The sequence below is a fragment of the Pimephales promelas genome, chromosome 2 (genome assembly GCF_988280905.1).
Source record: "Pimephales promelas chromosome 2, fPimPro1.hap1.1, whole genome shotgun sequence".
In the NCBI taxonomy this organism is placed as follows: Eukaryota; Metazoa; Chordata; class Actinopteri; order Cypriniformes; family Leuciscidae; genus Pimephales; species Pimephales promelas.
Genome location: NC_142770.1, coordinates 44,864,236 through 44,914,810, shown reverse-complemented (window position 1 = coordinate 44,914,810; position 50,575 = coordinate 44,864,236). Strand labels below are relative to the sequence as shown.

The 50,575-nt window shown below is 40.7% G+C and overlaps 2 protein-coding genes across 2 annotated transcripts; one reads left to right on the top strand and one right to left on the bottom strand.

Moving 5' to 3' along the window:
- Positions 1–23,113: 23,113 nt before the first annotated feature.
- On the bottom strand, positions 23,114–33,686 carry LOC148997600 (uncharacterized). Its single transcript, XM_089123169.1, has 8 exons — positions 33,051–33,686; positions 32,631–32,778; positions 32,117–32,160; positions 31,896–31,958; positions 25,059–25,094; positions 24,561–24,705; positions 24,343–24,414; positions 23,114–23,532 (listed from the first exon to the last, which is right to left on the bottom strand). Exons 2-8 carry the CDS (start codon positions 32,740–32,742, stop codon positions 23,438–23,440), a joined length of 567 nt encoding a protein of 188 aa, XP_088979295.1. The 5' UTR covers positions 32,743–32,778; positions 33,051–33,686; the 3' UTR covers positions 23,114–23,437.
- A 5,151-nt stretch (positions 33,687–38,837) lies between these two features.
- LOC148997599 (uncharacterized) lies at positions 38,838–42,437 on the top strand. Its single transcript, XM_089123061.1, has 3 exons — positions 38,838–38,974; positions 39,047–39,104; positions 40,080–42,437. Exons 1-3 carry the CDS (start codon positions 38,874–38,876, stop codon positions 42,333–42,335), a joined length of 2,415 nt encoding a protein of 804 aa, XP_088979187.1. The 5' UTR covers positions 38,838–38,873; the 3' UTR covers positions 42,336–42,437.
- The last annotated feature ends 8,138 nt before the right edge of the window (positions 42,438–50,575 follow it).

Below are 50,575 nucleotides of genomic sequence, written 5' to 3'. Positions count from 1 at the left end.
AAATGAACAAAGGCAACTGTGATCTGGTAGTGTTGGTTATGTTTTGACATAATCATGCAATGATCTGAAAAATGAAACTTATTCAGATGATTTGCTTAACTTGTTAACTATGGTTTTGTGGTTCTGCTGCATATCTGTATTGTACTTATACATATGTGTATATGTACCTAACATATTTAAAAAAAATATTCTGATCAAATCACTGTCATCTTTATTCAGAAACACAGAGATCAATAATCAGCCTGTCTATCTCAACCATGGTGACATGTTACCACCAATCACAACTCAGTAATGTCTCCCATCATGCATTGCGGTATGAATAAATTATGACCTGAATTGTCAATGTAATTTACTTTTCCTACTTGAATATTCTGCTCGTCACCGTTGTTGAGAAGCATTGACTGAATCTTGAAGTCTGTGTGTGCCTTAAAAAAAGATTTAAAAAAAAAAAACTTCTGAGAAATGCATTATATTATATATTTAACATTCTGGATGATTATCCAGACTCTCAGTTATACATTAACAAAGAGAATAAATCACAGACATAAATTTTAAATGATGAAAGTCATTATATAACCAACATCATTTTACAATTTTTTATCTTAGCTCATCTGACTGGTTTAACTCAGATGTAAGTTAACAGCAAATGAAAATATAACAATTTTGATATAAGTGTCAAGAGCCCAACTAAAGCAAACACTGATCTCCATAACGGTGGCTTACAATTTGTGATTTTGTCCTTCACCGATTCTGCTTGTGATCATCAGGTGTCTTCAATAATGCTCAATCATCACTAAATTAATCACTTAATTATCTCATTAACTTTAACACTCTAGAGTGTTAATTTAACACTCCTATCTGCATCATATCGTCCATCTGAAAGCAGGTGAAGGTGATTTACTGTTAATCAAGGAACCAGCTTTACTGATTAGATGCGCATAACAATATTGTGCTATACATCGCCCAGCCCTAGTTCAAAGGTGATCTCTCTCTATATCCATATATACTGCTATAATCCATAAGATAAACTTAATTCAAAATATGTATGAGTTCAACGATTCAGGTCAAATCATTGTGATATAATGATTATGTGAAAACACAACCAACATCCACAGATCATATTTTCTAATTGATTATCTGGCTGTTACAGCTCAGACAAAATCAAAAGTAAATAATGTGGGGGTCAAGAGCCCAACTAAAACAAATACTCATCTCCATAATGGTGACCTTAAATTCCGGTTTTCTCCTTCGGTGATTCTGCTCGTTAACATCAGGTGTCTTCAATAACGCTCAATCATCACTCAGTTATTCACTTAATTGTCTCATTAACTTTAACACTCAGCTCAGAGTTTGATTGGATGGCTTAAAATGACTTCCATGATGTTGAAGTTACATGAACAAATTATGTTTGTTTAACAAAACAAAGTTATGTGCAACCGGTGGAACCTGTTTACATGAAAAAATTAAGTAAAGCCAACACATCATTTTTTTCAGTGTACAAGCACTGCTTTATTTCAGTAAAGGAACCTGAAAGCCTGCGAGCAACAGCAAAAAAATAACTAGTAAGCAAAAATAATTGGTAACAAATATAAATATAGGTTATTGACACTGCTCGTGCACGGGTAAAACTGTTGAGGTGAAACTGCGCATGTGCGGGGTGAAACTGGCTCTGCAGACTAATAAGCAAAACTAATTGGTAAAAATAACCATTAGATCGTTTTAATACTGAACAATTTGCGCGGGTAAAACTGCTATATTGAAACTACGAATGCGCAGATAAAACTGCTTAAAACTGTTGTGGCGAAACTGCGCACGCGCGGGGTAAAACTGCTGGGGTGAAACTGCGGCTCTGCGGCTCTGCAGACAGATATTATTGGATCTTTTGCCCCTCAGTCAGGTTGAGGGGGGTTGTACCGGCGGGAAAGTGATGTCAATGCATTCCCTCTATTGTTTGGTGTGTAAAAAAACATCAATGTCAGCTGGATGGGAGCTAATGCACTTCGGTCGCAAATGCAATCCACTAAACATAAAAATGGAGTGCGTGCTCTAAATCTATTCATTTTTGTATGTTATAAATGTCAAAATCTGTGTAATAGAAAGGTCGTTGGTTAACACTTGCAATTCAGTTTCATGATGGTTTTAAAAAAAAATCTGAAGGTAGTAAAAAAGGTATTAAAAAGTAGTACATTTAACTTAAGGATTACTGTACTGAATGTACTTTTATTAAGTATTTTGGGTGTAATACATTATGTTTACTGTCTGATGTAGTGGAAAGTAAAAGTTGTATTGTAGCGTGGCCACATAGGAGGAAAGTTCAGATATGGTTAGTGACTATTATTTAATGTTTAGTCACGGGAATTTCCTAACTTTTTCTACTTTACTCTTTACTCTGAATGCCTTGCTATTGTACTGTATTTGCATCCCAATTTCTGTGCGCGCTTGAACATGTGATGACGTTTGTCACGTGGGCGTTGGTCACAGGTAAACAGGAAAAGACTTTTAGTTTGCCATAAAAGGAACCGGAAAACTAATGTTCGAGAGAAGCGTATTCTCATTCACAAAACCGGCCGGTGTTTATGTGGATTTTTCCGGGTTCGATGGTCTTAGAAGCGCCGACTCGCCGTTCCTCAGTGGAGAACTTCTATTGGCTCGTTGCCAGGATTACTTTTCGAGGACTTAAGCCTGTCATCCCCGCTTTTGATCACGCTCACGGTGTTGACATTCCTTCTGGTGAGGCTGATCTTAACACACACACACGCGGGACTATAGACATTGCCTTTGGACTTATGCACACACACTTACTCTCATACAACGGGCTTTATATTGTTGTGGTGTATTATTGTTTGTGTGTATGTTTTGTGTGAAATACACGGAAGGAGATTTTGAACTTGCAGTATGTTCCATGAACTCTGTTTTCAACCATCTTAAAAAGGAAAAGGAAATTAGAATAGACGTTCTTATTTAATTTGTAACTTGGCTGTACAACGATCAGTTTGTTACATAGTGGTGGCCCGTACGGGGACGTTCTGTTTTTTTTTTTTGTGAAATTGTTTCTTTGTTGTTCCTGGTTATGGATGAAGAGATAAATGTAAATGATGGAATGAAATCTCCGAATGGAAATGCTAATGAAAATATACAAGTTGTAAATACCAATAACTCTGATGCTGGTGCTCCAGACTCAAGAATGAGTTTGGGTGTAACATCAGCTGCAGATTTCACTGCTGGTCCGTTTGTAACTAGACGTAATCCTACCGGTGAAATAACATCTATGCTTAGCTCATTGTATATTTCTGATGATGAGGAAAAATCTGATGATGAGGATGATGATGATGAGGAAAGCAGTGTATTGAATGTGAATGTGTTACAAACAATGCAAACTGAAGTTGATAAACTTAAAGTGGATTTATTGGCTCTTAGTGCTAGAGTACAAACAAATGAAAATGATTGTAAGCAGGCAGTGGACAGTTCGATTAATAGAGAAACTAGTTTTCGTGAGGCAGTGGACGCTGGCTTGGCAGATTTGGAAGAATTTTTCCGCAAATCACAGGAAAAGTTGGAGAGAGCGGTGTTTGATTGTTTTCTCAGAAGAGATGCAAAATGGGAGAATCAATTGAAAAAGCTGCGAATTTCCAGTACACCTTCTTATCTGTCTAGATTACAGCCCTATTCACCAACTACTCCCATATCTTCGATTCATGATTATAGAAAGACCACGTTTACATCTAGTGTTAACTTTCCCACTGCCCAGACAGGCAATGCTACTTATGATGTAACCTCTGTAAATAATCCTGTATCTAATGTGCCTACCCCTCCAGTGGTGCCCAGTGTCTCATCTTTCAGCGGCCGGCCCCCAATTCGGTTGGAGTTTCCGACGTTTGGAGAGTCTTCTGAGACTTCGGAAGTGCTCAACTTTATTGAACAGTGTGAGAACTATCTTAACATCAGACCCCTTCCAAGTGTGGAACTGGTCGGCACCCTGAGCACGGTTCTTAAAGGACCTGCCCTGAGTTGGTGGAAGGCTGAGAGGAACAAGGTGACTGATTGGCAATCGTTCAAAGAGGCATTTATGGATGCGTTTCTTCCAGATGATTACCTCGCTGAGGTGGAGGATAAGCTGCGGTCTCTGGTGCAGCTGCCGCGTCAACGCCTAAGAGATTTCGCTTATGATTACAGAGCCCTCTGTCTTAAGTGGAAACCTGATATGGCTGAAGAAGAGATGGTGAGCCGCATCCTTAACAACACGAATCCCAGGGTGGCAGGCTGTTTGAGGGGAACGGTGAAGACAGTGGAACAACTGGTAAAAGTGGGTTCAATGGTGGAAAAAGACTGCATGGGAGTTAAGGATTACTGGCAGAAGGTGGATTGTCAGAATGGGAAGGAAAAGGCCAATAAAAGACCAAGTGAACGGAATAACTCTAAAAGTCTAGCAGGATTATCCATTGCGCAACCACACCCTATAAGTTCCCTGTTAGTAGTCCCGGTAACAATAAAAGGGAAAGAGGTGAAGGCTGTACTAGATACTGGGAGCACTTACACCCTAATGCAAGAAAGTCTGTGGAAACAGTTAGGGGGTGAACCAAGTGCTAACCCTCTGGTACCTCTTCAGCAGTTCATTATGGCAGACGGGAAGATACATCAAGCATTCAATAAGAAAACCATCTGTTACAATTGGCATGAGAAAGTATGTGGGGTGGATACATATATCATGAAGGATGCTCATTTGGCATTTCCCCTGATAGCAGGCTTGGATTTCCTCAGAGCCACTGAAGCTGTAGTGGATGTAGGCCAAGGGAGATATGGTCTGAAAGTGGGCAAGGGGTATATGTATCATTCTTTTATAACGACTACCATAAATCCTGGAGGTGTTACGATACCAGTAGGAGAGAGAAAACCCACTTCTGCGACCGTGAGTCTTTACTATGCCTTGCCTTCTATAGGACATCTCTCTCTCGCTTCGCCTGATGTGGAAGTTACTCCTAGATGGGACTCCGACAATCAGGAAGAGTTACTGAAGCTGATTGAGACCTGGCCTCACACCACTTCCCAGCTGCTCGGGAAAACATCGGTAGAACAACACAAGATCATACTATGTGATGAGCTGCCTGTTAGATCTCGGGCATACAGAGTGTCGCCTTTGAAAAAAAAAATAATTGATGAGCAAGTCAGTCTGATGCTAAGAGACCACATTATCGAGCCCTCCTGCTCCCCATGGTCGTCTCCCGTAGTCCTGGTCCCTAAACCGGATGGGTCCTACAGGTTCTGCATCGACTATAGGAAGTTGAATAGTAAGACCATACCTGACGCATATCCGATGCCTCTCATTCATGACATCCTTGAATCCATGGAAGGCGCCTCATGGTTCACAACATTGGATTTGCAATCAGGATACTGGCAAGTGGAAATGGAGGAGGAAAGTAAGAATAAAACAGCCTTTATCACCACCCAGGGGCTGTTCCAATTTCGTTCTATGCCTTATGGACTCAGAAATGCTGCAGCCACTTTCCAGAGGCTGATGGAAAAAGTCTTAGGAGAATTGAGAGGGCAGTTTTGCTTTGTATATATTGATGACATTATAATATATTCCCGGACAATAAAAGAGCATGTACAACACCTGAATGCCATTCTACACAGACTTCATCAGGCTTCACTTACTCTCAACATGAAGAAGTGCCACTTCTTTAAACGACAGTTAAAATTCCTGGGACACATCGTGTCGGAGAAAGGGGTGGAAGTGGATCCTGAAAAGACCCTGGCGGTGTCAGATTATCCCACACCCAAAGATCTTAAAGCCCTCCAACGCTTCTTGGGATTAGCTGGATGGTATCACAAATTCATTCCACACTTCGCTGACATCACTGCGCCCCTGAACCATCTAAAGAAGAAAGGAGTAAAATGGGACTGGACTCCAGAATGCCAAACCAGTCTGCAGACTATCAAACGGAAATTGCAAGACCCACCTGTCCTAATGCAGCCGGACCTCAATCTACCATTCCAGGTTCACACGGACGCCAGCGATGTGGGCCTAGGAGCTATTCTCTCCCAGCTTACCTCTGAAGGGGAGAGAGTAATAGCCTATGCCTCAAGAACCTTGAGAGGACCAGAGGTAAACTATTCTACCTCGGAAAAAGAGTGTCTAGCGGTGGTCTGGGCAGTGGAAAAATGGAGACATTACCTGGAAGGAAGGCCATTTGACATTTACAGTGATCATGCTGCTTTAACGTGGGCCTTTAATTGTCCAAAGACATCTTCCCGGTTAACTCGATGGACTCTGAGATTGCAGCAATTTACATTCCAAGTGCATCATCGGAAAGGATGTCTTAATTTGGGACCAGATGCCTTGTCTCGAGCTTATGGGCCGTTGGAAAGAGACAGTGCACACTGTATGACTATAACCCCTCCCAGATATGTATCCGACATACCTCACACTCTAGGAGAAATCTCGCAGGCCCAAAGCCGAGACAGTAATATTGCTCTCCTGCTGGGGAATCCCCAGAATAGTAAGAGGCAAGATCAAAGGATTACCTTCGTAGAACACCAGGGGGTGGTATATCGGCGCATCCCAATCAAGAATGATGGAGAGCGGTTCCAGTTGGTTGTGCCGCAGGAGCTGATACCAGGTTTCTTACATTACTTCCATGATAACCCGCTGGGAGGACATCTAGGCCGACTAAAAACCTTGCTGCGACTATTAGAAGTAGCGTGGTGGTCGTCGGTCCGTAAGGATGTTTGGCAGTATGTCAAAGGATGTGAAATATGTCAAAAATATAAACATGAAAATACAAGACCAAGTGGCTTCCTACAGCATACCCAGGTTAATGAACCAGGACACACTTTGGGGATGGATTTCATGGGTCCATTTCCTCTGAGTAAGAAACGAAACGCATACCTTCTAGTGATTGTTGACTATTTCACAAAGTGGGTGGAGTTGTTCCCCCTGCGAGATAGCAAGACGCTGAAAGTAGTTAAAATACTCAGAGAAGAAATATTTACCCGATGGGGGGTGCCTAAATACCTGGTGTCAGACCGAGGAGCACAATTTACATCCAAGGTGCTAGCGGAACTATGTCGGTCTTGGGGAAGCATCCAGAAACTCACTACCAGCTATCATCCGCAAACTAACCTGACTGAAAGAGTCAACCGGACAGTAAAGACCATGATTGCGTCCTATGTAGGACAATATCATCAGACGTGGGATCAGTGGTTACCGGAGCTAAGGTTCGCCATCAATACAGCTCACCAAGAGACCACCGGTAGAGCTCCGGCGGAGTTGATGTTGGGGCGTCAGCTTAATGGACCTCTGGAGAGGTTGATCCTTAGACCCCCCACGCCTGACCAAGTTTCCTATACTCTAGTCGAACGTCAAAACAAGATGGCAGAGGAGGTAAAACTCCGAGTTGGGGTACAACAAACCAGACAAGCTAGATATTATAATGCCCGACGGAAGGATGCGCAATTCAAGCCGGGAGATCTAGTCTGGATTAGGACTCACCCTCTCTCGTTTGCCGCCTCTAAATTCGCTGCCAAGCTAGCGCCCAAGTGGGAGGGTCCAGCTGAGATTTTAAAAAGGATGGGGCCAATAAATTACACAGTGAGTTGGGGCAGTCCACTTAAAACAGATGTTATAAATGTGGTTAATCTAAAGCGCTGGTACGGACAATCTCCACCTATGCCGAAGGCTGGGGGGGGGGATCTATGTAGCGTGGCCACATAGGAGGAAAGTTCAGATATGGTTAGTGACTATTATTTAATGTTTAGTCACGGGAATTTCCTAACTTTTTCTACTTTACTCTTTACTCTGAATGCCTTGCTATTGTACTGTATTTGCATCCCAATTTCTGTGCGCGCTTGAACATGTGATGACGTTTGTCACGTGGGCGTTGGTCACAGGTAAACAGGAAAAGACTTTTAGTTTGCCATAAAAGGAACCGGAAAACTAATGTTCGAGAGAAGCGTATTCTCATTCACAAAACCGGCCGGTGTTTATGTGGATTTTTCCGGGTTCGATGGTCTTAGAAGCGCCGACTCGCCGTTCCTCAGTGGAGAACTTCTATTGGCTCGTTGCCAGGATTACTTTTCGAGGACTTAAGCCTGTCATCCCCGCTTTTGATCACGCTCACGGTGTTGACATTCCTTCTGGTGAGGCTGATCTTAACACACACTCACACACACACACACGCGGGACTATAGACATTGCCTTTGGACTTATGCACACACACTTACTCTCATACAACGGGCTTTATATTGTTGTGGTGTATTATTGTTTGTGTGTATGTTTTGTGTGAAATACACGGAAGGAGATTTTGAACTTGCAGTATGTTCCATGAACTCTGTTTTCAACCATCTTAAAAAGGAAAAGGAAATTAGAATAGACGTTCTTATTTAATTTGTAACTTGGCTGTACAACGATCAGTTTGTTACAGTATGAACATGCCCTCTGACCTTCCCTATTTTACTTTGTTAACAGACACTGTTCTTCTGGAGTTTCCGAACACAACTCCGTCTGAAGTGCGAGCGACCATAAGGCGCAAGTGCAACAATGAGCAATTTAGCAAGAAAAATTGAAGTTTGCTTGCTGTTTCACAATGTTTAATTTTTTATTATTTTTTTTCTGCTTTCTTTTTTTTAACATGGTGCATTTTATTCTGTTTTTCAATGCTAACCATGTGAGGCTTTAATAAACACAGTTTGAGTTCATTATGTGCATCTGTGTGGTATTGTTATTTATTGTAATGACCCTGACAAGTGCATTCAGCTTTGGGGAAGAAAGTATATTTTTACTCAAAAACAATATATTTATGGTATTTCTAGTTTGTTTGTAAGATACTCTTAATTAATTTGTAATGTACTTGTAATACAAAAAGTACTATAGCTTTGGGGAAGAAAGTATATTTTTACTAAAAAATATATATATATTTATGGTATATTTCTAGTTTGTTTGGAAGACACTCTTAATTAATTTGTAATGTACTTGTAATACAAAAAGTACACTTTAATATCACTACTCAAGCATGAAAATATGCATGTACTTAAAGTGTACTAAGTATACTTGAAATTGTCTCAATTTAGCATCAAAAAGTACACTAAATACACTTAAAGTTATACTTTATACTCTGCCAATCACAGCAGAGGCCGGATTACACACAGCAGACACGCCCCTTCAAACAGAGTGTTCAAAGCAGAGGCTAAAATCAGGCTAGGAAAAATGCCTTTTATTTCTAAATTATGACTATTTTTGATCTAAAAAACATACTAACATTGCAGGAAATATTATAAAATTATTTTAAAAAACATTCTGGGGCACCTTTAACATTTGAACAAACAATAAGCATCAAATGTTAAAGAAAAGCAGACTTCAGTTTGTCACCAGCGCAGAGAAAGCCTGTAGCTTCAATAGGATCAAATCAATGTACTTTCATTAATTGGTAGTTCTGGTTATTATGAAGTGATGATTGACTGGGCGACACTGAAATAAAACAGTGATTATAACAGTTTATCTGATTTAATAACCAGTAAAAACACTACTCACTGTTACCTCTGGCTGGTTTAGTGAAGAGATGACGGGTACTGTCACGTGGTTTGCGTGAGATGTGAAACCTCTGATCCAATAACCAGAATTACAGAGGATATGAGTAAAATGGAAGATTACACCACTTTATATATTATTAAATATTATCTCACATGACTCTGTGCTCTGGCAATAAGATTTATCTTTTTTTCTGATGTATTGACTCATTTGCTCCATGAAGTGATTCATTGATTCACTGATTCTCAGCGTCACTCTGGCGACTCCTGCTGGTCAGAACTTTTACTATCAACTTATAATGTTTCATTGAAACTGTAATCCGTTTATTGCAATTTACAAATCATACAACATCATTAAATATGAGGGATCTTTATAATACGTGATATTATATTAAATTGTAGGGTTTGCATTGTTTCTTTTATGGAGAGCTTGTTTAATCAGTCCAACAAAAGACTTTTAGGGGGCTTAGAAAACAGAACGTGGGTAAATAAGCAGAAGTGTGTTTTTTTAATAATTCGCTGCTATTGTGTGTCAGTTGAGTGAACAATACATGTTTACTGTGCGTGTGTCCAACGCATTCTCATCCTTTAACGTCATATAGAGCGCTATATGACAAAACGGCGCTATACTACCCCACTGAGCAAAGTGATGTCCAAAAGACGTCTTTTAAACGTCTTTGTCACAAAAGTCGGACGTTGAAAAGACGTCCACTGAGGGGCCGGAATGAAAGTTTTTATGACGTCTTTTTGTGACGTGTTCTGGACGTCCGGTATAGACGTTAATAGGTCCTTCGGACAAGATTAAAAACTAGTTCAAATGTGGCCATTGTGGACATGTTTTCAACATAACTTATGGCCTCATTTAGACAATTTATACTGTTTCTGGAACACATAAACACTCTCGGGATGCATTAAATTAAAACTCAAGTTTATTTACATTGTTTAGATGTGGTTTAGATGGTGATATTTGTTTCATTTTAAGTCACCATTGTGGTGATGAGTGTTTGCTTTAGTTGGGCTCTTGGTCCCAATTCTTCTTACTTTAGCGTTTCTTTGACTGATGTAACTATTTGCATAACACCATTGATTGTGCAGAGAAAGCCAAGAAAATAAAAGATCATCTGTCTTCAGCTGCTTGTTGATGATGACAAAATCAACACAATGCAAGCATTAAACAACATCTAAACTTCTGTTTTTATATCTGAAATAATTATTCACCTTTTAGAACTGCATTATTTGGACCAGTAACTTTATAATGACCCCTGTGTATAATATGTTTTAAGAAAGTGAATCACATAGTCACACACAAAATATCAAGATTTTGCATATGATTCTCAACGACGGTGACAACTAAAACAAAAAAGCCTGGGAATCGAGGATGTTTTGTACTATGAAAGCTACCCATCATGCATTGCAGCATGAAGCATTTTTTTATTTATTGTCACCATTTTTGTGAATCATATGCAAAATCTTCATGTCTGTGTGTGACTCTATGGTAGATTTTCTCAAAACATTGTGTAAATTTGCTTTTTGTCCAACTTCCATGCTACTAATGCAGTTTCACAACATTGGTGGTTATAAACTCCAGATACAAACGCAAAAGTCTAAACACAACGTTAAATGCCCACTTTATGTTGATGTCATCATCATCATTCCCATCATCATCAACAACAACAACAAGGAGCTGATGAGAGTCAATTTTCTTGGCTTTCTCTGTCACAACAATGGTGTTATTCAAACACACACAGTTACAACAGCCAAAGAAAAGATAGAATACTAATTATTGGGACCAAGAGCCCAACTAAAGCAAACACTGATCACCACAATGGTGACTCAAAATAAAATAAATATCACCAGCTAAACAATGTAAGGAAATTACATTGAAATAAACTTGAGTTTTAATTTAATGCATCCTGAGAGTGTTTATTTGGTCAAGAAACGGTATAAATTGTCTAAATGAGACCATAAATAATGTTGAAAATGGCCACATTTGAACTAGTTTTTAACCTTGTACGAAGGATCCATTAACATCTTTTTCAGACGTCCAGAACACGTCAAAAAAAGACGTCATAAAAACTTTCATTCCGGCCCCTCAGTGGACGTCTTTTCAACGTCCGACTTTTGTGACAAAGACGTTGAAAAGACGTCTTTTGGACATCATTTTGCTCAGTGGGACGCTAAAGGCACCCGTTATCGTTAATATAACACGTGCTGTGAGGGCTACGTTTAGGTGTGGGGTAGGGTGTACGTGTCATATTCACGCTAAAGGATTTATAACGTCTTGGGTTCGCGTGTTATAGTAACGATAACGGGTGCCATGTGCGTAGTATAGCGCCGTTTTGTCATATAGCGCTCTATATGACGTTAAAGGATGAGAACGGGCTGGTGTGTCACATAAGGTGGACTTCTGCTGCTTGCAAACGGACTCTTTTGAGGAGACAGTGGATTTCCAAATGTGGTGCGCACAGTCTTCACTCGGACGTGCAATCCGTTGTGGAGAGACTCTATTCATTACGGTGAAATTAAAACACAAAATGTTCTGAAGATGTTTTGTCTCTGCCTGATATACAACCACTGATAAACATAATCAGTTTTGATGAAAAAAAAATGTCATTAGAACGGATTAGAACCCAGAACCTCTTGGCAAACGCTTGGCAAAAGCTATTCACCAATGGTTTTACAAATGTTTAATTCTCCCTAACAGCCAGAGTTATTATTTTATTTGTTTGAATTTTTATTTCAGTTAACTAAAGTCTTACTCACACCCAGTGCTACTTTAGTTGTACTAAAAAAAGTTATATTAGTTCAGTTTTAGTCTACCATCACCTCGCTAACTGTAGTAACTTTTATTTTGAAAGTGTTTCCGGTTACATTCGCTTCCAAATAAGGAATGGACCACGTGACTTCCGTTTTTGGTTTATAAACGAAAAACGAATTGACAGAAGTTCAAGACTCAATTCATTCTTTGTTCAAAAATGAATAACGATAAAATGATCGCCAAAAAACGAAAATCGGGCAGTTTTTGTTTTTCGTTTTTTGATTCTGACACCAAAAACGTTTATTTGGTTTTTCTATTTGAAACAAAAAACAGAAAAACGGTATTTTCGTTTTATAATTACAAACGGATTACGGATAATCCAGAGATCCCCTGACCAAAAGGGCAGTTTTTAATTGTTTTTGCGTTTTTTGATTCTGACACCAAAAACGGTTATTTGGTTTTTCTATTTGAAACAAAAAACAGAAAAACAGTATTTTCATTTCATAATTACAAACGAATTACGGATTATACAGAGATCCCCTCATCTTATGTGCTAATTAATGGGTCATTTTCAACCTCAGTGAGCAATTTCAATCTATATGAGATAATAGGCCAGGAATTGAGAGTCACGCACCTATTATCAGCTTAAAATCACATTCACTCCTGCAGCACATTTATAACCATCATTGCACACTGGTTTATGGCAGAGGACTGCCCTTACGGAAAGAAAATATATTTTATTTTCCCAATATCTGAATGATCATTATATTAAGTGAAATAACAGTATGTTTGAAAATATAGTCTTAATATACAGTATTACAATATATTGAATGTTAAGACTCTCGGGACCACAATAAAGATAATGAATTTGCTCTTTTCATATATTGAAAAATATGTGACAATATATTTACTAATGTATGTCATTTTATATTCAAAAATACACTTCATAATATATAGATTCATATGTGATCAGTACTGCATGTGTAATATATTGCATATATTTTTACATAAATTATAAACACACCTATAGATTAATATTTTATAATTTTAAACATTATATCCGTATTTACAAGCTAGACAACAGTAGCACAAGCACACTAGTGATGTGTCGTTCATGAACGATTCGTTCATTTTGAACGAATCTTTAAAATGACTCGGGACTACCGAGTTGCCTCAGGGAGTGATTCGTTCATGTTGTGTTACCCGCGCATGCGCAACATATGGATTCTGAATCTGTACTGGAAACAGAAATGATTAGTTCATCTCTCGAGTTCAGGTTCGGTCGGGTCCGAGTCTTTCGTTCTTCCTGTCAGTCCCATAGAGACTATGCTGTCAGTACCGGAAAGAGAAATGATTAGTTCATTTGAGTCTTCGGGTTTGAGTCCTTCGTTCTTTAGTCACGTGAGTTGTCACCGTATTGAATAGCCAAATTCACAAACTTTTTACAAACTAATTCACAAACCTTTTACAAACAAGCACGTAGATGATGTATAATATAATAGTAGTTAATTAATGTACAAAATATAATAAAACACACCACAGATGCATAATATAGAAAAGAGATTGACAGGGACAATAATAAGGAATAAGGAATAATAATAATAATGGAACCTTTGTTTATAATGTTTATTGAACATATTTTGTATTTGAATGCCTATATAACACAATATACATTCAGACGCAGTCAATAATACGAATATAATGTTGTATTTGATGCGAGACCAGTGGCCACGTGAGAAAAGAACGACGGACTCAAACCTGAAGACTCAAATGAACTAATCATTCCCCTTTCCGGTACTGACAGCATAGACTTAAAGGTGCCCTCTGGGATAAAAAAATCAAATCATACACCATATTCCATACCAGATGGGGGCAGTATACCTCCAGAAATACCTCCACGGCCGCGCACACTCTCATGTCTTCAAACAACACGGGCGAGCGCTGAGTTGCTCTGTCTCCCTCGTGCATATTCATCAAATCAATTGACACGATACTAAAAGGTTGGAAGGCCGCAGTTTCACGAGGAGCATTTGGAGATTTTTACTAAATTATAAAGGCCGTCTCATAGACAAGCCGGTGCATTTCGACGATATGGGAAAATTAAAGCCCAGGCTATTATTTCTAGTTTTATGATATTCGTTTTGTTCATATTACGTTTTTATCATGAGTTTTAATTAATTTGACAGACAGCATTCCCTGATGTGGACCAAGCTAGCGTCTTTCAGAGCGGCCAACTCTCACAACACTTTTCACACACTCTCACGCCACACATCAATATTGTCATGCACAGAAAAGGACACGGAGACCGATGTCAGCTCTCAGATTCTGTTCATTTTATTACACAATTCAAACAATAAATACAGTATTGGCGCTTTACACAACAGATCCCTAACGCACGTGAACCGATCATCTCTACTAGCTAATGGTAAAAGAACACAAACACTGTTGAAAGATACAGTATGTTACAACTTACCGAAATGTCTTCCTCATGCATAATATCCACCAATCATTTATTTAACTCTTCCCTGAACTGAAATGTAGTAGTGGGCTGTATTTCCACACGACTGACATCAGGTTCAAGTACACACAAGCCGCTGACTCACTCGTCTATTGCAGTTTGGCTGGTGGTAATGTTGCCCGCCCGCATACCGCCTCCCATGGCCGAAACTGGTATTACGACACCTGCCGGGCCGGGGCTAGTAATTTAGCATGCTAATTCAGGTTAATATCTCGGCAGCACTATAACTTGTCATTTTTTTAATGACATCATCAACCTTATTTCTTCTCATTCTTTTGATGCGTGTAGCTCATTTTTGGGAAATTTTAACCTCAATTTTTACAGATGGCACCTTTAATGGAACTGACAGGGAGAACGAAAGACTCGGACCCGACCGAACCCGAACTCGAGACTCGAGAGATGAACTAATCTTTAATCTTTCCAGTCCTGCTATATCACACACACGGCCCAGCAGACAGCACAGATCAGAGTCAGACACTGACGAGTCAACAACTAACGACACGAGAGGAGGAGAACAAACCTGATCTCGGATCAGGAGGTGAGGTGAACTAACAGAATCAGACGGCAATAGCCTGAACTTGAGACCCAGCAACTAATAGAGGGAATGCATTGACACGTGACTTTCCCGCGTGACAACCCCCCTCAGCCTGACCGAGTGGCAAAAGATCTGCTGCGTGACTGGATTCAATAGGGGAAAACTGCGGAAATGCGACTAAATCGAACAATTTGATCAATTTAAACTAAATGTTGGACTCAATATAGTGTTCCTTACAACTTACTAAAGATCCAGTGATCCATGGATATTGACATGCAGCCAGGAATCGTGTTGCCTGACATTTATAGCCTGATTTCGACACCGGGGAAATAAAAGCAAGACCTAAACATAAAGCAAATGTGCCTGTGAACGCTTTAAATATAATATAGGTAGGTCTAAATCCGGGTGATCACTTATATCAGTGTTATATCCTATATATATCATATCGTCCAGCTCTAAAACTTTATACGTTTTTTGGTCAGTGTTTATTAAAAAAACATCCAATAATGCAGAATATGCAATGATAAATATTTAATTGATGAGCTGTTAATGTATATAACAATACAAAATATACGGGTATGGTTTTACAGCTAAATTCAGCATATTGACACAAAATGATAACTGCAAATCCACCTTTGGCTGACTGGAGTCCAGTTGTTTCTGTGAATTGCAGCAATCCATTTGCTCCTCTTTCTATAGCAGTCTGTAAAAATATACCTCCGATGTTTTGTCAAATCTAGTTGTAGGCCTACAGTCAATCGCAAAGCTCTTTCCCACTTTATTTGTGTGTGTTGTGTTTGTTTTTCGCGGTATTCACGCTGAACACATATACAGCCGCTCAGTCTTTTTGCCACTCACTGTGAGGAACTGCAGGCACGCCGGCCGACGGTGACGTCATGCGCATTCCCTCTATTAATACAGTTATTTCAGTTGCTTTTAATTTGGCTTTGGCTGCATTACCCTATTATTTATGTTATTTTTACAAATGTAATTAAGATTTTCGTAAGTACTAGATGTTTTGGGATATTTAAAGGACAACTCCGGCGCAAAATGAACCTTTAGTCTAATTACACATTGTTACGTAGTTGACCGTTATCTGAGATTTGTTTTCATGATTGCTGAATGTAAAGACTTTTATCTCTAAAAACAGTTTAGCCTATAACGCTAGTATAATGCTAGTATATAGGGCATAGAGTAATGACAAATAAAAATCGCTTGTTATTACCCCTAAAAAGGCTCAAAATAGCCCCACAGTAACACGACAGCATAATAAGGGTCCCTACATTCAAACCGAAGCATTGAGAACTTTGTCAGTGTCCAAACAGTTTAATAAGAAGATATTTTATACACACAGTAAATTTCGCGAATTCAGGAAGAAGCCATCTTTGAAAAATAGTCTCTACCAGTCGATCTAAGAACGCAGATCTAAGTGCGCTGGTGAGATGTGAATAAGGTGATAAGGTGAGCGCGAACAGTAGGCTACGTGTTCTAAATTCCCTCTAAGAGTATTCGAGAAGGACTTTTATTATGACATGTTTTGCTGTGCGCGCTGCTGGGTAACGTTAGTTTCCGTTATTCCTTTGTGTTTACTTTCACTTTCAGCAGCCGTTTGCTCCGTCATTTTCCTCAGGTGTTAATGTGCGTGATTGAATGTAAGTTTATTTATTCATACGCAGTTACAACTGATGAATGTTTGTTAAATTGTTGTATTCAAGTATTTAGCTAGTGCAACCGAACTTTAGTTTAGTTATATGCAGTGATTCACGTGTATATGGTTGCAGCTGTAATCCGATGTGACGTTGTTATATATATATAAATAACGTGTCAGTAGTGAGTGACTGTTTATGTTTGTGTAACTTAAAGTTATTAGACACACACTGATGTATCTTTGTATTCTGTTTATTCTAGAAAAACCACATTCAATACCTTGTACCAATTGGAACTCAGTACAGCTGGATGATGTCATTGTGTGTGAATATTCAAACCTATAAAGAGTTTAACGGTTCCCTGTCTCCTGTCACGCTTCTTGTCGGAGCCCCGTAGTGGATGAGCATTCACCTACCTATTCAAACATTACATTCCTTAATATTTGGTCCTTCGAGCCGGATTGCTACACTCATTACGGTGACATGGAGCAACAGAGTCAACATAACTCTCCTGATACCACATATCCTGTACGTCCACAGGCCAGAGCGCGTCAACTTCCATTACGTCTGCAAGCTTATGACATTGCATTACCTAAATCCCTCATACCAGACCATGCGCTGCATGACACTTCATACCACCAGCCAAGGATGGATCACCAAACAGCACAGCTAAACCTCAGTGGACGGGCCGAGCCTATCTCGACTGTGGATCAGCTTCCTATGGGTGAGTTATCTCTGGTGCAGAATGGAGCAGTTCCAGCCACATGTCACCTGGGCAGTGTTGATAATGGATCCGTTCTTGCTAGACAGTTAGATGCTGAGAGATCCTTTATGCATTCTAGTTCACCGGTAGGCCAAAGAGAATATTACAGTCAATCCGCAAGTGAATTACTCAGCAGTGGTTCTATTTCGCCTTCACTTCGAGATGAAGAACAGGCTAGAGCTATGTCACCGCCTGTGGTCAGACTGAAAGCTACTGCAGCGCCATCTATCCCAATTCAGTATACAAACCAGACATTCCCAGCTGCTATTGTCAACAGAGACATTTCTCAACAGTCAGCCCCATGGCACATTACACAAATAATGACAAATACCACATATGGTACGACTCCGTCATACTTGAGTGCCTCGCATTTACCTGCACCATGTGTAACTTTGCACCAGCAGACATTATTCAGTACGCCAGATTTCCGTTCTTCATATCAGCTTACCTCATCATTGCCACGTACTGTTACCTCAGTGAAGTTGCCTCTAGTTACAGCTGCCAACACAACTGGTGTGCCACCTGTCTATCAGTTACAGACTGCTGCGCCATGCCAACCACAACGGCAGCCATTCACCATGCCAGACCCTAATCGTCCTCCATCATCGGTCCCAGGGTATTATGTCACTCAGCCTTCTACACATATTCCAAGACAGAGCTGGTATGACACTCCAGTGATGTACCCGTCACCACCTCCAACTCCTGTTTATCAGCCAATGCCTCCAGCACTTCCACTCCAGCCAGTTCCAATCCCCAAATTACCGAAGCTTGTGAATGATAGTGAGAGAGAGTTTACGGATCTGAAGATGGCTTTGGACAATCTCCTCAATCCTCACACTGAGCTTACTGAACATTATAAATACAGAGTACTAATGGAACAGTTAGTTCTGGAGGAAGCCAGGCTAATAGCCCAATCATGTCGACATTATCGACTTTGAAATCCGACCATTTCTTTTTTATTTCGGCCACAGTCCGAGGTTGTGAGGCTACAGCATTTACGGCGTCTGTTACCTTTTGCCACTCAAGTGCCTTTTTGGCATTAGTAATGGCGAGAATATCTGTTTTGTACATTATTTCGTTTACTATCTTATTTATGAGGATGAATTGTATAAGCCAATATTATTGAAGAACATGTTTCTTTCTTTTTTGGAAATATGTGTTAATTTGCATTTCTGTTGCAGATCGATCAAACGGGTGTTCGTGTTGGCTGTTAATTGTAAGACTTGCTTTGTGAAGTCTTCATGTTATTTATGAGAGGCAGTATTGCCATTTATTTTACACAACCGTCTACAGTTTCACACACTTTCACGTGTTTTTCCACCTGCCGACGGTGTCGCCATTTCTCATTTCACCCGTTTTTGTGCGTACGCCTGGGTCAGAGCTGGCGTGAAGGACCGCACATTTTACCGTCAAGTTTGTTTTTTATAAACACCAACTATTGCGTAGAGAGCGGCGTACGCCTTCTTTTGTGTGTACGCAACGTTTATAAACGAGGCTCCTGGAGCTTATCTCCTGACTTGTGTATAGGCTTTACTATGGCTGTTTTCAGAGCTGTAAGGAAAGTACTTTCATTTATAGACTGATTTATAACTTTAGTGAGCATAAATTAATGTACAATACAAAGTATTTACAATACACTTACAATAAGTACTTTACTCTACTTACAATACAGTCTGTCTGGGTTGTCAGTTCACAACGAGGCTCCATTTAAATTTGTCACACATGGTCTGTGAGAGGCAAGCAGACGTTCGGCAAAATCACAGTCTGAAAAAATAGAGTCAGAGATCCAACCACTCCAGCTCCAGGACGTAGATCAAGGTCAATTATTTCATTGGTCACACTGAGGCTCCATTTACATGAAACTACAATGTTTAGACGCTACTGAGGCTCCTTTTACATGAACATCAAGTCCATACGCAAGCTCCCAATTTTGTCCAAACATCTATAGTTCATTCGCGAGCTCACAGTTGACAAACAAATCATTGATAGTTCATAGTCTTGTGTCATAAAACGTGACACAAATTGTAAAGAATCAAATGTTCAGCCACTCCAGCTCCTCTATCTCCCCATGAAAAGTCCTCTTCTTGATGCCGTGGTCGAAGCAGATCTTATCATCTTTCTTAATGTCCGTGGTGGCCTGAAAGAGCAGGACATGCCTGTCTCCCCCCTGAAGCTTCACTATGCAGTGGCATGGCTGCACGTTGCACTTCTTCTTTGAGTGTGTAATTCATCTCCCGATGGTTTCCAGAGACGGGTGGCACTCACAGGGGAAAGTCTCCGCATCGATGTAGATTTCGTCAGGGCCATGTTTGAAGAAAAACAGGTTTCCCAGCTGGTCCTGCGTCTCTGCCATCTCCCTGCCCTCAGCACCTGTGATCACCTTTCCGTGGAAATCACACAGGATGGAGCCCTTCCCGAAGGCCTTGGTTGCAACAACGCCTGTGGTCAAAAAGAGGGAGTCATTAATGTGCTGTTCATGATGTTATTATATTCATTTTATTTATGGATTTTACTGTGCTCATAAGACAGTTGTACATACCTTTCTGCTCCCCAAAGGCCTTCACAGCCAGACCCGACCATTTCTGCCTGGTCACCCTCTTGATGATGCCCGGGTCACTCTCCGCCTGTGCTCTGCTGAGCGGCCTCCACTTCGCCATGATGTCCTCTGGACGAGGATGATTGGCCGTCCAGCCCTCTGCATCTATGACTTTGGCCACCATCGCTGCAGTTGGGGTACGTCTTGAGAATTTTGCTGTCAAAGAGAGCACATTTGAATTAAAATTCAGGTTCACACACTAGTTCAAAATGTTTCTGTTGGAGCAAATCTAATCATTGGATCATAAGGAAGTACACGTACACAAAAGATGTTGCTCCCGAAGGCTGTACTGCAGAGCCCTCCACTTATCATAAAAGACTCTGTCGGCGGGGAACCCAGCTTTTTCTCTCTGGGTCTTGTTGGGTGGTTGGCCAGTGATTCCCACAGGGAAGGCCTGCAGGAAAGCATTTAAGTCCGGGGCTGGGACCTCTTCTTCCACCCGCCTTCTCTTCACTGCCTGGGTGCCCTCGTCGCCAGAGTCGTCAGAAGAGGAGCTGCAATATTGAAAAGGTCTGGAGGTTACACACTAACGAACTGATGGATGAGCGTTGAGAGACATTATAATTATAACAGATTTATAACATAATTATAGTACAGATAATTACATACCATGTCAGGGAGCTGAGCAGGTTTGAAGTGGCCACAATAGCATCTAGGGTCTTCATCCTATAGTGCTGGTTTGCCACTGCATTGGAATTGGCCATGTAGTGGGCCACAGACGTGTTCTGCTGCTCTGTAAAGTTGGCAGCCACATCTGTCTGCACGGTCCGACGTATCTGCTGGCTCGTGATGTTGGGGTCTTAACACTTACTGTTACTCCCTCCACCGCTCCTGGTCTCTGGAAGTGACCGAGGATCAGGATTGCTTCGCAATAGTAGCGGAACATGGTATTTTCCTCTGACGGCTGGACCATCAAACCCTCTGTGTGCAAAAGAGAGAGAAACTCAGACAAATTCACACCAGAGTTCATTCTCTCGAGGTAGCACAAATTAAACCTTTTTCTGAGTTGATCTTGATCTGGTCAGACAGTTCTTTCTCCAGCTTGTCGTTTACATCCGTCCAATGTGCAAATTCTTTCCGGAATCTCTTAAAGAATTGTGGCGTCTTCACTTTATCTAGTACCAGAGAGCTGGAGATCAAGCTGGAGAGCTGGAGATCAAGAATGCCAGTTAAGTCCCTTTGAGAAGGAGCATGACGTGATATAAAGCTAAACAAAGCGCCAAACATGATGCAATGAAGCAGGAAGGACACCTCCTGTACCTGTCCGAGCTGCTGGCCTCCGTGTCCATCTCTAGAAACTGAACTCTGGGTTTGTGGAAGTGGCTGATGAACGGAGACTCGTCATCGGTGTATGAAGGCGGACCGCAGCTGCCCTCACTGTTGGAGGTGGAGAAGTTCATGGCCGCTACAGAGACAGAGAGAAGGTTAACACTCCTGTAAGGATACCACAATCATTAACGCATGCCTCACTCAACTGTAGGGTTGGACATGGACATGACTGTTCAAAAGTTACTGGAAACATTTTGTTGCAGTTATTGCTGATGTAATCAGCGTTGACGGCTTGTTTTTTGTAATGTAATTATGTTTTGTCATTTCTTTTGAGGACCTTGTAAAATCTTCTTACCTTAGGGCTTAACAAATATTCTGCAGCCATTGATTGTACATCCAATGCCTTTGAAAGCATGAATGTGCTATATAAAGTTTTAAGACTTGTATGGATTCTCTTCACTTGCATGACAATCAGAGTTTTGTATATTATACACACTGGAATATGTATAGAGAAGAAAGACTCACACAGCACACTGGTAAATCATCCTTTTGTCCAGATGGCCTACATTAGGACATTTCTGATGTGAGTTTGTTTTCTGAACTGCTAAGAAGCTGATAGCAGTGTTAGAATCAGAGTTAGAATCAGGTTAAAACAGAAGCAGGTTTAACTCTGGGCTGGATGAAAGATGATGATAACTAGGCAAATAAAATCAAAAACCAAATAAAATAAACAACAATAAATATATCTGTATCAGTAATCTTGATTTAAAAAAAGTTACCAAAGACACCATACAGTCAGTCATTTAAATACTGCCACCTGCTGGTAGAAAGGGGAAACAGTGGTCCATTACAGTGGGAAACCACATTCAATATAATTATATAATATAATAATTATATAATATAGCGCTAACAATAATAACTCTGCACACACAATAAGTTCTTAATACCAACTGTATTGAGCCAAACAATGCGCTCATTAAACGTGACTGGTGATGTCTGGATCATAGACTAAAAAAATATGGACGTAGTGTCCGTGACGTCACCCTTTCTGAAGAGCGTTTTTGAAGACTAAAGTGGGCGGGGCCGGCCGTCGCCATCTCGTCGTCACCTCTCGTCACTACCGGATAAATTAAAATGGGCAAAGAGGCGGGACGCGGGTGGAGCTGAGGTGCTAATGCTACATGGAAAAAACCTATATAAACATATATGTTTTAATATAGGTTTTGATATAGGGTTTGAATATATGTGACATATATAAAATTGGCCGTTTTCCTATATTATATGTGCATATATGCACATATAGGTTCATATATGTACACATATACATGTACATATATGTACACATATATATGTGCATACATGTTACTATATAAGTACATATATGTACACATATATGCACATATACATGCATATATGTCTACTTATATATGTACATGTATGCATGCATATATGCACATACATGTCTACTTATATGCGTGCATACATTTACCTATATAGGTACATATATACATGCATACATTTACCCATATAGGTACATATATACGTGTATACATATATGCATCCATATATGCACCTATGATTGCCTGTATATTAGTAAAATTATTAAAATCCATAGCTACTATACAAAATAACTAAATAAATAACAGGACAAAATTTAGAAATTTACATCATTTATTTACTTATGAACAATGAAAAAAACAGTATGAACAAAGAAAAAAAACGTATGAACAATCAAAAAACAGTACGAACAAACAAAAAGTAATTCAAAAAACAAAAATGAGACAAAAAAATTAACAGAGAAAAAAAAAACTATTCATCTTGCCAATCTTCTCATCGTGCTGATCTTCTCAGCTCTGTGAGCTTCGAATTGATGGAAGTGCCTATCTGCCCTCGGGTGGCTGCCGGCCACTTCTTCAATGTAGCATCTAGAGAAGACAAAAATAATAAGACAGTATAATAATAATAAAAATATAGCTCTTCATCAGAAACCCAAAGTCCTTATAGTACAGCTGCGAATGGACACATAAATTGGATAAAGGGCTGATCATAATAATAAATAAATTTGCTTAAAACAAACTTCTACAGTTGTTTTAGGGAAATTAAGACTGCTCTGCAGATGTCAAAATGCTATTATTCTGAATAAGGCTTGGTGCATGTTTATGCACGTCATGATTAGATTACTTGTTTCCATGTAAACTGATTCAGATTTTCCAATTCCTCAAATTTTTAATCTGATGTAAGAAACTTTGCACATGTAAACATATTTAGTTGTCAATGGACTACACATTTATAGCATTTCCTGCATACAGTACCCAAAATACTTTACAATTGCCCCAATTGACCCATTCACACACACACATTCCACCTGCGAGCTGCCATGCTAGGTTTACTCGATAAATAATCGAGTAATAAGATATGCATTAAAATCAAGCAAGTCAATTACCGTTATAAATGAAATAAGGCACAGGACAGAACACTATGTGTTCTACAAAATAGATGACTACACACCTTACAGTGCAATACCACAGAAATGTAGCTTTAGTAGAGGAAAGGTAGGATCAAGAAGTGAGCAAGCAATTAGTATTATAGATGACAAGCAGATACAAATATTGGGTGCCCTACCTTATGCAGTCTCCATTGATGCCTAATAAAAATTGATACAAGTAGGCTATCTTTAAAGTGGTAAACTTATTAAGTCTTGTTTTCACTTCTGAATGCTTTGTGCATTTACTCACCAATAATGGCTGCCTTTTTAACTTGATCAAGGGCGACCAGCTGCTCCCCATCCCCTCTGGTTGGCTTCCCACCTTAAAAGTAATATTTTATAAATTATAATGAAAATGGGCTAAAATGAAGGTAGAGAAATGAAGCACACAAACATAATTTATTCCACAGAATATGACTGACTTGTGTTTTTGTCAAGGACAGAAGAGATTAGGAGCATGTTTTGTACCATTCAGGTTGCTTTTCAGCAAAATTTGTAAATCAAAGGTGCCCAGCAGCAGATTTCGGACCATGGCAGTAGCAGAGGTGGCAAGGCGGGCTGCTTTCCATGCTTCTGCCTGGCAAAACACCCCAGAGCCCTTTATAACTTCAATCTGAAAAATAGTTTCACATCACAAAATTAATTTATTGGAAACTTTAAGACACTTTTTCATGCTTCATATTGATTCTTATGCTTAGCTTCCCAATAGTTAATAGGCTTTTATGTATAAATGCAGATTCATGATAAAGATATGAAACAAATAAATCATTGCCCTAAACGTTATTAAAGAGAGAATGAGGAGGACAGGGTGGGGGGAAAGGAGGAGGTTGGATGGAGAGTAGGGAAGGAAAAAAGACAGTAGGAGTGAAGTGGGGGAGGAGGAAAGGATCATTGTCTCATATAACACTAATTGACTCCTACAAAGCACACAGTTTATACCCATCCTTTACATAATATGTTATTCACCTGTGTTTTTGCTGAGGTCTCAGCTGCTGCTGCAGTCTTGTTAGAGAAGAAAGACATTGTTAAAATCAACAATTGTAAAACTTTTTTATACATATGAGGCGAAAAGTCTAAGGTATAAAAGGGTTACACAGACCTGTGAAGTCTCTGTCATGATAGAATCGAGGAAGCAATTGCAGTTAAACTCTTTTAATTATAAGTTTGACGAACACACAGAGACAGTCCATTAACAGGCAGAGATAGTGACGCAGGGGATCCGATGGTCCGGTGCAGAGTGCTGTGGTGAAGGTGGTGGTGAATCCAACGACGAACAATATCCAAATGACAGAGAACAAGGGCCAGAGCTGAACACGAATGAGCGAGACAGGAGACAACACACCGGGAACCACAAACAACGATCTGACAAAGGAGATGAGAAGTTGATGAGAATATATACACAAGAAGATTAACTGCAGCTGGTGGTGATGATTGCTGATGAGCGCTGATAGAGCGGCACGCCCCCCCATCAGCGCACACACACACAACAATAACAGAAACACGAGACGAGAAGTAATCATCGATAAGGGAGTGATCCAGGATGTCTCTGGCCGGTACCCAACTTCTCTCCTCCGGACCGTAACCTTCCCAGTCCACCAGGTACTGGAATCCGCGCCCCCTCCGTCTCGAGTCCAGCACACGATTGAGGGTCCCCATCGACCGAATAAGAGGGTTCCCCATCTACGAGACGCGGCGGGGGGGGAACCGGGACTGGCGGATTAATGCGAGCATAAAAGACGGGTTTGATTTTGGAAACGTGAAAAACGGGATGAATCCTCCTGTACACTGGAGGAAGATTCAGACGGACTGTCACCGGACTAATGATTTTGGTGACAGCAAACGGGCCAATGAATTTGGGTGCAAGTTTATTCGAAATGGAACGGAGTGGAATGTCCTTAGTTGAAAGCCACACTTTAGAACCGACGACGTATACGGGAGGTCTCCGCCGGTGGCGATCGGCTTTGACCTTGGTGCGCGCCCCCACTTGGAGTAGAGTCTCACGGGCTCTAGTCCAAGTGCGGCGACACCGCTGGACGAAGGCGTGGGCGGAGGGGACCGCGACTTCGGATTCCAGACTAGGAAAGATAGGTGGCTGGTAACCTACACTACACTCAAATGGTGATAGGCCCGTGGATGACACTGGCAACGTGTTGTGGGCGTACTCCACCATAGACAACTGCTGGCTCCAGGAAGAGGGATTCTTGGACACTAAACATCGCAACGTTCTCTCCAAATCCTGGTTGGCTCGTTCAGTTTGACCATTGCTCTGGGGATGGAACCCAGATGAGAGACTGACAGTCGCCCCCAGCAGTCTACAAAACTCTCGCCAAAATTTGGACACAAATTGGGGTCCTCTGTCAGAGACCACGTCTGTCGGGAGGCCATGAAGCCGAAAGACGTGGTCAATGACACTCACCGCTGTTTCCTTGGCTGAAGGTAATTTGGGCAAGGGAATAAAATGGGCCGCCTTCGAGAATCGGTCCACCACGGTCAAAACTACCGTGTGACCCTGGGAGGGTGGGAGGGCGGTGATAAAATCTAGCGCGATGTGGGACCAGGGTCTCGAAGGCACCGGCAGCGGTTGAAGCAACCCATCTGGGGGTCGATTGGAAGTCTTGCCTGTGGCACAAACTGAACAAGCCAATACAAAATTTCGAACGTCACGAGACATGAGAGGCCACCAGAATCGTTGCTTAACCAAAAACATGGTACGACTGACTCCTGGATGACAAGCCACATTGGAACAATGACCCCACTGGATGACGCTGGACCGTAAACTCTCCGGCACGAACAAACGGTTCGATGGGCAACGAGTCGGAGGCGTTACCCCTTCTAAGGCCTTCTTGACCTTCGATTCGACCTCCCATGTGAGTGTAGAGATGAATAGATTCTCTGGTAAAATGCACTCGGGAGTAGACGGGCGATCGGAACGGTCAAAAATGCGCGATAAAGAATCGGGTTTGATGTTTTTGGAACCCGGGCGGTACGAGAGTGTAAAGTCAAAACGTCCGAAAAAAAGAGCCCACCGAGCCTGCCTGGAATTGAGTCTTTTAGCAGTGCGAATGTATTCCAGATTCTTGTGGTCGGTCCAGACGATAAAAGGTACCCCCGACCCTTCTAACCAGTGGCGCCACTCTTCCAACGCTAACTTGACCGCCAACAATTCTCTGTTGCCAATGTCATAATTGCTTTCAGCGGGGGATAAACGGTGCGAAAAAAACGCGCAAGGATGCATCTTCTCGTCTGAAGGAGAGCGCTGAGATAACACCGCACCTACCCCCACCTCTGACGCGTCGACCTCCACCACGAACTGACGTGATGGATCAGGGGTTATCAGGATGGGGGCCGAAACAAAGCGCCCCTTCAGTTTGGCAAACGCAGCTTCCGCTGCGTCTGACCACCTGAACGTCGTTCTGGGGGAGGTCAAGGCAGTCAGAGGCGCGGCTAGGCGGCTGAAGTTGCGAATAAAACGCCGGTAAAAATTGGCGAACCCCAGAAACCTCAGTAGGGCCTTACGGGAATCTGGACTTGGCCAATCTACCACAGCCTTAACCTTGTCGGGATCCATGCGCACTCCGTCAACCGAGATGATGTGACCTAGAAAGGGAACAGACTGTGCATGAAAAACGCATTTCTCCGCCTTGACAAAAAGCCCATTCTCTAACAACCTCTGAAGCACTTGTCGAACGTGTTGCACATGCTCCTGGAGAGACGAAGAAAAAATCAATATGTCATCCAGGTAGACATAAATGAATTGGTCGACCATGTCTCGCAACACGTCATTGACAAGTGCCTGGAAGACCGCTGGGCTATTGGACAAGCCGAAAGGCATGACCAAATATTCAAAGTGCCCCCTAGGGGTGTTAAATGCAGTCTTCCATTCATCCCCCTCCCTGATGCGGACCAAATGATAAGCATTCCTTAAATCCAGTTTTGTGAAAATGGATGCTCCTTGCAACCTCTCGAAAGCTGAAGACATCAACGGCAAAGGATAAGTATTCTTCACCGTGATGTTGTTCAGCCCCCGGTAATCAATACAAGGTCGCAACTAGGGATGGGTACCGAAACCCGGTATTAAACGGGCCCCGGTGCTGAATTTTGAAAGACCGCTGTATCGATAAGCTCGGACGTTATCGGTTCTGCTGTCGGTACTGGAGAAATTATTTATCATTCCTATAAAGACGTTATCTTGAACATGTTTATATCGCCAGCCTTTTCTATATATAAACTATATTTTAATTAAACCATTTGTCTGTGATGCAAATTTGAAATTCGCAGTTCAGAAGGGAGAGAGGAGAGAGAGCGATCTCTCACGCAAAGCCACAGCACGCGCAACACGACAGCCCTGCTTAATGAGTGACAATGAGGACAGAACTAAACATTCAACGTGGTTACACTTTAGATGTGGGATATTATTCTAATATATTTTGTATTTCGGCTTCCAAAGATTATATAAAGAAGATATTTGAGATAAAACCGTTAAAAAACAAGACGCATGATCTGTCCAGCTTAACTTCCTTTACTTCACAGCACTGCGGAGCGCTGTCAGTTCTTCCTAAAACCCAAACGTACCGTCAGCACAATCGGCGATTGTTGCAAAATGCTGTCTTCTACTGTTGCAAGATCAAAAATGGCTATTAAAAACACAAAAGCCTGCGAAAGAGCCTGTTCACAAGGCGGTGCGCGCTCCGAAACGGACTGCAACGAGACAAGAAAAGTAGCCTATACTTTGGGCTTCGTGTGTCCTCCTTAACTATCAAATATACATACAAATGTCAAAATGACCAGCTCTGAGATTCGCTTAAACACAGTTTATTCACTTAAACACAATTATGTCTTAAATGGACGTAAATAATAGGGATTGATGGTGCTTCAGTTACCGGTTACCGATTAGATTTGGTCTCGGTCTTAAAGGGGCAGCAGTCTAATAGCCTAAACTTGCTGACGATTCAGCCATTAATGCAAATTAAACAACAAAAGGCAGAGAAAGGCAGAGAAAATCACTCACAGCTTTTGAATAAGTAACTTTAGATTTAATAAGCATTAATCTATCTATGATAAACTAGTGCTATTTTATATTTGATTACTAAATTAGGTTTCTTTTCAGACAGAAACAATTACCTGAAAAGATATGTTAGTACACCTTCCTGAAATTAAAGCACTTTTGTATATAATTTGTATCTTTGATTGATTTTATTCTTGTGTTTGTACTTGTTTTTTTTTTCTTATGTGTCCTTTTTTTATAAACAAAAAAGCCTGCACATTGCTGCATAACAAAAATATATTTTTCTTCGTTTTGCTTTTTCTATTTTACATTTCAAAATACAGAGTTTAATTATGTTCTTAATTCTTAATAAAAAAAAACCCACCAAAAAGAACCGATAAGAATACCGTTAAAGTACCGGATCGATAAGCGGTATCGGTAAGAGTAGTAATACCGATAAAACCTTAACGATACCCATCCCTAGTCGCAACGATCCATCCTTCTTCCCCACAAAAAAGAACCCCGCCCCCGCTGGAGATGAGGAAGGGCGGATGAATCCCGTTGCTAGAGAATCAGAAATATATTTCTCCATGACCTCTCTCTCAGGGACCGAGAGTGAATATAATTTGCCCTTAGGCGGAGACGTACCTGGCAATAAGTCTATAGCACAGTCATAGGGACGATGCGGAGGAAGAGAATCAGCCCGAGACTTACTGAACACTTCCTTCAGCTCCCGATACTCCGTGGGCACGTTTGATAAATCCACTGTTTCCTCCTGTAACACACGAGAAGAGACAGACGGACAAGCAGACACAAGACAAGACTTATGACAAAAATTGCTCCATGATGCTACTGATTTGAATTGCCAGTCTATTTTGGGGTTGTGACGGGTGAGCCATGGGTGACCAAGAACGATAGGGGCTAATGGAGTGTCCAGAATGTAAAAGGAAATAGTCTCTGAATGATTGCCTGAAGTGATGAGGGTGATGTCTTCGGTGATCCATGAGATAGTGGGGAGTCTTTGGCCATTGAGAGCGTGTACATGAATCTGGTGTGCGAGGGGTTTGAGGGGAATATGAAGTTTCTTAGCAAATGAATGGTCCATGAAATTACCTTCCGCCCCAGAGTCCAGTAGTGCTCGACAATCGTGGAGGTGAGTTGACCATCGGAGCCTTACCGGGAGGAAGGTAGATGTCGATGAGGTCTTTTCGGCAGAGATCCCACCCGACAGTAGCCTCATTCTTACTGTCGGGCTGGACCTTTTAACGGACAATGAAACGCCAAATGTCCCGCTCCACCACAGTACAGACAAAGGCCCAGGGATCTCCGCCTCTCCTTCTCCTCCCGGGAAAGCCGGGCTCGACCCACCTGCATGGGCTCGTGATCGTAGGTAGGGCTGACCGCTCCCTCGCCTCCTGAACGCTGCCCCTCGATGCCTCCAGAGAAACGATCGTGTTGACCTCGGCTCTTGACTCGAGAAAGACGTGCATCCACTCTTAACGCCAACGCGATGAGATCATTTAGCTTGGTGGGCAGGTCCAGGGCATAGATCTCCTTCTGGATGCGGTCAGCCAACCCATGCAGGAACATGTCCCACTGCGCCTCCTCGTTCCATTTGCTTTCGGCTGCCAGGGTTCGGAACTCGATGGAAAAGTCTGATACTGATCTGTCACCCTGACGTAGTTCCGTCAACACCCTGGCAGCCTCTCTTCCTGATGCGGCCCGATCGAACACACGCCGCATCTCATCGGAGAGTTTCTGGAACGAGGAACAGCAGTCGTCTTGGCTCTCCCACACCGCTGCCCCCCATAGCGCCGCTCTCCCAGTCAGAAGCGTCAATACAAATGCCACCTTGGTTGCCTCCTCGCGGAACGTCCTGGGTTGCAGGGAGAAATGCATAGTACATCTGGTCAGAAATGCTCGACAAAAATTCTCTTCACCTGCGTATGGCTCTGGAGTAGGAAGGCGAGGCTCTGACTGGGATGGGTCCGCTGGTGGTGGTGTTGGAGGAATCAGCGGTGCGGGTGGCGCAGTGGGAAGACGAAGGTGTTGAATCTGTTGGGTGAGCCCAGACACCTGCGTCACTAATGCCTGTACAGCGCGAGCTGTGTCGTTGAGGTTCTTCTCCTGTGTGTCCATCCGTTGTAGACAGCTTCCCACAAACTCGTTCAGAGATCGTTGCGAGTCCTCCGCTGCTTCCATGCTTTGGTCAGATCGTTCTGTCATGATAGAATCGAGGAAGCAATTGCAGTTAAACTCTTTTAATTATAAGTTTGACGAACACACAGAGACAGTCCATTAACAGGCAGAGATAGTGACGCAGGGGATCCGATGGTCCGGTGCAGAGTGCTGTGGTGAAGGTGGTGGTGAATCCAACGATGAACAATATCCAAATGACAGAGAACAAGGGCCAGAGCTGAACACGAATGAGCGAGACAGGAGACAACACACCGGGAACCACAAACAACGATCTGACAAAGGAGATGAGAAGTTGATGAGAATATATACACAAGAAGATTAACTGCAGCTGGTGGTGATGATTGCTGATGAGCGCTGATAGAGCGGCACGCCCCCCCATCAGCGCACACACACACAACAATAACAGAAACACGAGACGAGAAGTAGACATAGGATTTACCAACCGTGACAGTCTCTTGAAAACACTCCTCGGGGCTCGGTCTTCTCTCTGGAGTCTTAGACAAGAAAGAAACATAGTAAAACTCTACAACAATTTTTATTCATCCAAGCAAGCCACTATCGATTCTTATTTACAGGGGGTAAAGTAAATAAATAAATAAAAATGCAAGGGGTTTATTCACCGGTTGCACTTCTCCAAAAGTGGAGAGGTCGGAATCTACTTCCCCCACAGGACTCCTTCCAGTCTTGCTCATAGAAGAAAAAAAAAATTGTTATTCTCTTCAATAAATTAAAGTGCAAATACATCAAATAATTAACACTATCAATCAGCCCAACATCACAAGTCTCTACAGCTCTGTTTGAGAAACAATTTTAAAAAGCAATGAAAATCAGAGGAACTTACCTTTTGAGCAATAGATGCAAGATCACTCTTCATTTGAGGGATTTCTAGAAAGAGGTTATATAAAGAAAAAACAAACAATTACAATCACTAAAACAAAATAGCACCCAGCAACTCAGTGCCCTAATCTTCGAAAGACATTTCCTGCAGCTGTGAACGCAAGCTACAACCCTCCAAAGCCCTTTAAGGCTCTGCAGAGGAAATATGGTTGTCAGCGCAATTTTCTGTCTCCAATTTCTCCCAAATTCCCCATGGTTTTTTTCTGGAGCCGATTGCCTTCTTTAGCCGTTGAAGGCAGAGAAGCATAATTTATTCTCATGACCTGTATGATTTCTAGGCCATGACTTTTGTTATACTTTCTATGAATTTCTGCAGATAGATACAAAAAAATATAACTCTAAATTGAATCTTATCAACGGCTATATGAGCACTGAACTAAGTTTATACTTCTCTGCCACTGCAATATCCATCTCCACAAAAAACCCAGCTAATAAATATTAAAATTAGGAATACTTACGATTGATGATAATGTCTTTCAGGCGTGCATTTTCATTTTTGAGAGAATTGACTTCATTTCTTAACTCCTGCAAATTTCTTTGCATTTGGTCGAGTTTCCTTCTCTCCCACATCTGCTCGTCCAAGTGTTTTATAAATTCACCAGCTGTCTACGTGAAAGAGACAGAGAGAAGATTAACAGCTAATTGTTATATAACTTCTTTTGTAAATGGTTGATTCTTATTAGCTGGGAGGATTTCACAAGAGGTAAAAGATGAAGGTGGCAAGTAAAGGGCAAAACTACCATCTACTTGGCTACATGTAACTTGTTGTCCAGCCTCCTGATGTATTCCTTACTTAAAACATGAAACTTCCACATCTTGTACTTCATGTAATGTATGTATGTAACACGCCAGACACTGGATGTCATCATTTAGGCTACCTTTTTCTTAGAGGGTGGCGCTGGCACTATGTCCTCTTCATCCCCAATATGCTCCTCCTCCTGGCTGGACCGCTGGGAGGGAGAGAGAAATCTTTACTGTATTGCAATGTAATAACACACTGGATGCAGACTGGTAATGTACCTTGTTCTTTGAAGGTCTGTCACGACACACCTCATCCTCCTCCTCCTCCTCATAGTATTTAAAAGAACATCTCTTTTTCACGTCAACCTATGGAGGGAGAGGGAGAAACAGAGGACACAGTTCACTATTGTGCTGGTTTCATACCTTGTAACAGCTGCTGTAAAAAACAATTTGTTGGTCCGCAAGACACTTCACCCAATCCCTATGTGTGAATGGTTGGTGGTGGTCAGAGGGAACGCTGGCGCAGATGCGAGCAGCCTTGCTTCTGTCAGTCTACCCCAGGGAAAACTGTGGCTACAAATGTAGCTTACCACCATCAGCATGGAGTGAATGAACTCCCTTCCTTTTCATGTGTGAAGCGCTTTGGGTGTGACTTGTGTCTTATGAAAAGCAATACAAATTCCCTTATCCCCCTCAAAAATCGTACTAATCATGAATCAGGCATGTGATTGGCTAAGGACAAAAAAGCAGGAAAATATACCGAGCCGCATCCGACACCCCCCCCCCCCCCCACCCTTTCTATTTTTGGGTCAACTATCCCTTTAAGGACAAGCGGGTGCATGTTTATTATTAGGGCTACTGTCACTTTAAGACCTGTACGCGACGCGTCTAATATACACACGCATTTGACAAGCAGACTTTTGACAAGTGGTTTCCATAGTACATTTTTCCCTATGGAAGTCAATGGGGACCAGCAACTGTCTGGTTACCTACATTCTTCAAAATATCTTCTTTTGTGTTCAGCACAAGAAATAAATTAATACAGGTTTGAAAAAACATTACAGTGAATAAATAATGACAGAATTTTTATTTTTGGGTCAACTATCCCTTTAAGGACAAGCGGCTGCATGTTTATTATTAGGGCTATTGTCACTTTAAGACCTGTACGCGACGCGTCTAAGGCCATCCTTAAAAATATTTTGGTTTGCAGTAACAGCAAAAAAATTTTTTTAAAGGGTCGGTAGGTAGGTCAATATTTTTTTTTCAAGATTCAGTGTAAAAAAAAAAGGTACAATTTTGGTCATGGTGATCATGAATTTTTTAAAAATTGCATATTGTGATGTCACTGACTGGGTCTTCAAACTGTACATCCACTGCTAGGTGTCAATGCAACCTACAACCGGTTATGTTTTAGGCCAATCACAAAATGAATAAAATATCAGTTTGTTATGCAGCAGTGCAGGCTTTTATATATATATATATATATATATATATATATATACATGAGATATAAGCAAAAACAAGTACAAATACATGGTACAATACATTAGCCTATATACTTATATATATTTAATTTCAGGAAGGTCTTAAATTAGCTACTTTTCAGTTAAGTGTGTCGCTATGTCTGAAAAGAAATTTAATTTAGTAATCAAATGTAAAATGACACTGCATGGTTTATCATAGTTAGATTAACGCTTATTAAAGTTTAAGTTATTCATTCAAGAGCTCCGAGTGATTTTTCTCTGCCTTTTGTTGTTTGATTCGCATTACTGGCTCAATCGTCACATGTTTATTAGACTGCCCCTTTAAGACCGAATGCGGATCAAATAGAATAGATGACTGACGCACCATCATTTTCTCCCAACTATTTACGTTCATTTAAGACATAAACTGTTTAAATTAATCTCAGAGCAGGTCATTTTATATTTTATGTATGTTTGATTGTTTAGCTGCGCACATGAAGCCCAAAATGAGGCTATAGCCTACTTTTCTTGTCTCGTTGCAGTGCAGCCTTGTGAACAGCGTCTCTTGCACAGACTTTAGTCCGCGTCCGCAGTTTAGCAACAGTACAGACTGCATTTTACAACAATCACCGATCGTGCTGATTCTGACGGTAGGCTACGTTTGGGCTTTAGGAAGAATTGACAGCGCAACGCTGTGAAGGGAAGGAAGTTACGCTAGACAGAATGCGTCTGTAATGGTTTCATCTCAAATATCTTCTTTTTATAATCTTTGAAAGCGGAAATCTAAAATACAATTAGTAAAATATCCCAGATCTATGTGTAACCACGTTCTGTCCTCATTGTCACTCATTAAGCAGGGCTGTCGTGTTGTCCGCGCTGTGGCTCCGGGTGAGAGATCGTTCTCTCCTTTCTGGACTGCGAATAGCAAAATTGCATCACAGACAAATTGTTTAATATCATTATATATAGAAATGTTTGATATTCAGCCCCGTTGCCCGTTTAATACCGCGTTTACCAAGCGGGAACACCGAATGAAACGAAGCGAATGTACAAGCCAGTGTGACACGCCTAAACCAATTGTAAACATAATGACGCCACGGGTTTTTATTTAAAAGAAAGAATGTAGACTGGCTACGTTTATATGTAGACATAAGCAACTTTCACAATAGCCTACTAACTAAAATATAATTAATATTATTTTATTGAATTTGAATTAGTCGTTTAAAGAGTAAAAAAAAAAATCGGTCGGTCTGAATGCAAGTTACAACCGGCAAGTCGGTCGGACTAAAAGGAAAATAAAAAATAAAAAATTGTGTCGGCCCTAAATTGACAGGGTCGGTCGGGTTACGGCAAACAAGAATATTTTTAAGGGTGGCCTAATATTATAAACGCGCATTTGACAAGCAGATTTCTCTCAATTTTCTCGGTTTGCTTTGAGTTTAGACATAACCAAATTTTCTTATGTAAACCGTGCGTGTATTTGAGAGTGTTAGCGAAATTAGACTCGAAGGATAACTTAGTCCAGCAACTAGGCGCTGTTAGACAAGCTTTTAGTGCATGTGCGCGTCGGGTGTTCGCGCTCAGAACAGCGCATCAACAGTGAATGACATGTTTAACCGGCAAGGCTTTAAAGCACATGCAAATAATTAATTTTTGTGAACTCACTTAACTGATTTGGCCGTTCCTCTGCGTTAATATTTTATGTGAGTATTTGTCGCGTTGTACACTAATGCTGAGACGGAGGCGTCAGAACTGAAACTGATAGAATGCACGATATACATATTTCTACAAAAGCAGTCAGCAGCTTGCTTGGAGCAAGGATCATAGGGCAAATTTGAACTATATTGACATATCGCCCAGCCCTACTGGGGACCTAACGGTGATGTTATTGTAAACTAACAACGATAACACAGTAGCGCGAGAGGGACTGAGGTACGAAATTGAGCAGGTGAACAAGCTAAACGAGCTGAACGCAAGTACGTCCTTGTTGATACTTGGAAAGGAACGAAGAATCTGTACGCATGTCAACCAGTTATGTCCTTATATCCTCTCCTTTTCACTCCGGCAGCCGACCCAGCTGACACCCGTCCCCCTCGCCCTTTTATTTTTTTGACAGATCTGCATGATTCACGTAGGTCACATTTTCAGGTCGGAAAATCCGGAATTCTGGATTAATCCGGAAAAATCACATCCCTGATGAATGTATTGTAATGTAATAACACACACAGGATGCAGACTGGTGGTGTACCTTGTTCTTTGAAAGTCTGTCACCCTCCACCTGCTTCTCACCCTCCAGGTGCTTGTATTTGGAAGCAACTCCTATTTTATTGTCAACCTTGAGAGACAGAGAGAGACTGACTTTTAGCCCAACTCTTATTAAAGGGATAGTTCACTTTGAAATTAATTTTTGATATGTTTAGCTTACCTCAAGGGCATCCAAGATGTAGGTGTCTTTGTTTCCACAGTATTTTCAATTTTGACATCTTTCGGTCAAACTGTTGTTGTCTGTCAGTCATATAATGGGGGTCCACGTCAAAGAGCATGAGCAAAGAGCAAAGAGGTCCACGTTTCGCGTCAGATCTCTAACTGAACCGGTAAAACTTTCGAAATCTCTGTGTAAACAATGAGTGACGTAGATGCGCGCGAGATCACTTCCGACGGAACGTTGGACATGGTCTAGTTCGGTTCAGTTGGACATCTGATTCAGATCAGTTGGACATGGCTGTTAACAAAAAACGGAGGAAAAACGATATAAAAACTGTTCGTTTTCTCACACAAACCGCTTGTTTCGTGTATTAGGCCAGTGTGTACTTACATTTACGAGTCATTAAATCATGTTTAATTTGGACTTCTCTGTGCATGCTCTTTGAAGTGGTGACCATAGACCTCCATTATATGACTGATAGACAACAACGATTTGACCGAAAGATATCAAAATTGAAAATACTGTGGAAACAAAAATTTCAACATCTTGGATGCCCTTGGCTTGAGCTAAAACATATCAAAAATTAATTTCAAAGACACACTTTGTTGCACAGATATCTTGTCAACAAAGCACATGAAATCATCATACACAACACAATTACAAACCTATACACATTAATAAAAAAGAGATAGAGGGGGAGATAACTTTAAGTAAAGCAACAATTGGTGGAGTCAGGTACCTTTTTCTTTGTTGCCTTCTCAGTCTGCCCCTGCTGCTCACAGTACTTTGAGTTCGGGATGTGAGGACGTTTTGTTTGCCCTTGCTGTGTGCAGTCTTTCTCCATCTCACGCAGTTTAATTTGAAGAGTTTTTTCAAATTCTGGTGCAATAAAATTTAAATGTTATCAGGAACTGCAAACATTTGTCTAATCATGTACGATATCAAATAAACTGGAGAAGACGTGAATGAATGCTTCATTCTTCAGATTTTTTATTTTGCACTCCTGGCATAAACTAAGAAATGAATGTCACTGTAAACCAGTTTAAATCATAAACAGTAGTGAAATATCAATGTTGGAGTCTTAAATGTTTCTAATTATTTTTAGTTTGTCCATATAAGGTAAGGGTGTGATGTTTAAATGAGTTATAAAGGTAAAACAGCTATAATATGGAATCACCGGCGATTGACGAGTAACGTTAGGGGTAATAAACTGTGTGTCAAGATCCTGTCGGCACTGGGGTTAATCTCTCTAGCTAATTGATAAAAGGTACCAAGTAAGATACATTTTACACTTCTTTAAGTGCAAGCAAAACCATTAAATGTGGGAACTACATAAAGTCAGGTAAAGTTAACGTGTAAATTACGTTAGCATAACTTACTTGCCACATTAATGATTCTGGCTCGGTGCACCGGCCAGGGTTTTCGGCCTTTTCGCCATTCCACCAGCTTCTCGTTTTTTTCTGAATCTGGCCTTTCGAGAAAGTCTTCAACAGAAAAATTCCGGACACAGTCGACGGCCAAAATACTATGGGCCCCTCTGTCCTCACCCTCAGTCCATTCAAGTTAAACATAACGGATCTCCAGCGATGTCGGCATTTTCACTGCCACCCTGCTATCTTTCGGCGCGAAACGTTAGGATGACGTTAAGCCAAGCGCCGTCGATGACGTCGCTGTGCGACGATGTAGCGACTGCCGATTGGTAGCAGAGAGGAGAATTTTTTTCCAGTAAATAACGTGAAGGAAATAAGACGCAGAGAAAAACAATAGATATGGATCCAGTACGTTACAAAAGGTACCTCGTGGACGACGAAGCACCCGTTCCAGAAAGAACAAAGAGAAGACGTAAAAGAAAGTACTGTCACAAAATGTGCTAGAAGCTGGCTTGTTAGCTAATGTTACAGATTTCCTATACTATGTAAACTTATGTGGAGTATTTTCCCTTAATGAACTTTAGCCAGGAAAATATTTCACTTTGTGTGTTTTCTACAGTGTTAATTAAAGGTCGTCATGAATGGAATTTACATAACTTACTTGGATTTAATCAATCAGTCATAGCATTATTATATTGAGTGATGCATGAAGTGTTTCAACATTACCACAACATTTTTCTTAGGGACATTACTGAAGATATGTGTGACGATGAAGAAGCTGTGGCCTCTTCTTCTACAACTCAGTAAGTAGAAAACACGCACACATGCATTAGACCTAACTTTACATATTTCTTGATCAAGGATTTTTATTTTAGGTATCTCACCCAGGAGGACAATCAAGATGACCCGGTGTCTACTGCTTCTGATGACCCAGTAAGTTGCTAAAAAATGGCTAAAATATTAAAGTTAGGTGTTTTTTGTTTTGTTTGTGTATGTTCATGCATACTGATCATTATAAGATAATTCCACAACCCAAACTTCCACCTGATGTTGCTTTAAGTGGCGCACAAATTGGAAATACCATTTGGGCTCTATGCACGGCGGTATTTCCGGTGAAGGTGTAAGGATGCTCGATAACTTCCGCCGATAGAGTCCAATGCAATAACGAGTATATATATTGAATTTTATACTCCATGGTTATACTAAAGAAACGTTAGTCACAAAAACAGATAAAACAGACACCCCTCGTTGTGTTTATGCTTCTTTTTAAAATTATATTAAATAAACATAACTATATATAAAATTACATCTAACCGTATGTACGTTTCGTTTCAAAGACGGGAGGACAGTAAATTTTGAAGACTCTGCCATAATCCCGTTTTCCTCTGTTTTCCTCCGCTTAAATCCACAACCGGAAATGGACGAGCATCCTTACGTCAAATGTGGAACTTATGCGTGCATATAGCCCATTTGTATTTTCCAAATTGCAGTGATACCCATGTTTTTATTTTGTTTGGAAAAAAAAAGAGAAATGTTTTAAGTTTTGATTCAGGTGCAAATGCAGCATCCGTCTCAGCTGGCCACATACTAAATGGCAGACCCTTTCTCTCACTGTGTTTGGCCGGATGAAAATGGTGGTCAATGGTGATGTCACTCTGACGACAATCTAGGGTAGTATCAGAAAAATATACATGTGGACAAAAGGGGGCACAGTTATTTTTTTTTTTTATTATTATTAATTTATGATATAATGACAAAATAATAAATGGAAAGGACTGTTAAACATAAAAAAAAACATTTGAGCTTGACTTCAAATGCAGGTGGTTACCCATACCAACCACATGAAATGGTACATTGGTATGAGTCTGTGCAAATGTGGGATTGCTAATCCTATGTTTAAATTCACAGATGAACCAACCCATACCTGGCCCTAGCTCTTCACCTGGGGAGCCAGAAGAGGAACATCTAGAAGACCCCACAAGTCCAGCTTTAAACCAGAAACCTACAAAAGAACAGGTGGAACTCCTGCTGCTGGCATTAAAACTCAAACATGGACTTACAAATAGAGCCTTGGAGGACATCATGCATCTCATCAACTTTACTGCTGGTGTGGGATTGGTTAGTGGCTCAAAGTACCGTTTCTACAAAGCATTTGAATCAGTGCAAGACATTTTAGAAGTACATTATGTGTGCAAGAGTTGTAACGTGAGAATGCAGGAAGGTCCCTTTAATGTCAAGTGCCCAGTCTGTGACCAGGACACGTCAAAAGCACATGCACAAAAAGACCAGTGTTTTTTGTACTTGCCACTAAAATATCAAATTAAAAAACTGCTTGAAGACCACCAATTAGGGAAACACCTAAAACACCGTTTTGAGAAGCAGGATGCCTCCATCAAAGATATATACGATGGACGTTTATACAAAAAACTATCACCCCTTTCATCACCAGACAGCATATCACTGACTTTCAACTGTGATGGAGTGCCAGTGCACAAATCAAGCACAAAAAGTTTGTGGCCAATTTTGTGTACTGTTAATGAACTGCCAATACAACTACGTGCAAAACATGTTATGCTTTGCGGCCTGTGGTTTGGTCAAAACAAACCAAATATGAACACTTACATGAAACCATTTGTCGATGAATGCATAGAGTTGTACTCTAATGGTCTTATATGGCAAAATGAAAGTGGGGAAGCTGTCACAAGTAAAGTACTGCTTACTACCATGGTGGCAGATTCAGTTGCTCGGCCAATGATTCAAAACTTTAAACAGTTTAATGGAGAGTTTGGGTGTTCTTTTTGTATGCAAAAAGGAACAATTGCTTTAAAACGCAGGGGGCGTGTACGGGCTTATCCCTATGAAAAAGCAGAGTTAAGGAATCCCTCCCAGACTGATGATCTGGTAGAAGAGGCTCTTGCTGGAAACCCCACTAAGGGAGTGAAAGGGCCTAGTATTTTGTCTTGTCTGCCTGATTTTAATATCATTGATGGCTGTGTTCCAGATTATATGCACAGCGTGCTGCTGGGTGTAGCAAGAAGCATCACCGCGCTGTGGTTTAATCCTGAAAACAACCAATCGCCATGGTATATCGGACACTCAACAGAACAGATTGATGAGATTTTAACTTCAATTAAACCTCCCTGTAATGTTTCCCGTGTCCCCCGCTCAGTGAAAGAGAAAAAGTTCTGGAAGGCACACGAGTGGAACATGTGGTTGTTTTATTACAGCATACCAACATTGAAAGGGGTCTTACCTGAAAAATATCTGAAGCACTGGTTTAAGTTGGTAAAAGGGGTTTCTCTTCTACTCGGTGAGAACATATCACCACTGCACATATCAGAATCTGAGGGGTTGCTAACAGAGTTTGTTCAGGAAATGGAGACCCTTTATGGGATAAATAATGTCACTTTCAATGTACATTTGTGCCTTCATCTGCCCAATACTGTGAGGAATTGGGGTCCCCTCTGGGCACAGTCTGCATTTGTGTTTGAGTCATACAATGGGATCATTTTAGATATGATAAAGAGCAGCCAGGGAGTTTCTCTGCAGATAATGAAAACGGTTTGGCTACAGGTTGCATTTCCATCAATTTCCCAAAAAAACATGGTGGCAGATGATGATTACTTAGCTCTTTTAGAGTCTTTATCAGTTGAGAAAAAAATGGTGCAGGAAGTAAGTCGCTCTGATGGCGTTACATCTCTGGGTAGGCCTAAAATTTGTATGATCAGAAATGAAGATTTTTTGGCCTTGAACAGCATCAGCAACCTAGAAAATAGAGTCACCGTGAAGTATTTTAGCAGAGTAGTGGTTAATGGTGAAATAGTTCATTCACAAAACTACTCGCGTACTTTTCGGAGAAACTCGTACACTGTCATTCTTTCTGATCGAGAGGAAAGTATTTTCTCTGTGAAGACATTCATTGTCTGTGATCTGAGACAGGGGGAGACATGTTATGCAGTGGGGAAGTACTACCAAAAAGTGAAACATGACATCTGCGGTCAATTTAGGAATCCTTGTTATTTCATCCCTGTAGGGAAAAGTCTGGGGCCTTTAGTTGCTATACAAGCATCTCAGATAAAAGAAAAGTGTCTGTTCGTTAAATCTTTTAACAGAAATGTTGACATCGTCTTCAAATTCATTAACCACAGTGAAATGCTCAGATAGATGTGGGATGATGATGTTGATTACTTGAACGTATGTTCAAGGGACTCTTTTTTTTCTCTCTTTTTTTTGTATACTGCATTTATACTGTACATTAATACTGAAATGACCTTTCAGCCATATCCAGCTATAAACTGTATTAAGACAATACAGAAAAGATTGCATTTTTGCATTGAATTTCGTGGATGTAACGGTGAATGTGTGGATGTGTATGAGCTGTGAATCTAAGTGACTTAAAATTGGAGAAAAAGGCTTGATTGACCAAATAAAAAAAACAACAAACCATTTTGTTATTTCCTTCTTTTCCACTATCTTCATACAAGAAAAAATAGACCTTGTAAATGTTTCAGGAAAACATGTAGACATCATAGCTTTCCATCTCCTCTCTCTTATTTGCCATAGCTAAAATCCATGCCAATTATGATACAAATTTCACGTGTTCGCACATATATGCTATTGCATATATATATATATATATATATGAAGAGTTCAGATGCAAAAGCCTCTAAATGCCATTTGAAATTTTCTTCTTTAATGATGATTTTTATCAAACTTGTATATTTAAGTTCAGTAATTTCACTTAAATAACAATTAATAGGTAATTATTGCCATTTAAGTGAAATTACTGAACTTAAATATACAAGTTTGATAAAAATCGTCATTAAAGAAGAAAATTTCAAATGGCACTTAGAGGCTTTTGCATCTGAACTCTTCATATATATATATATATATATATATATATATATATATATATATATATATATATTTATATATATATACAGTATATATAGCTGTAGGAGACAAATAATGTATGCACATATAGGGCTTATATATGGATATAAAGAAGAAATACAGGAGACCTATAAGGCCTGTATATGCACATGCACCCCAATGTTGCCTATATGTGGCATACATACGCATATAGGTAGCATATATATTGTCATGTATGTGCATATATGCTATATATATGTAGAATATATGTGCATATAGGTTTCATATATGTGCATATATCCTCATATATGTTCTTTCCATGTGGATATGCTACTGCCGCTGAATTGACAGCTGATTGAAAAAGTAAAGCCAATGGTTAAAGTTCATGTTTTGCCCTTCGAAATATTATAATAGTTAAGACGCAACTAAAAGTGAGACTATTTACTTTACTTTATCAACTTTATTAATCTCACACAAGGGGCAATTAGTTGCATGTATACAAATACATTAACACAGATCACACACATTTCTCACAACATACAAGCAGTCAACTATGTGCATCGTTCGTGATGCATTATTATTCTGCTAGTTAAAAATGTATTAATTACTTACAATATTGCTCGAAGCTTGTGCATGCGACAGTGATTCAAGGCAAGCACACATGTCAGTCGGCATCTCACGTCAAGTTCGTAAGGAGCTTTAATTCAGTCCATTTTACAATCCGATTTTGGCCGCCTCTCAGTTTCTCAGATGGTCAAACCAAAGATATTACCTCAGAACTTCAAGTACATGAACTAGAAACTCGCGCTCATTCAAAGCGCTGAAATCGTCAGACATCCATTAGTGCATGTGAGGGAAACAGCTGGAAACACGGCGCTGGTTGTTCTCTCCATACTCGACACGACGGAATCCAATTTTTAATTTTCAATCCCCTGTTTTCTGTGGTTATTGCTGTTTTAAAATGTATTATCATTAATTATAATTATTATTAAATATAAATAAATTATTTGGGGAAAAAAAACATGACCCTCGATTTATTGCTGCTAACAAGTGCTGCATATAGTAATATGGGTGTACCTACTCTGTGTGCTCAAACTTTGCAACTGCACCCACAGTGTGCCCACATCCAGCCTGCTATAATTTGTGTGGGCCAGCCCAAAGTCAGCCCACACTTTGGGCTGGCCCACGGTAAGTAGAGTGGGCCCCGATTGGAGCCAGTTGTGGGCCCACAGCAAACCCTTATAGGGGCCCATTTGGGGCCATTGCAGGCAGCCCACTGTGGGCCCACAACTGGCCCCAATGGGGGCCCACTCTACTTACCGTGGGCCTGCCCATAGTCAGCCCACACTTTTGGGCTGTCCCACTGGGGCCCCACCTGGGTCCCGAAGTGTGGGGCCCACACGTGCCCCGCATTTCACGCCGGTCTCTGGGCCCACAGTGGGCTGCCCACAATGGCCCCACATGGGCCCCTATAAGGGTTTGTCGTGGGCCCACAACTGGCCCCAATGGGGTCCACTCTACTTACTGTGGGCCTGCCCACAGTCAGCCCACACTTGTGGGCTGTCCCACTGGGGCCCCACCTGGGTCCCGAAGTGTGGGGCCCACACGTGCCCCGCATTTCACGCCAGTATCTGAGCCCACAGTGGGCTGCCCGCAATGGCCCCACATCGGCCCCTTGAAGGGTTGACCGTGGGCCCACAACTGGCCCCAATGGGGTCCACTCTACTTACTGTGGGCCTGCCCACAGTCAGCCCACACTTGTGGGCTGTCCCACTGGGGCCCCACCTGGGTCCCGAAGTGTGGGGCCCACACGTGCCCCGCATTTCACGCCGGTATCTGGGCCCACAGTGGGCTGCCCGCAAGGGCCCCATTCGGGCCCCAAAGAAGCTTGTTTGCTGGGGTATAATACATGTATTAAATTGAATGAAATAATCCCTGAAAAGCACAAACACAGCTGAGGGTGACGCTAACAGACAGCAGACAAACGACTAGCAGTGAAAGCGGCCGCAAGAATCCACCTGTCACTCAAGTGGCCACGCCCTTAATTATGCAGAACTTTAAGGCTTAAAAATAATATAAACAGATGAGTTGTAAAAAATTTTACCCACCTCACAGTTGTCATGAAGGGAAAAATGAGCTCTATAGACCAAAGCCACTTTTTGCTCCAGGCTGTTTTTTTTTCTGCTGTAAAGTTGGGCATTTTAACATGGGGGAGATACAGATTTGAGCGGCCACTCGATAAATTGCAGTTTAATTCACTTCCGTGTTGGCTTCAAGAGAGAGACGGGGAGGTTGCCGCTTGGTCTGGATCGGCATGATATTAAATAGTTGTAATAAACTACTGTTGCTAACATATTTATTCCGGCCCAGGATTCTATTTATTCATTGATTTTTCTTCTTCTAACGTGACTCTGGTATAACGTTAGTGCTGCGTATTATGACCGTTCTAAAAGCTTGGCTTTTATTTTGATAGGCCATATTTACTATTACTTCCGGGTCACATGGCCAACCTGTAGATCTTCAAACGGAAAAATGGTAAAGGAATTAAAAAAACAAAACAAAATCGGACCGTTATTTGATTTTGTTTTTTTAGTTTTCGGATTCAGAACCAAAAACGGGAAAACGGCTCTTTTTTACGGTTTCTTTGTTTTTGGTTTGAAACGACAAACGAAAAAAGGGTGGTTTCTCGTTATTTTGTCTCTTTTGTTTCAAATGAAAAAACAAACTATCAAAACGTACACGTACCGACTTGGCATTTTGATATTTCTGTATTCATTTGGCCATTTAGGTGCGCAACCAAAAAGCTAATCAAATGATCGATCTCCTAACTTGCACTGTTTGTTGGCGGCGTCACGGCGACCATCAGTAAACGTTATGGATACAAACAATATTTTATATTTTTTATTAAGCTGTTCATGTCTTTACTAAAATCTAAATTAGATAATCAAAGGGAAGAGTGCTCTTAAAACTCACGAGGGAGCGATTTGACCGAACGTAATAGACTCGCTGTTTTTGCTGATGGTGAATCGTCTTTAGCATACAATGCATTCTTTACAAACGTAACTAAGTTAAACGCGTGTTTAAACAACACCTAGAGAAACTCACTTCACCTTCAGAGGTTCTGGGCCTCCGCACTCGTCGCGCTGTGTGTGTTTGTTAGAGCACGACGACAGCGTCACAGCGAACGCCGCTGCCGCTTTTAGCTCCACGTCGAATCAGGGGGAGGGGCTAATAATATGAAGGTATATTTGTTTCTTTATTATTCAATCAAAAAAACTATTTTCAATTAAAAAAACCTTCACTTCACTGGAAAAAAACTTTTCAATCAAAGAAAAAAAGTGTTTGAATTCAAAAATATATTTGAGACTAAAAAAAATACATTTTAACACTGCTTTTCTTTGATTGAAAATGTTTTATTGGATAGCAGTCCGTTTTTTTTTTGTTTTTGTTTTTTTTGTTTAAAGCAACCTTTTTAATTAAAGTAACATTGTTTTTTGATTGGACCATATAATGGGGACATTTGTGTCTTTATCATTCAATCAAAAAAGAAGTTGCTTCAAACAAACAACAGAATCAATAAAAAAGTCACTTCAATGAAAAGATAAACATTTTTCAACAACACACATCAAAAATACAAAATCGTTTTTGAATGCAAATAAAATATTTGAGAGTCCAAAAATTGCATTTGAACACTTTTTTTAAAAAAATTGGAAATTTTCTCTTTGATTGAAGTAATCTTTTTTGTGTTTGGGCCATACATGGGTAGGATATTTGTCTTAATCATTCAATTCCAAAAAAGTTGTTTCAATCAAAAAAAAATATATATTTTCAATCAAAGAAAAAACTGTTCAAATGCAAAAAAAACAAAACCCTGTGAATAAAAAAAGTATTGAAGAGAATGTGTTTTTTCGTTGTTTTTGTTTTTTTATTTGAATTAAGTGCAAAAAGTTTTGAAGTTACATTTTTTTTGATAGGGGATTATCACGCTGTTACGTAGACTTCCGGATTCTGTGATCTTTGTGCACTGCCACTTACGTTGAATCACAGATCTCGCTGGCGAACTGATGACAGACTACACTAAGTTTATTTATACGGCATCCCTGGTAAATTCATCTGATTCACTAAAGTGCCGGCTGCAAACAAACGTGCTTGTTTTATCTTAATGTTTTAATCCACTTCTTCCTTATACTCAATTCAGTCGGGAATCCATGGAAACTTACGTAGGGTTGGCGTTGTTGGCTAAATTTACAAAGTGGAACAGAGCAGTGACATAAATAGCATTCGTCTCAGCCATTGTTGAACTGCGTCGGAAGTGGACATGCACAAAGTTGACAAATCCCGCCCATGAAACCCGGAAGCGTGATAAAAGAGCGTAAAAAGCGTTTAAAAAAAGCGTAAAAAAAGAGATAATTTGCAGGTCACCGCACATGCGCAGAGTATAGTGCCTTCTTCCCGCGCGCTTTTCAAATACTGAACTGATTGATGATGAAGAGCAGACTGGTTAAACAGCCAATGACAATCAAGGACAAAACAGCGGATTCGGTAATTTTTTGAGGGTTTATCATGATCAAGAGACAAACGTTTTGTGAAGGTTTTGTAAAAGATTTTGTTTTTGTAAAAAGTTTTTGTAAAAGATGCGGAAGGATTCTAATGTAAGGAGGTGTTTCACGTGACGTTACTTGTCCTAACTGTACATGTGCTTCAGATACCTGTGTGTGTGTTTAAGTCAAGTCAAGTCAAGTCACATTTATTTATATAGCGCTTTTCACAATACAGATTGTATCAAAGCAGCTTCACAGTGATAACATGAAAGTAGTACAACACAGATCAATAATATTGTTAAATATTAAATATTAAATAACCCCAACTAAGCAAGCCAAAAGCAAGGCGATAGTGGCAAGGAACCAAAACTCCATCAGATTGGATGGAGAAAAAACCTTGGGAGAACCCAGGCTCAGTCGGGGGCCAGTTCTCCTCTGGCTTACATTCATATTTTTTATATATAAATGTTAAATATAAATATTGTTTATATATAAAACGGCGCCATAACATATCGCCGGCGTTGAGTCGTCTCTTCAAAGGCGTTGGTCTTCTCATCACAGGCGTTGGGGCATCCGAAATCCCCGTGAGAGGCTGGATACAAAACTGGACCTGACGAACGCCATTTTTCTCGGGACAAGCGTCCCGAGATAACAGCACAAAGGCAGATGGGAAATAATTAACATAGCTGATGTTCATAATGATTTCCATTATACGGGAGTCGGTGTTAGAAAACCACTATCTAGAGTTAGTTAAAGTACATAATGAGTAAATCATCAAAAAATGGCGGTAAAATTAGAAATGGCCGACTTCCTGTTGACTTAAGGGCATCGCTGTAGGCGACTTTTCTGTGCGTCTGGACATGGTAGATGTACCACAGAAATTTCGTACATGTCGGTAAAACATGTGGCGGGGGCTGCTTCGTTAAAGCTTGCTTCCTGTTGCCAGCAGGTGGCGCTATGACTGTGGGTGAATGTCGGCATGTAGATTTGTTCAGGGCGGGACTCTTGTCAAATGTGTAAAATTTGGTGCAGATCTGGCCATTTACAGCCAAGTTACTACAACTTCCTGTTTCATGGCGAATCATCAACGCCACGGACACGCCCATTGATGAAAACGCGCAGATAGCACAACTTTACATCGTCAATGCCTTTAGAAGGCACAGCAGAAATTTGAAGTGGATCCGACTAAATCCCTAGGAGGAGTTCGTTAAAGTAGGTAATGAGTAAATAATCCAAAAATGGCGGTAAAATTAGAAATGGCCGACTTCCTGTTGAATTTAGAGCATCGCTCCAAGAGACTTTTCTGTGCGTCTGGCCATGGTAGATGTACCACAGAAATTTCTTACATGTCGGTCAAACATACGGCGGGGGCTGCTTCGTTAAAAGTCACTTCCTGTTGCCACTAGGTGGCGCTATGACTGTGGGTAAATGTCAGCATGTAGATTTGTTCAGGACGGGACTCTTGTCAAATGTGTAAAATTTCGTGCAGATCTGGGCATTTACAGCCAAGTTACTACAACTTCCTGTTTCATGGCAAATCTTCGACGCCACGGACACGCCCATCGACGAAAACGCGCAGATAGCACAACTTTACATCTTTACCATCAAACAGGTTAGACATACACCATAACATCAAGTTAAACACAAAAAGGGATCTATAATTTTAAAATGTTAGTTATATAACGGAGAGATGTATTTCAGAAACCTGTAAGTGCATAAAACCGGGAGATCCAGTCAAAAATGACCATATATGGATAAGGAAGCGTGGCGTCTCTGTTAAAGGACGTATTGTCTTTAAACCCGTTAAAAAGAGCCTCGTGCTCCAAGTACGTTTTGCTGTTATTATTACGTCAATAATAAGGTCAGTTAACAATATTGCGTTGTTATGTTATAAAGAAATTGTCCCTTTACCGAGATCCTAACCCTGAGCCTACACACTTCAAAAATTACAAGTATCAACGCAATGGTTTCCCATTCCAATAGTATAATGACAGAGGCTTATGGGTAAGGTAGTTTACAATATGTAGGGATTCAATTAAATAAACTGTATCCTTAATGAAGTTTTTTTTCCCCAAAAATATGTTAATTGGATAAACCTCTGTAAGATATATGAGAGGCATGCTGTTATTTAGTATTTTACTGTGCACACTTTTTAAAACACATTTATACCACCTTTCCATACATGTCTGGCAGCTGTGTCCAACATTTTTTATCAAGCATAGTAGTAGTAGTAATTGTCTTGCCAAGTTTCTTTTAAATACACTAATCAGACTTTGATTTGCAGCCAGTTAAAAAGTGAGTTTTTTGGCTCTTCCGTGGGGCACTACTGGGCCCCTGGGGGTGGAAGGGCACTAAAACCGACATGTATTCTACTCGTAGTGTACAGGAAACTGTTCAATCACATTTATATTTAAGAAATTTAAGACTCATTTTCTGGAGTCTGTCTGGTTACTACTGTGCAGAAAGTTATGTGGGGCACTAGAGATTCATAGTTATAGTGGCCATAGGGAACAGAACGGCACACTTTCAGAAAAAAAGTACAAAAGCTGTGACTGTGGCGGTACCTTTTCAAAAGGTACACCTTTGTACCTAAAGTGTGCATTTTAGTCCCTAAAAAGTACATGACCGTACCCCGGCGAATGTGATTTCACCAAGTAACACATGTTCCTGGATCAACATCTTTGTTGACATCTTTCCAATCAACAAATCAGATTTGAGGGACAAGTTTACAGTTTATGTCAAGTTTAGGCTTAGAACCAGGGTTAAGTACTTAAACATCAGTGTTATTCACCTTTCATTACCCTCTGATTTTAGGGAAAATTTATGGGAAGGGTTAGGTTTATAGGGGTAGGAATTGGCTGAGGACTACATTTTGGGACAGGAATGTTAGTCAAAATATGACAAAATATGTTGATCCAGGACCATATCTTACTTGGCAAAATGACAGTGAAAAGTGTACATATTAAAACCCTTTTGAAGGGTACTGTCCCA

Coding starts and splice junctions, on each gene's coding strand:
- LOC148997600 (XM_089123169.1), bottom strand. CDS start 32,742: ATGTGGGAGAGAAGGAAACTCGACCAAATGCAAAGAAATTTGCAGGAG. Junction 24,706..25,058: donor AGACCTCAGCAAAAACACAG/GTGAATAACATA, acceptor ACTATTTTTCAG/ATTGAAGTTATAAAGGGCTC. Junction 24,415..24,560: donor GCTGAAAAGCAACCTGAATG/GTACAAAACATG, acceptor ATTACTTTTAAG/GTGGGAAGCCAACCAGAGGG.
- LOC148997599 (XM_089123061.1), top strand. CDS start 38,874: ATGCATGAAGTGTTTCAACATTACCACAACATTTTTCTTAGGGACATT. Junction 38,975..39,046: donor GCCTCTTCTTCTACAACTCA/GTAAGTAGAAAA, acceptor TTTTTATTTTAG/GTATCTCACCCAGGAGGACA. Junction 39,105..40,079: donor CTACTGCTTCTGATGACCCA/GTAAGTTGCTAA, acceptor TTAAATTCACAG/ATGAACCAACCCATACCTGG.